The sequence below is a fragment of the Cryptomeria japonica genome, chromosome 9, assembly GCF_030272615.1.
Source record: "Cryptomeria japonica chromosome 9, Sugi_1.0, whole genome shotgun sequence".
Lineage (NCBI taxonomy): Eukaryota > Viridiplantae > Streptophyta > Pinopsida > Cupressales > Cupressaceae > Cryptomeria > Cryptomeria japonica.
This window is the reverse complement of record NC_081413.1, coordinates 749,799,312-749,871,400: the sequence shown is the minus strand read 5'-3', so window position 1 is coordinate 749,871,400 and position 72,089 is coordinate 749,799,312. Positions and strand designations below refer to the sequence as shown.

Here is a 72,089-nt window from a genome sequence, read left to right as displayed (position 1 = left end):
CTTGGAATTGTCTCTATATGGCTCTAAAGCCCTCTTTTGTCACAACAACATTCTTTCCACCAACATGGTTTCTTTGTAGAGACGTTTTGATCACTTTTTTCATAGACCCACAACCACAAGTCCTAGTGCAAACTATCTCATGTTTGGTGATATATTTGCACACTCAATAACTCCTACTTTGATACCACTTGATGAAGGGCTACTCCAACCAACACTCTTACACAACATAATGACTAATAATAACACAACGAATGCAAGAAGGGAAATAACTCACTTTCATTTACTTGATAAAATAGAATTACAAAATTAGAAATACAATGCTATAGTCACATGAGCTTAAATCATTACAAAGAAAATCAACTCTTTAAGAAAACACTATAATTCTGAGCCGCAGTCTAAATTGATTGAGCTATCTTCTATAACCTTTGATCACCTCTTTATTTAGTAGCAATAACTGCCTTGGAATGTTCTAGAAAGTACAACTTTTAGTTTTTTGGTGCTAAATAGTCCAACCATTCATTTTCCACCTAGGAAGGTTTTTCATGAAAATATGAGTCTTGGTGGCACAACTTCAAGGAGCTATATCTTTTGACTTAAGCATATGATTTGCTATAATAACATATCATTGGAAAGCTTGCGAAGAGATCTACAATGCCAAAGAGCATTTATTTTTTTTCAATTTTTTATCTTTTTTGAGGCTTCTAAGGTCTTCAAATTTTAGTTTTAAACTTTATATAAAAAATTTCCTAAGACGAACTTTAATATCTCCCAAGCGACACAAGATATTTAGATGATTATTTTCCATTCACTTTATTTACCTATCTAATCATGCACGAATATGCAAGTTTATGGGGATTCATGCTTCACTTCCCTTCTTGTAATCATGGGCTTGATGAACATGAAATCCAGTGGGGGATATGGAGGTGATGTTGGCTGCCAATAGTTATTTTTTGGTTGTGTTTTCATGTATAACATATAGAAACAAGGCCTTTAAAGGAGGGCCTTATTTAAATTTATGATCATGTTGGGCTCTTTATTAAGCCATTGCATGTTGGATTTAACCCTATGAAGGAACTTTCGTCAAGGGTTCCAGTTTAGGTGTGACTTTCGTGGTTTCCATTAAATTTTTGGAGAAATAACATTACTCACATGCTTGCACTTTTGATTGGCAAGCTAGTGGGATCGTAACAAAAAATGTAGGACAAATAGGGAATTATTTATGACTATGTTCGCATTAAAATTGATTAAAAATCAAGCAAGGCTTTTTCGAGATTCTATAGATATTTTACTTAGATGTACTTATTGGATCTAACAGATTGATTATGAAACTCCTCCATTCTAACGTATAAATTGTCATGAGTATGACCATTATATAGCAGAAGTGTCCTAAATCTAATCCTATAGGGACTTCAAATAAAGGCTATTTCAACCACAACCTAAACAGGATAAAGGGAAAGGCCCTCTAGTTGAAGGGGAAATTGATAAGGAGGGTTTCATCCCTATTAAACCCCAAAACAAGAGAAGAGGGTAGAAGAGGAATCTAAAGGACACACAAGAATATGAATTTTCTAACATATTTGAGGCACTAGAAGGTTTAAAATAGCTTGAGGATGTTTATGCAAGGTTGACTTCTAGTTAGAAGCTTACACAAATAGAATAAATTATGGTTTTTGTTAAATTTAGGTGATCAGATTAGATAGACAGGAATTTACACAATTGCATAAAGATTATCCTGGGAAAACCTTTCTCTTGAAGGTGGAAAAACCCAACAATGAAGTATATGTTTATTCTTTAAACTATGTCAAGTGACTTTACAAAGAATTTGCTTCACACTAGAAGTTGTATATACATGACAACAATTAACTCAGGGAGAGAATTCGATCTACTATATCAAATACATGATCTGATTATGAAGTCGATCTTCATTGATAGATCCTCAAATGTTGTAGATTATCTTAATGGATATACCCACAATATAAATCGCTAATGGAGAATTGTGAGTCTGCTGGAGATGAATGTGAACTGTTGTTCTGATGCTAGTAAGGGAAACCGATCTTTATATTTAAGTAGAGAGGTTACCAATCAACATGCCTCCTTCAAAAGTCGGCTTCTATTTAACCATCGTGTCCTTTAGTTAGGGGTTTGTCACATCATAATGAACACGTCTAATACAAGGGTGGCAAAATTATGTGCTATACATGTTAGGCAACAATTAGGAATAAAACTCTTAAGTTATAGTTATGTTATTTATGTTATATGTGAAGTTGGTCGTGTGGGTTCCCATGTCAGTTATGATGATTGGTACCTCAGCCAACAACCAGATAGTATATAGTGCCATGTAAGGGAACCCCAACAATAATGTTGATGTACTAGCTTTCAAAATGCAATAAATGAAACATCTTTCTGCCATATTGTTGTGACTATTACTTTAATTCATGTTCTAAATATAGTTGTAGTGGTTGGTTATATGTTCTATGTGCATTTATTGTTTATTCTGTGAACTTGAACAACTCACTGTCGGGAGTAAACATTTTGGCATCGTTGTCGATTCAAATTCTGGAGATCAATATGGCAACAAGTGGTAGGCACTAATGGGTTGACCATTCGATCAACAGTTGATCCTTATTAATAGTGATACACACAAAGAAGTATCCGAGGCGGAAGCCTGGGAGAATCAATTGACAGAGGACTTGGTAGACATGTGGGAGGTTTCTGTCATGCAGTACGTGCAGCGGGAGGCTCGAGAGAGAGTCATTCCTGAAGGCACAGTATGTGGTGAACTCACAATCAACACACCTGTCTTTGATCTGCTCGAGAGCCTTCTGAAGCTATTGGCACATAATTTAATTAAACTTAAAGATCGATGGGAAGAAACCAACCGTGAACGTCGTCGGTAACAAATCCTACAATGGTACGAAGAACAGAGTCGTAGGGTAGAGGAAGAGAGGGATATGAGTAGACGTCGTATCCCCGCAATTAATGCCCCTACGTCCCAACAAAGACCGACGACGTACTAGTACCAACTGAGAGGTAGGCGAGGGGTTGATACAGAGATCCCTACATATCAGAGAGCAGAACGAACGAAGACGTCAGCTGCGGGAGATTGTTGAAGGCCCGGAGAGTCCGGAAAGGCGAAGCAAGAGTCAAAGTGTGAGTCGGAGCCATAGCTGGGAGAGACAAAAACTTTGTACGTGGAACAACTTGGTAGGGGTTGCTAGGAACCTGCCACTGCCAAACATAGCAGAGAAGGATCTTGCTGACCAGGCTGCTCACTCGACGTCGAGTGAAGAATTCAGAACTTAGTTCGAGAGCAATCCGTTAGAGCAATCCAACCATGACAAAGAGGTTGTACGGGACCTGTAGACACCTAAAATTAATTAAATTAATATTTAATTAATTTAAGCCTATCAATATAATTAATTAATTTAATCGTGCTATCCTCATTCCTCTCACAATCGATTAAATCTGATTTAATTAATCTTGTCACTATTGTCCAATAATCAATCAAATTAATTAATTATTCCTCTATTCTTCTAAAGTTCCCTCCAATAATCATTTCCTCTAAACCCACTCAGTTAATTAATTCTAATTAATTAACCTAGTCATGTGATTCCTACAAATCACTTTTCCTAATCCCACTCAACCTAATTAATCCTTCTAGAATCTCTCATAATCATGCTTATCATTATCCATCAATTTTTAATTCCCACTCATGTCACATCAACATTGAGTCTCTCAAAGAAATTCAAATTTCTTTGAATCCCTCAATACATCCTTATTTTGGAATTTTTAATTCCTCATATTTGAAATTCAAATTTCTCCCCTCCTTTCCCAAGGAATTTTATATTCTTGTTTATTTTCCCAAGGCACCCTTGATCCATGCCTTCTATCTCAAATCAATCCAACCCTTCATAATCAAATCAATCTTGGACCTCCATTGGCCTTCTCCAATCTATAAATTGGAGTCTATTCTCCTCACAAATCATCCACTTCTCATGCATTATCATGATGCCCATTTCTTCTCTCATCCTCTTCTAATCCTCTCTCAAATCTATCAAATTCATAATCCATCACTCAAATCCAATCCTATCAAATCCATCAATCTATCTTGTTGAGCACAAAGGAGATCAATCCACATCCAAATCAATCAAAGGAGCACATCAAGTGGAGCATCATCAAAGGGTGCCTTCACTTCATCAAGCTCAGTCCGAAGGAGAAGGTAAAATGATCTCTTGATGTTTTAGCATTTTCATGTTTATTTCATTGTGTTTTTTATCATTTGACCTTCTAATCCATTTCCCCTTCTTCAAGACCTGCAGGGTGAGGTCGCCAAACGTTTTGAGATTAACCTACACCGAATTGGAATTTTGTCTCTTGTGGAACAATAAAAAATAGGAGGGCCAAAACTAGAAACCATGGGAAGGAGGGATTATAGGAGGGAGGGTGACCAAGGCGCAGAGGGCGTGGGTGGATGCATAGAAAGCTCATGCATGAAGCAATACAGTCTGATCTGGTCGAACATGTACAATACCTTTCACGTGGCATATAATACCTTCCAAGTGGCACATAAAACCCTCTAGGTGAAGGCAATGGCACACAACCAAAGTACCCTAGAGAAACAAAGGCTTCCGAGGTTCATGGGAGACAGGTCAGAGGACCCCGTATGACACTGCAAGACATGCATAACCATCTGGGAGGCGAATAGCCAAGACGAACATGATTATTGGTTGTAGGCATTCCCGACCACCCTTCGAGGGATAGCAATTAACTGGTACACTGACCTTGATGCCCAACATGAAACATCATGGAACAATTTGAAGAGGGCCTTCCAAGAGGAATTCAAATTCTTGTGTGATGACAATGAAATTGTGGCTGAAATTTACAATACCAAACAGGGAAAAAGTGAAAGTTTCTAGGCTTATAACCAAAGGTTGAAGGAACTATTAAACAAAATGGAGAACCAACCGACAGATGGGCTGAAGAAAAGATGGTTTGTTGAGGGGCTGGTACCGTCCCTCAGGCGAAAGAGGAAGGTAGTCCCTTTGTCGTCATATGGTGAGGCTTATAACAGAGCGATGGACATTGAAAGTGAGAGTAAAACATCGAAGGGGAAACGAAGGGCAAGTGATGATGATAGTACAAACGAAAGTAGTGATGATGAGTCTGAAACCATAGAAGCCCTCCCGGAGGACATGTTGCAGATGATGAAGGAGTTGAAGGCTGATAAGGTGGCAGAGACAACAAAGAACTTTGGTGCACTGACTGCAAGGCAGAAGGGCATATGAAGGGGACATGTTAAAGGAAATCTTTCAGTGACATCTATCAGGTACTGGGTCATTCCACTAAGGAATCCCCGTACAATTTAAAAACACGGAGCACACAAGTTCTCTACACTCAAGGCGAGAAGACTACTCCACCAACCACACCACCTAATAAATAATAAACTCAGAGGCTTCACCAGGAGGATATCATAATAATCAGCGCGAGAACAATCATTCCAATAATAACAAGCCAAGGAGAAAAATTCAGTATGATGCAAAGGGGCGACCCATGATCCAATGTTGGAAATGTAATGAGTGGGGCCACTTTGCTTGAGAATGTCAGAGCGGGAACAATGGTGGAGGTTTGTTGTGCAAATGGTGTGGTCCTGGAAACCACGAGGACACCGACTACCTGAAACAAAAGGGAGTAAATATGTTAGACGTGAAGGAGCCAGACAAAGAGGTACTGACAATCAAAAGATTATAGAGAAAGAAGGCGGAGTACCTCGATCCCCGTACGAAGAAGGAGAGACTCTAGGAAGATAAGGTTGATGTAGAACGGGCAATGGTAGAAGAATAAAGGGCCTCGCACAGTACTGCCAGTACCCCACTCTGGTCAGAGTCTGAGAAAACTATCCATCAAATAGATGTTGCAAACCACCGTACCTATACGAGTCTCTGACCTTCTGCGGACAATGCCACAATTGAAGATGGCTTTTACAAACATAGTCGGTGACAACATTGCCAACCAAAAACTCCGTCAAATGGTAGTAAAACCATATGGCACAGATCCCATGGTAGCAACAGAATTACTTGGTACGTCTGCTACGAACCCCATGCTGCTCACCGTAAGCATTGGTTGAAAGTCGGTCGTGGTTGAGATGGAGATAATGGGACAAAAATTGAAGAACACCATTGTTGACGGCAGCTTCAGAGTGAACGTGTTACCGAAGGAGACATGGAAGGGTCTAGGCAAGCCAACTCTCTGGCCACCAACAATCCACCTTGTATGTACCAACCAACATGGAATCAAGCTCCTGGGGACACTCATGGCACAAAAATTTGTGGTCAGTACCCAACACTTCTTCTTCGACTTTATGGTCATACCATTGGAGAAAAAGGCCTATGACGCCCTTCTAGGGAGGGGTTGGCAGATTATGGCAAAGGCAAACCATAACTGGAAGAAAAACACACTCTCCATCGAGAGTGAAGGTTGAAAGTACGTGATCGACCTAAGGAATCAAGTCATAAGTGAGGAATTGGAGTCGTTCGATTCAGACTCAGATGATTCGCATAACTAGAAATGGGGCTCACAAAATGACAGGAAAAGGATGGAACTTGATGACGAAGAGGTTTTGGAATTGGAGGGATGCTCAGAGGATGAAATAAGTTCCCTTGCCGAGCTCTTCCATTGGTAGATTGAACACTATGAAGTATTTCACCTCGATTGCCACATGCTGCAAATCGACGAGATCAGGGAATCAAGTGCAAGTACAGAAGATGTAACTTTTCCCCCAGAGTAGGTGGAGTACCGTGACGGTGTATCATGGGTGGATGATACATCTGCGCACCAGGTCAAACAGGACAAAGTCATCAAGTATGAGGAGTCCAATGTGAAGAAAGTGAATTTGGGGAACGATGTCGATCTGAAGGTAATCCTAATCGGGGACGATTGGAACCCTGTGTTGAAAGCGATGACATTTAAAATTTTATTGGAATACAAGGATGTGTTTACGTGGACGTACAAGGACCTGAAAGGGATACCCCCCGAAACTGTGCATACAAAGAATACCTCTCGTACCAAGTGCCTAACCTATATGACGGAGGCCGTACATAATGAATAAGAACAATGCAACAAAGGTGAATGAAGAAATTGAAAAGATGTCGGAGGCAGAAATCATATTTAAGTTAGAAACCAGCAACTGGGTATCGCCAATTGTCATCTCTCTAAACATGTTGGGATACACCACGAAGGGAGACTGGACCATTGGAAGAAGAAAGAAGTAGAGGAAGATCATATGGTTGCTGCAAAACCTTACAGACATGATGAATACTAGGATAAGCTGCTTACGTTCATGGAAGAGTGGCTTGTACCAAAGCAAGTTGAAAGCATCGTGGTGCCTAGAATCCACAAGCACCTGACAAATGCCTATTTTGATGATCAGACAACATGGATAAGGATCATGGGACACTGGAGAAAGAGGGACCCATATGAAGGTCTCCGTAAAGGCTATATCGTGTATGACATTGATGACAAGGCAAAGGCCAAAAGGAAGGCGGAGTGTGTGGTGCAGGAGCACCTAGCTTTTAACCAGCTTATTGATGCATTTTCAAAATTTTGGTGTGATAGTCCATCTTTTGGATCAGTGTTTGAATAATGGACTATTTAGAGGTCCACATGTGTGTTTGATAGTCATTTGAAGGATGATTGTCACCAAGGTTGTGTGTTTTTCTCAAATTTGGCCAATGAGCCCTTGTAAGCCTAAAATGACATAAATTTGCATTATGATGTAAAACATCTTGTAAAGCCTCATTAAGCATTTAGGCATGTCAATTTGATGTTAGGGAGTTAGCCTAGGAGGTTTAGTATGAGAAAATGCATAAAAAGCAAAAATGCACATTTGAGCAAAAGTTGTCATTGTTGCTTGACAACTTTTTTTGCAACTTTTTGAACAACTTTGCATTTTTGAGCAAATCGGCGGTTAGGCAACCGATGAAGAGTTGGTTATGACCAAAATGGCATATAAAATGCTTTGAGAATGATTGTACATGGGTTGGAACATCTTTGAGCAAGTTTGAATAGATTTTGAAGACAATTTCCAGATTTTGTCTTGTATTTTGTTATTTTTGTAGTAGCAGTCCGTACATAATGGATTGGACTTGCTACTGTTATTTCATGGTGGGTTTGTGTATGATATTGTATTGCTCAGGAGGTGTTTGTATCTTTCTTTAGTGCAATTTTGAAGTGTGTTTACAAACTATCTCTTATTGTATTGCTCTCGGTCTGAGCAAGGGTTCAAGAGCCCAATCATGGTTCCAACTTGAAATCCCTTGATTTTTTCTCAATGACCCTTGGGATTTAAGTCATGGAACCCTTGTATAGTGTATATATGCTTTTTAATGGTCTGGAAGTTGTTGGGAAGCAACTTGCCATCATTTCCTAGGCGAGCTCTGTCATAGCCCGGTTAGGAAAATGATTGAAAATGTTGTATTTGCTTGCAAGGATGAGTGGTTGTGAATGTGCCAAGTGTTTGGCATGGAAGTGTGATGCAAGAAAGAGTCTCATTGAAGAGGTGGAGGTGTGACATGGTGTAGAAGCCATTAAAACTTTTTGAAGAAGACTGCTAACTCAAAACCCCTCAAAAGTGCCATTTTGGGGATCCATACCAGTACAGACAGACCAGACTGCCTACCCTAGTGGATCCAAAACTTTGTCCAAAAGGGTACTCATATCACCAAATGTGTTGGAAGGTTCTTTGAGTTATTTTTGAGCAACTGCCCAAAAACCGGCAAGGTAGGGCTAATTGGGGCTCCAGGGCTACTAGGCCTAGAAAATAGGAGAAAGAGGGAGCGATGGGATAATGATGGGAAGCTAATTTAAGAACCACTTGAATGGAATGGAAACACCTATAAGAAACCCCCTAAAACCCATGCAAGTACATGTTGGAGGTTTGAATAGTTTAGTGGTTGGATTTACCCTTGTGAATCTCAACCATACTTGAAGCAACTATTGAGCATAAATTGATAGGGAGCTCTCCAAGAGAGTTTGAGTGTTTGACTTGAAAATGGACAAGTGAAGAGTGTTAGGAGCCCACTAAAACATCATTCAACTACCTATTGAGCAAGGTGTGACTCTCTAAGAGAGCCTCCCCCCATCAATGTGCTGACAAAGAAGAGGAACCAGTCGACCTAGAGGAGGTAGAATTGGAGGAGTATGGTACAACCTTGGAACCATGTTTGAAAATGGTACTAAAAGCTGAAGACTCGTTTGTGATAGCACTACAACCTGGTAGCAGGAAGCAGGCTCCAATGCACTCTACCAGGTGATCCCTAACCCCGCGGGGCCACCGCAGGTGGATGGTGAAAAAGTGACATGGTACTAGCAGTATGGAGGTCGATACATAGATGGAAGTTATAAAGGGGTGGGACTGACACCATTGGTGGACAAAATATGGGATTTGGAATATGTGGGCACGTGTTGTCCTGAGGAATGTTACAGGAGACTACCGCACGTATGTGCATGGCTTCACGACTCAAAGATTAGAGTCTGACCTTAGGAAGATTCTATTGGGGTAAAGAGGAAAATGGAGGATTCAGAGAATGAAAGTGATGCTAAAGGACCAAGCAAAAAATCGAAGAAGGAAGTTGGCAATAAAGCAAAGCTAGGTAGAAGAGTGAGATTGGTGGCACAAAAAGCCAAAAATCCAGGTAGAAGAGTGAGATCGATGGCATAAAAATCCAATTGCGCAAGAAAAAGAAGATGACAAACGTGTAGAGAGAAAAGGTGGGACCCACCAAGGTACAACAAAGCAATAAAGGAAGTAGTCGAGGGAGGCAAGCAGTTCAGTACCATGGCCACTTAAAGGTACAAGGGTTAAAATGTTGAAATGTGGCGACTGATCAGCAAAGTACTATACACTCAGCATGTATCCTTGCCAAGGTCCGGGGCTGGGCCCCAAGCAGGGGTTCCGGGGCGGGAGCCCTCGAGAAATTTTTTTTTGGGTTTTTTTTTGTTGATGAAAATCGACATTGTAATAAAACCCTAAAAAGGCCGACTTTGTTTTTGCCCTAAAAACACATGTTATAAGTGGCTGGGATGCTTAAGGCATTAAAAGGTTGATGTACTATTTTTGTTGGATAATAAGAAAGATTGGACGGCTATGTATGATGGACGTAACCCATTCTGGGTGAACCATGTTAAATCTCTGTGTTATCTGTGTCTTATTTTATTTCTTTATCTTTTGTATTTAAATCTGCATATAATTGTTAGTTCATATTTGCTTCGGATCTGCTTGAAACCCTAACAAAATTTCAAAATATTTGTCGAGTTAAAAAATTAAAAGGGTTTTTTTTCAGAGAATATTAAAAATTGGAAAAGCAAGGCAAGTATTAAAAATTTAAAAAAAAGGGTTAGGAAAAATTAAAAAATTAAAACAAAGGGTAAATATTATAAAATTAGTAAGAGAAAAATTGAAGGTGGTGAAAAAAGGTTATTTTATAAAAAAATATTGAAATTTGCCCTAACCCTAAAAGTGAGCAAATTTTATAAATTGTCCAACGCCATTCCCCATAAACTGTACAACCAGAGAGTCAGGGGAAATCAAAGTAGTGACATTAGAGGATGAAGTTATTACGGATCCGTATGATTGGAGGAGAGCAATCTGTACCAGTTTTGTATAGAATTGGCAGAGAGAGGAGATTGCGGGGTACTGAAATCTCTGTACGATTCTTGCACGAAAATTACAGAAAACTTTAAGTGAGGAAAACCGTATTATCCCTGTACGGATATCACAGTTGCAAGAATTCATGCGATGGGGAGGAATTTATATGACATTTGTACACGAATTGCAGTGACAGAAGAACATCCGCACTAGTTCTGCACGGACAAGCAGAAGGCACAACAGGTTCTGTATAGATTTGGCACCAAATTTGCAGGGGAGAAAACGAATGTGGGAAATCCGTACGACAGTGATACAGACGATGATCGAGCAATAAAGGGGAGTTCATACGATATTCGTACAACAAATTCAGACAATATTTGTACGAGCATCTGAACCAGGCATGAGGTTGTTAGAACAAAGCTTACACAAATACGTACAAAAACTAAGGGAAATCCATATGTGGTTGGTTGAAGGAGGAAATTCGTATAGGGGAGACATAGGGGAATTTTTCCAAGCCTGTACAAAAGGGAGTTCGCACATTGGAAACATGTACATACAAAACCCGTACAAGCGGTACACAAATTCCATACGGTTGGTATGGTCGGAGTCAGGAAGAAGATAGCTGGCAAAATTTAGTTAACTGCAAAAATAGTTAGGGTAATGGTTTTGACAACAACATTGTAGATTCGACGAGAGAATTAACAGAGGAATTGAAACTTATAAAAATTGGTCTAGGTATGTTGAGGATGAATTTTGGAAACCCTAGCGAAAAAGGCACAATCATTTTCACAAGAAACATGACCACACCAGGAAGCAACAAAGGGAAGAAGGTGCAAGCATGTGTGTAGAGAGATGACCCCGTGACTGTGCAGTCTTTGACATGGGAGGGGTTGAATGGAGGTGACTGCAAGGCATGGTGGGAGGAGACAGACGACACCAACATTATTAAAATAAATTTGAAGAGAGTAGGGGTTGACCACATTGTGGCCATGCCCATCTTCAACATCAAGGAATTTGAGCTTGTACTAAAGGGAATGGTGACAAGTTAAGATAGGCATACACATAAGTCCATGGTACAGTATAGGGGATGTCATCTCACCATTTCTTATTCCATCGCCGATTTTGCCAATTTTTTTGGGATTTTGAACCAGGGCAGCCCTATCATCAAGAGGAAGATGACATTGGAACAAAAGAAGCAATTGGTCCAACTGGTTTACCGAGGGGACCTAACACAAGGCAAACATGATAGTATATGGAAATCTGGCAGTAGCTATGACGTGAAGCAGACATTTCTGGAGAATGCATAATGGTGATGTATCGTAGATATCATCAAAAGCAGATTGACATGAGCAAGTCAGGGGTCAAACATCGTTGTGTGGATGTCGTACTTGATGAACGAGCTGCGAAATGGGATGGTCTTCAATTGGGCATCATTCATTTATGAGCGCATTCGCGAATGCCTAGGGCTGCAACACAAGGTTTTTTATATGTCACACCATGCCATTGCTATGTTTCTGGAGGGTGTTCGTACATGAGTGCCACCAAAGAAGAGAGGTGACTTGCAACCGCTAACCAAACTAGAACCATATAAACCTCCCATCTTTTATTGGATGCATCTGTACATCATGACAATCGGCTAGGAACCATAGAGGAAGAGACGATGACAAGATATGGGGCACTCTCCCAGTGCAGGCATCAGGGATAGTGAATAAGATGTCGTGGAGGCATCCTTGTTAGATGAAGAGAGTGGAGAAGATGACACCTTTCGCTTGGTTCCAGCCGCAAGCTGGGTGCAAGCCGAGGTTGGAATGGGTGGTGATAATTCAGTGGCCAAGGATGTGACAGAAGGGGTAGGAGACAATAGCATGGTCGTGGAAGTGACGGTGGCCAAGAATCCTCCTACACCAATTGACAGAAGCTGAGGCAACCACCCAACACCACATGGGGTGGAGCAAAGGAGGGAAGTACAAACACAGGTGATTGATATGGTGGACATGGAGGCATCACCGCTATTGCCACCTAGGGGGAGCTCTGGATAGGAGGAGGTAGCCCCATAGTTGAGTCCCACTCGTGCTGACCACCAGGAGCAGATGATCGATTCTTGGCTATTGGAGACCCTCGGGGTACAGGTGGAGAAACTACCAAAGTTGTCATCGTCCCCTGGTGGGGATGGAGGAATTGATATTGGCAATCTACAGGCTGGCGGTGTTGAATTTGAGGGAGGGAGGGATCTCCAAACTCATTAGATAGTCATGGAGAATATAGTGCACAAAGGAGTCCACGAAGGAGGGGAGGAATCCTCCTCTCCTCACGCAGAGGAACTGGTACTTCAGCTAGAGAAGCCAGACCCTAGCGACCCATGTGGCACTATGCAACGATGTGCATTCTAGTTGGAGGGAATGGAAAAGTTCCTAAGTGATGTCATGAGCCACGTTGTGAAGGGTGCAGAGGTTGGACACGATCTGAGGGTAGCTCGAGTGGTTGAGCACCTTTTATCCTCTGTCAAGGAGGACTATGAGGGATAATTCTTCCGATGTTTCATGGCCAAAGGATGGCCAAAGTCAGAAACCCCTGAGATGATTGACGCTTGGATGAGGGATATGATAGTGAAAGAGGAGACTGGGATTTATAGTTTTATGCATGGAATGGAAATGGTTTTCTGGGACCTAGTTTTGAAGTATTGGAGGATGACAGTGGTGAGGATGGAAGCCATGAAGGTCTAGTGGGATCAGGCGGTGTAGGAAGCCGAGGGTGCCAGGAAAACATTGGCCTACCACATTCAGCAGAGTCAGACACAGTTGGCTCAGAAGCACTCTTGGGTTACTGCAATGAAGGAGATAATTGCCAAGAATGTTCAAGAGTTGGAAGTGAATGGCAAGGTGGAGGATGAGCTGACAGCTAAGGTGGCAGGATTGGAGGCTAGACTACTCAAGAAGGAGCAAAAATTGCAGGAGCAGGGGTAAGAGCTTCAGAGAGTCCGCAATAAGATTGTTGAGGCTACCCATATGGTTAAGTTGGTATGAGAGTGGGAACTAGCAACCACACAATGTCTCTAGCGAGCGGGCACATCTCAGTCATCTGTACTTCTAGGGACGTCCTCTCATCCCTCTCCACATTAGTTTCAGTTTTCTTCCATCAGCTTCCATTTTGTTCCGTCGTCTAGAAGACCACTTCTTTTTGGGGGGCTTTATGTTAGGCGACAATTAGGAATAAAACTCTTTAAGTTATGTTATTTTTGTTATATGTGAAGTTGACCATGCGGGTTCCCATGTCAGTTACAATGGTTGGTACCTCGGTCGACCACCAGATAGTATATATTGCCATGTAGTGGTTGGTTATATGTTCTATGTGTATTTACTGTTTATTCCATGAACTTGAACAACTCACCATCGAGAGTAAACAATACACAAATGACACTTTAATAAATATAAACAAGTAGTGTATGCTTGTTGACAATCTTAATATTCAATCGGTATATCTAAATTGTCTAAGGCCGATAGAACAATTAGACAATTTAGTTATCTATGTCGATTTAGAAGAATTTTGATTGACCCTATTACATTAACACTCGCTCTTAGCTGGGGAGGAATCCTTATCGATGTCTACAAGTAACATCACCTCGTCATGATGTTTGACCACAATGGCTACTCCCATATGTGGAAAGGAAAGATATTACCTCACCGTGATGGAAACATAGTGATATTTGATCTCCAAATGCTTTGTTCTGTCATGAAACACAAAATTGACAAAAAACTTTACACAACTTTGATTATCACAATGGATAATTGTGGGCTCTAAGGATTGCCCAAATAATCCTGCAACAAGCTTCTAAAGCCACACTGCTTCCTGTGCTCCCACACATGCTGCAATATACTCGGCCTTTGTAGAGTTTAGTGCCACTAAGGACTGTTTCCTACTGCACCAAGAAATCATGGGAGAACCCAAATTAAAACAACAACCAGAGGTGCTCTTCTGATCAGTGACACACCTTGACCAATTAGAATCAGTATATCCATGCAGCTTCAAGTCCACATCAGAAGAATATCTTAGGCCATATCCAACTATGCCATGCAAGTATCTTTGAATATGTTTTGCTGCAACTAGATGTATTTGCTTTGGTTCACACATGAATTGGCTAAGTGCACTTACTGCATAGCAAATATCTGGTCTAGTATTGACTAGGTACATCACGGACCCAATCATCTGCTTGTATAGTATAGAATCCACCAAATCCGAAATAGTTATCACCTCTCTTAACTTATGCAAGTTGGTCTCCATAAGTGTGGACATGGATTTACAATCCTTCATACCAAATCTCTTTAGAATGCCAATGGTGCACTTCCCTTGACTTAGAATGATCCCATTAGATTTCTGCCAGACTTCTAACCCAAGGAAGTAATGCAATAAACCAAGATCCTTCATCTCAAATTTAGAAGCTAACTCCTTCTTGCATTTGATAATAAGATGATATTATCCAGTGATAAGTAAGTCATCAACACAAAGAATTAGGATTAATGCTTCTCCATTAATTACCTTGAAGTACAAGTTTGAAATTGCATCATTCTTGGAGAAGACTAAGCCCATCAGGTAACGATCAATCCTTTCATACCAAGCACGTGGAGCCTGCTTAAGTCCATGCAATCCCTTCTTCAGCTTGCAAACATGAGACTCCTTACCATGTACCACAAATCCTTCAGGTTGCTCAATATATACTTCTTCCTCGATTACACCATTTAGAAAAGTTGTCTTTACATCCATTTGGTGAATCTTCCATCCTTTAGATGTTGCAATAGCAATATTGGTCCTAACTGAAGTATATCGATAAACTGGAGCAAAGGTTTCCTCATAGTCAATTCCCTCCTTCTGAGAGAATCCTCTAGCCACAAACCTAGCCTTGTATTTCTCAGCACTACCATCAACAACATGTTTTATCTTAAAGAACCATTTAGAAGAAATGACAGATTTACCTTCTGGTCTAGGTACAATGTCCCAAACAACATTCTTTAGAATTGATTGATACTCTTCTGCCATGACATCTTTCCAAACTTGTTGACTAGTAGCTTCCTCAATACTGATAGGTTCTGATTCAATGATTTGACTCATCAATGCAACATAGCTAGAGAACCTATGAGGTCTCTTACTTTCTCTAAATGTTCCTATTGGGGCTACAAAACTTTCAACCTCTTGCATCATTTTCCTCGCCCAAAGAGGTCTTTTCTTACCAATCACAATGTCAGTAGGCCCATCAATAGGATTCAAGGGCTCATTTGGATCATCATCTCCTTCAGGTTCACGAGTCTCCCTCTAAATCTTAGGAGTATGATCATCTTCCATATTTTGAGGAGGCTCTTGATCTTCACCGTCCATCTCATGGGTGCTGTTGGATTTTCTTAATGCAACATCCTCTTCAAATGTCACATCCCTACTTAACTCAATCAATTTTTGCCCTGGAATATAGATTATGTAGGCTTTTGATGTTCTACTATAGCCTACAAATATTCCCTTCTTTCCAGAAGGTTCCAACTTTGTCCTTTTATCTTTGGGTATATGTGTGTACGCTAAACAACCAAAGATCCTCAAATGACTTACATCCAGCTTCACCCTTGTGAATGCTTCTTTGGGTTCCTTATTCTCCAAAATACGACGAGGATATGTATTTTAAACATAGACAATAGTTCTATTAGCCTCAACCCATAAAAAGATTTGAAGATTTTGATCATGGATCGTGGCTTTGGCTGCTTCCACAATAGTTCTATTTTTCCTTTCCGCCACACCATTTTGTTGAGGATTATAGGGAACACAAAACTCCCTTTTAATCCCAACTTCAATGCAAAAATTACAGAAGTCACTGGAGGTGTACTCTTTTCTATTATCGGATCTCAAAACTTTGATCCTTTTCCCAGATATGTTCTCTACTTGAGCTTTGAATTTCTTAAATCTCATAAGTACCTCTTCAGATTCTTTACTCTTCAAGAAATAGATCCAAGTCTTTCTCGCTTAGTCATCAATAAAAATAACATAATACAAGAAACCACTCAAGGATGCACCTTTAATTTATAATACATTTGGATCTACTTTCACTACTATGAAATGTACCTTTAGCATTCTTACCCAATGTGCAACCTTTGCAAGTGCCTTCATGCTCCTGGTTGAGTTTTGGAAGGCATGTAACCATCTTCTCCATTGTAGGTAGTGCACGAAAGTGAAGGTGACCCAATCTTCTATGCCAAATCTCACAAGTACTTGATGAGTCATGAAGTAAGGCTTGAGGAAGATGAGTACAAAGTCTATAAAGATATCCATGACAAACTCCAATGACTTGAGCCATCTTGATGTTTGATTTCTTTGGCCATGCAAGGACTTTTCCATCTACAAATGCAATTTGATATCCCTTGTCTTCCAAGGCTGATATGGAGATAAGATTTCGCTTAATTCTCGGAACGAATAGAACATAATTCAATTGCAAAGAAATGCCTAAATTTAAGTGAAGAGAGGAGGTCCCAACTCCTTTCACAGAGTAACTAGTATCATCTCCAATGATTACTTGTTTATTTGAATCTCTCCACCAAATCATTTAGATGTCCTCTAAATTCGATAATGTGGCGAGATGCACCGTTGTCAATTATCCAAGTGTTGTGGTCGGTAGGCATATTACTTGAATGGGTTGTATAGAATATGAATCCTTTTGAATCCTTTTGTGGAGGAGTCTCACCAACATCCAAAATGGAAGCTTGAGGCATAGGCCTAGTTGGACATTCCTTTGTGTAGTGACCATACTTGTCACATCTAAAGCATTGCACTTTTGAAAGATTCTTCCTTCTTTTGAATGTGGGAGCACCACTGGATTCCTTATCTTTCTTCCTTTTGAAATGACCTTTCTTACCCTTCTTCTTTGAAGAGTGAGAGGAAAGAACATCAATATCTTCATTTGTAGAGCTTTGGCCAATGCCTCTTGTAGCCAATCTTGACTCTTCTTGAATGCAGTCTGTTTTTAATTGATCAAACTTAGGGAGTTTTGATCTTGTACTTATCCCTTGTATAAATGACTCCCATGATGAAGGAAGGCCATTAAGCGCCAACTTAGTTATTTATTTGTCATCTATAGTGTGTCCAATGGTAGAGAGTTTATCTCTCAATTTGGTAATCCTCATGAAGTATGAGATGATGGATTCTCCTTTCACCATCTTGATGTGGTGAGGTTGTTGCTTTACCACAAGATCTTGACTCGTGTTGTTGATCTCATACATCTTCTCTAATGTCTTGAACATGTCATATATCGTCGTCAACTTGGAGATGATTGACACAATGTGATCTTTCACATAGTCAACCAACATTTTCTTTGTTTTGGTGTTCTTTCTCTTCCATTGAAGCTTCTCATCCTCTTTGGTTGGTTCTGGTACCACTTTCTCCATGAATTCGTCTAATTCATTTTCCTCCAAGACAATCATAACTCTAAACTTCTAAGAGACGAAGTTTGATGCACCCTCAAGTCTGTCTTCAACTTTAAGTTCGTTCACCATCTTTGACGCTGATAGATGTAATCAAACTCAAAAGAAAGAATGGAGGATAACCCTGCTTCTAAGAATCCGATTTGATCTTTTCTTAAATCTGGCTCTGATACCATGTTAAATTTAGGTGATCAGATTAGATAGACAAGAATTTACATAATTGCACAAAGATTACCCCAGGAAAACCTTCCTCTTGAAGGTGGAAAACCCAACAATGAAGTATATATTTAATCTTTCAACTATGTCAAGTGACTTTACAAAGAATTTGCTTCACACTAGAAGCTATATATGCATGACAACAATTCACTCAGGGAGAGAATTCAATCTTCTATATCAAATATATGATTTGATTATGAAGTTGATCTTCTTTGATAGATCCTCAAATGTTGTAGATTATCTTAATGGATATACCCACAATATAAATCGCTAATGGAGAATTGAGAGTCTATTAGAGATGAATGTGAACTGTTGTAGGAGATAGATACTTCGATCCGCTAGATACAAGAATGATTGTTCTAATGCTAGTGAGGGAAACCGATCTTTATATTCAAGTAGAGACGTTACCAATCAAAACGCCTCCTTCAAAGGTCGGCTTTTATTTAACCATCACATCCTTTGGTTAGGGGTTTGTCACATCATAATGAACACGTCTAATACAAGGGTGGCAAAATTATATGTTATACATAAATGACACTTTAATAAATATAAATAAGTCATGTATGCTTGTTGACAATCTTAATATTAAATCAGTATATCTAAATTGTCTAAGGCTGATAGGCCAATTAGACAATTTAGTTGTCTATGTCGATTTAGAAGAATTCCCAGTTTCTAGGAAGGACTATAGTCAATTTGGTGTGTAGTTTGAGATTGTTGATTCTTAGATCAAAACATATCAAAATCCTATGGAATCTAGTGTCCTATCTCCCATTGGGGCTCTATCGCTATAATTGATTCAGCTGGGGAGGCTCCTACTCCCACATAGAAGGAGAGTATGGACCCATTTAGGAACATTTTTGCTACTAAGTTGGAGGTTCAAAATGATTTAGATGCTATTTCTATCAGGAGAGTAGAGATTATGGTTTTTATGAGGAGGCTATTAGAGAAGAGTATAAGGCTTGGAAAGAGCTAATGGAATGGGAATTACACGAATAGGTCTTCTAAAAACATGTTTAGAATACAATGGCTACATGAAGGTGATGGAAACCCAACTTTTTTTTAATTATGTCAAGGCTAGAAGACATGGGAATATTATAACTTCTTTTGTGTCTTGCTAGGGTGACCAACCAACCTCCCTTCTAAATATATTGAGGGAGGCTATTCATTATTTCTATACCCTATACATGAAGGATTCTATGATTCGAATGGAGGAAGAGAACATTATCTTGGATTGCATTCCTTTTGGTGACTAACAAGATGAATGAGATGCTAATGAATCCCATTACTCTATATAAATTGGAGGGGATTGTCTTCTAGATGAGAAAAGGGAAAACCCTTGGTTTTGATGGATTCCTAATGTAATTTTTTAGGAATTTTGGGAGATTCTCAAGTTTGACTTACTGGAAGTAGTGCAGGAATCACAGAGAAAAAAACATATGTCAAAAGATATGAACTCCATATTCCTCTTTCTTAGTCCTAAACAAGAAGGAGCCAAATATTTGGATATGTTTAGGCCCATTTCTTTGCAACATGATTTATAAGATCATCTCTAAGGTGATAGTAGAGACTCAAATTGTGGCTTAACACTGTTATTTCAAATGAGAAAGGTGATTTTGTGGCTGGTGGATAGATTTTGGACGAGTTGGTCATTACCACTGAGGCCATCCACTCCATGGAGAGTTCTAAGAAGGAAGCTATATTCATAAATCTAGATATGGTCAAAGCTTATGACAGTGTCAAATGGTCTTTGCTTTGAAAAGTGCTCCTTTTCTTTAGCTTTAGATATGATTGGGTTAGGTAGTTGATGTGATGTGTCACTTCTACCTCTTTTTTGTATTGATCAATATGAGTCATCTTCTTCATTTGGTGCCTCATAGGGTCTTAGGAAAGGAGATCCCTTGTCTCCTTATCTATCATAATGATAGGGGTTTTGGTAAGACTTCTAAAATCTCAAGCGAGACAAGGGTTTTGGGAAGATTGTTAAAATCTCAGGTGAGACAAGGTAATATTCAAGGTTGGAGTTGGGGTAATGGCTTACCCCCCTTCTCTTACTTCCAGTTTGTAGATGACACTGCTCTAATGGGAATTGGTAGAATCAAAGAAGCGAATAATGTTAGGTGGACATTGGATATTTATCTTGTAGCTTCAAGCCAATGGATTAATGAAGGGAAGTCTTGTATCTTTTTCTTCAATAATCATTCCCTTATTCAATCTAGAATGCTCAAATTCTAAAATTCTAGATTAGTACTCCTCCTTTTGTATATCTTGGTACCCCTTTTTCTATGAGAGCCTTGCTGAAGGAACCTAGAAAACTATGCTAGACTATTTTCAAGAGAGGGTGAATCATTGGACTCATATATGACTTTTTTTTGCTGGTTGGGTTTTTATATTGAATATGGTTATTCAAAAGTTGTCCCCCCAAGTTTCATTAAGGAATTGAATGCTCTCTCTAAACAATTCCTTTGGGTTGGAATCTGGATTCTTCTAAGTGGAGTTTAGTTAAGTGGGAGACTATCTATATACCAAATTAGGAGGGGGGATTCATTGACTGCCAAAGTTCACTAAAGATGGTGCATCAAATAGGATGGAAATTGGGCTAGAATAATTTCTTCTAAATATCTAAGGGGCATGGCTTATGAAGAGGTGCCAAGGATTAACTTATCAGGAAAGGGGCCTATGATTTTGGGACACCCTAAAAAAGGGTGCTAACCTAATCAAGCAAGGTCTTTTATGGTTTTGTAATAAGATTTCTAAGGCTCTTTTATGGTTTGACTCCTAGGATGGCTATCCCCCTATCATGACTATGTATCCACATGTCTAGTCTCTTTGTCGTGCTTTCTAGATGTTGTGTTGTCTCAAGTAATAAAATTCAAAGCTATTTAGTGTGTGGGGCAAGTGAAGATGTTTAAATGGAAAACCTCTTTAGAATGGTCTTAGGGTGGATTTATGGAGGATCATGTGCAGTTGAAGAAGATCTTTGTTAGAAGGGCCTGTAGTTTGTTGGTTGAGAGTGATTTTTGGGCTTGGAGTCTTGATCTAAGAGGGTTTTATTTGATTTCTTTGGGTACCAAACTCTGGCTTGCCAAAAATCTAGGGGAGATGAAGTCCCCTAATGGAAGCACGCATGGAATACATTTAGATGGCCTAAATGTAACTTCTTCCTTTGGCTGCTTGTTCAAAATAGATGTCTCACTTAGGACAACTTGAGGAAGTGCATATTTTAGGGCCCGTCTATTCATGTCTTGTGTAATAGCGAGTAATGCTCTTCTCAACTATTTTTTCATGCTCCTTCGTCAGAGACATAACTTGACAACTTTGGTGGGGAGTTTGTAAACAAACCTAGATCATGCCATTTCTTTGGTTGATTTTTGGAGGAGTTTGGGGTGTCCTCCAACTAAGGCCTTCTTTCTTTAGGTGGCTTAGCACATTGGTCCTTCTTGCATCCTTTGGAAAACATGACTAGAAAGGAACCACAAGATATTTTAGGGTAAGTCTAAGGTGGTTCAACAATTACGATAGATGATCATTGATATGAATAAAGAGACTATTAATGCAAAATGTGAAGTTGCCTCCTCACTGAAGCGTAGGAGGATGAGGTTTAAAAGAAGTTGGGTTGGGGCTTCCCTTGTCAAAAGAAAGACAACCCATTAGGAAAACCCAAAGGGTGGGTAGATGGTCTTCGCCTCCTTTTGGTATTTTCAAGATTAACACTGATGGATTATCAAGGGGAAACCTAGGTCATCCAAGCATTGAAAAAGTGGGAAGAGACAATGCTCATGCAGTCCTTTTCTTCTTTTTAGATATATGGGGCAATAGTTAAATAACCTTATGGAAGCCCTTGCTATTCTTAAGGCCTCGAAAAGGGGTTGTGCTCTCAAATGAGATAAGATTATTTGTGAGTTTGATTCTTAGATCTTGATTAACATGCCAAATTCTTAGAAGTTGGAAGGGGTGAACAGATAGTTGGTCACCATGGTTCGATAGATCCTTAGGTTGAGCAAATCCTTGGATTGGATACCTTTTGTCTATATCTCGTGGGAATGGAATAGGGTGGCTGATTGCATGACCAAATGAGCCTCATAACACATGGATAATTAGTCTGTTGATGATTGGGAGCATCTTCCCCTGACATATTCTCAACAATTAGAAATGTTGATATGGAAGATACTCCTGGGTAATGGGTTGGCTTGGTTGGGACTCAGTGAATCCTTCCCCTGGGGTTGGCAAGTGTTGGCCTTCTGGTGGTTGGGTAGGGTGGATGCTATTTAAGTTAAGTTTAGAGGTTTTGTTTAAGAGTCTCTTAATGATAGTAGTTATTGCTGTTACTTTTTTGAGTCTAGCTGCAAGCTAGATTTGTACTTTTGATTCTTAACGATTTAATAAAATTTCACCCCATTTTTATTAAAATAAAAATAAAAATTTATCAACAAAAAAAAAAATAAAAAAAATGACATCTCAATCAAATCTTTTAAAAAGAAATGCATTTAGCCCCACCCTAGAACATTTCTTTAAAATCTAAATTCTAAAAAAAAAACCTCTTCTCATAATAACATTATTCCACAATAATTATTATGACATTAAATGTTCTACAATAACAACATGATTTCTAAGAGATCAACACAATCATTAAAAAAAAAACAAAAAACAATCCATTATATAAAACAAAAAATTAAAAAACAAAAAACAAATTTAATTTATTTTTTATAAAATAGAGCTAGCACATAAACAAAAATTAAATTTCATTTATTTTTAATTATCTTAATAATAATATCTATCAAACATTTACATTAGTTTTTGGAGAATATACTAGAAATCTCAGCTCCATAAGATACCTCTTCTTTATTTCCAATTCCGTTCCCAAATCCTTACGGCTCTTTGCAAACCCGATTTTTTTGGAGTCACCCAACAAATTTTGAAGAGATCAGCGGCCTGTAATTAAAAAATCCCACGTTCTCACCTTCATCTTCACCAACTTCATAATCAAAGAATGCTCAAACCCTCTGAACATATAGACCCACGTAATCCTATTCAAACCCGTTGTCTGCAAAACTTAATCAGCCGCAATTGCCCTTATTTGACACAACTGTTTTTTCTGAAAAATAAAATATCAATCAGCAGCGATAGACCCAATTTGACATAAAGTTTAAATACTGGTAGCGAGGAATTCAATTCTCGCATCTCACCAAATGAAAAATAACGAAATCCTCTTTCTAGTATATGTAACCGCCTCTAATTTATTCTAAGTTTTGCTGTGAAAGCTTTTAAATCCAATCGTCACTGTTAGACCCAACTGCCACTTTTAGGCCCAATTGCCCTTACCAGCGCCAGTTACCCATATTTGCCCCAATTTTGCTAGCATGGAGGTGAGTCTTACGCCGAATTCAATTGTAGCGATGAACAATGGGGATGACAATCTACGTCCCCTCGTGCAGGTGTTAGATATACGACAGATTTCGACTACTCAAAGCGTGCAGGAACGCTACAGATTGGTGGTCTCGGATGGCTCTTACATGCAACAGGCCATGCTTGCTACACAGCTCAATGCCACCGTAAAATCCGGGCATCTTCAGAAAGGCTCCGTTGTTCAATTGACGGAATATACCTGCAATGCCGTCCAAAATCGCAAGTAGGATTCAATTCTCATGTACATCTTGACTTTATGTTTTAAAGGTTTGGGATTTAGGGTTTTGTTGAAATCATATGTAGGATTCAATGCTCACAAGCTCCATTATTTTGATTTGGTGTTGACTTCTTTATAGTGTTTTCAGGGTTTAGGTTTTTGCAGAAACCGTAAAGCTAGTTTACGTTTAGGCATATTTGGATAATATTAATTCTATTGCGGAACCGCTATTTCAGTCTTGATTGGTCTATAAAGATAACATTTTTAAGAGTTTTTGTAAACATATTTGTATTTCCTGGAATCTATTGCGCAACCGTTGGTCTGACCTGTCTGTAGTAACCTAATTTTTAAAAGGGATATTTTTGAGCTTAGCATTTTTCAGAAATCCATTGCAAAACTATTGTTCCAATCGGTCTATAATAATTTATTAAGTTCTTCTATATTGAATCTATTGCGCAACCGTTGGTCTGACCTTTCTGTAGTAACGTAATTTTTAAAAGGCATATTTTTGAGCTTAGCATTTTTCAGAAATCCATTGCAAAACTATTGTTTCAGTCGGTCTATAATAATTTATTAAGTTCTTCTATATTTTATTTTTAAGCTATGAGTGAATCCTCTTTAATATTAGATGACGGATGCATTCCAAAACAATCGCAACTGTCTAAAGGACGACATACACAGGCTCTGATACCATAATATGATGGCTATCTATCCTAAACCACGATAAGTGCAAACTGTCTCAGCTGAAGTAGTGACAGGAACTTAACAAGAAAGAACAAAAAAAACAGAACAACCTCGGTTGTGACAGGAATTCCAGGAATGAAGGACAAGGCAACAGACAACACATTACCAGAATCAGGAAGACCTTCAACTTAATCAAATAACAAACTCCCAATTATTTGCTTGTATTCTGCAATACACACAAAAAAATGATTACAAATACGAAACACAATCTATACAATCTTCGCAGACTGATCCCACACATGTGGTATCGATTCTGCTCTACACCCTCCAAGGGTGGAGTCTCCTTCAGCAAACAAAATTTCTATCCTCCTGTCCCCAGACTTTGTTTTTCCCTCTATTACACTAGACCTCCCCTCTTGGCTCACCTGTTCCTAGTCTTTTCCCAATCTTTCTCTCCGTGTTTCCACCGTGGCCCAACGTTTCTTTGGCAAATTCACTTAACCATGCCAACTGAATCCAACCAAGGGAGGGAGCCGGTAGAAACTGATGGAGAGAGTCGACTGAATATAACCAAGGAAGCTGATTGTGGAAGAGAGATGCCAGGAGAGATTGCAGATCCCCCTCCTTCAAATACAAATTCCCCAAGTTGAGAGAATAGAAACCGACTACCAAGCCACATAGCAAACCAAAACTGAATACGCAAACCAAAAGAGGGTCAATGCCCCTGCATCAATATTCATCCAGGGAACTATAAAAGGTGAAGAAGGTAAAGGTGATTTGCTTATAATTTGGTCAACGAAACCCTGCCTTTGTCAAAGCTCACAAGGGAATACGTTTCCATTTATCGTATTGCTTAAAATGTGTAGCCTCAGTTTTAATCTTGTAGTGTGGAATTAAATTGAATCAAAGTCCAAACTGTTCCAGAAGAGAGATCTAGAAAGTAGACATGACATTTTCCAAAATGAAAGAAGATAGAACACCATTGTTTTCAGATAAATGTTTTAAAAATGTCAATATTGGGAAATAATCTCACAAACGTAATTTTTTTGCACACCAAACTCCCTTTCTCAACAGTTTTGGTTCTCTTAGCTTGCCTGGTTTTGAACCTGGGTGTTGATTGGATTTTTGGGAAATGAATTATTATCTTTTGAAGTGTCTGTTTTTAGGGAATTTGCCTGACCATTTCTTCCCAGGAAACATTTATGTAGCCCAGCATTAATAAGAGCAACAGAGAGAATAGATGTTGTAAACGTAAAAATGAAAGAATACAGGAAAACGAAATCGGTAAAAAAAGGAACATTAGGTTGGGACAAGATTCTTTCTCTCTATTAAACCGTATTAGAATTTACGTACATCCCTGAAGCGAGGGGTCTGTGTATGTCATCTGTGAAAGTAGGCCTATGGGCATACCAACTGCAAAGGGTTCCTGCTGTTCTCTGTCCACAGGTATTATGCACAATATTTTTTATATTATGCACTACTTTGTAATTTAACTCTATCTTGAAGTTACAGAGATGAATGAGATGATTTCCCCCAACTGATAAGATATAGGAAAAAAACAAACCAAAAGAGATGGTAACTAATTAACTTTTCCTTCAAATTTGCTCTCAAGTCCCTACTGAATCTGCTACATGGTTCTTAACTGAAACCAGTACATTTGTCAACATGGCATGAAGGGTCAGCATGGCTGGAAAGGTCATAATGTACTCTGTAAAATAATCCTCATTAACAGTACAGATTTTTGCCATTTCATTGGAATGGATTTACAGTTTATTTGTAGGAGATTTGAATGCTATATAATTTTTTTTATAAATAAGCCATATTGGTGGTGCAAGTATTCTCCATACTTAATGTAATGAATTTTGCATTATTTAGGTGGCCCACTTTGAAGGGTGGATAAATTTGTTTGGAATGATCCTGTTAGTGCGTTTCTGGGTAAATTATTTCTAATTAGGCCCCTGTGCAGGTTGTGGACATCAATGATACAGGTTTACTTAATATTGAAAGGAATGGATTTCACCATGTTGGCTCTCGAAACTTCAGCTCCAATTCTCTAGAGTAAACACTTACTACACATATAGAGGGGGACAAGACAATGCAGTAGAGAAGACAAAATTCATCGACAAGAACTGGACAGCTTGAGGCCAGTGCATAGGATTGGATTAATCCTCTTCTTCTTTAAGCTTTGCAAATCTTATAAAGGTGATCCTTGAGGTCAGAGGACAATCAAAGAGAAATGAAAGAGCTATAGCCAAGCTTTGACTAGCCATACCCTAAGTAGATTTAAAACAAGCATGCACGTGCAACCGAAAATGAAAAGAAGTTACAATCATCATAGATGAATTCCTTTAACATATCATGCACGTGCATCTGGTAACCATTCTCAACATGACTCTTTTGATGTTTAACTAGCTTTTAACCCACACAAGATTTAGCGCAATTGAAACCAAGTCGTGAGAGACAGCATGACAAAATCTACACTAAATTTGAGAAGGAAAGATACTTTTTAAATTATCTGAGAGAGGTAGGGTACAAAGGGAAACCATTGCAGACTGGTGCCTTGATTCAATGGACAACTGAGTCACTACCATGCATTCGACAACCATATGCTGGGCTCTATGTCAGCAGAGATACAGACCTATTAGTAATGTGAAATGTTTGGGTATGAACAAGCATTGAATAATCCATAACCAAGCAAGATAAATCCATATCAAAAAAATAAACTCTAATGCACTTTGAGAAGTTTTACAACCCCTGCCAAATCAACTTATCAGCATATCAAGAAGTTAGCAAGTAACTTCAGAGATGAACATAGCATGTCATCTCTTGAATATGTCTAGTGAATCATGGAGACAGTCATGACACACAAAGATTTTGGCATTTAATCCTTTTTCATGAACTTATAGCAAGTGAAAGTAAAAGACAATACTGAGCAAAATTTACATGGATTGTTGTCTTGGAAATTTCTGCTCAAGTCACAGGATTTACAATAAGGCAGTGCCCCTAAACTGACCAACCCAAAATACATCTTACAAAGCTGCTTATATAACAGTTGCAGCTTGATACATTGAGTGTCATGGGCATGAAAATCTAGTGAGATGTCATTCCAATTCAGTATATACTCCCTGGTCACAGAGGCAGAAATTCTGCACTTTTAAAAGAAATTGGGATTGGATCTACTTCAGGGTACACAGGAGCATGGAAATTCTTCCCATAAATGTAAGTGATACTTTCAGTTCGAATTCTCAGGCCTCCAGCACCATGGGACACGTATTCATCGTGCAAAATTTACCTCGAGCTACGTCCAATCCACACACTGCAATAAATGTATCGGCAAGCCAAGAGGCTATATGTTTAGTTCAAAATCCTCTGCATAGTTTTTGCACAATGCTCAATGCTACTTGCACAATCCTTCACAGTTCCACATTATACCAACAAGCTTTGCCATGTATCAAAAGATCCAAAAAATGTGCTAGAGACCACCACTTATCTATCATGACTGTGAATCTAGAAGAAAAATCCTAGAATATGGTGGCTAAGGCATGGGCTGGATCCTTGTACAGCTCAACCACCGATATCAATATCACCAATGGCTTGGGGAACTTCCACAAAGTGCAAACATTTAGTTATTGTTTACAACTAACTGCATTCACAGTTCTTGGATCTATGGTTCTTTGTCACAGGGAGAAAATTATGTCAAAGAGGCTTTAAAATTGAATAGGCATGGGCCCGTGCATTGAAAGAGTTGCTCGGGGCCACCACAAGGCTGTCACATGACACATCATGATTCACTGCCAAAAGAAATTACGTTATTTCAAAATGGATTGGCTTGCCACAACCATCAAGGCAACATGTGGCAGATAGTGATTCACCTCCAAGTTTATGCAAGACACCATCTAGAACTAACCTCCCGTGGATAAAATGTAATGTCCCCTACCTGATCTATTTCAACATATTAAAATTGATTGATATTTTTCAATTAGTTATTAACAAGTTCTTATCTATTTTCCTCATTAGATGATTAATATCATTATTAATATAGATATCAGACCCTGTTACTACTTCAGTTTTAAGGGAGAAGGGTTTATGTATGTTACCAAAGCGCTTAGAGACCAACTATAATAGGTTCCCTCAAAGTTTACAGATCCAAGCCCTTACCTATCTTGGGTCTATACCCTCAAGGCTTATGGGTCGCTGATCCCCACCCTATCTTGGGACTTAACCTATTGCTTGGATTTACATTGCCCCTCTTTGGAACATCTCATCCCCATCTTCTTAAATACTGACAGTAATAACATGATTTAGACTATAAGTACACTAACTTCTCATGTATTATAAATATATATGAAATTAAGTATGACTGTCATACATATTGCAGTTTATAACAATATTATTACTAGATTCTGGATAACAACTTTATCAGGCTTCATATACTAAGCATACATATTAAGCACATCTCCATGCATACCACCAAGAACACAAATGTTACTGCCTATAACTTGATAACAATTCTGATCTGATCTGATCAATGGTGATGTCACTAGATGCTTTTGATTCCTTCCCTTTATATCTCTCAATTTGAGGGAAAGGTCACACCTCTTCATCATGTATGCCCTTTGGCAAGAGACATACCCTTTCACCATTAGCACCCTTTGAAAGAGTGCAACTCTTCATTATTTCTACCCTTTGAAAGGGACACAACCTTTCATAATCAAATCTGCACTTATTATTTAAATCAAATCTGCACTTCTCATTCCCAAATTATCCCCCCCTCTCAAATGAGGTTTTCTTCTCCCTTTTATATCTCATTGTTGAGGGAGTCACGACTTTTCCTTTCATGTCTTTTGACTTTTTATTAACTTAATTAATTTTTAATTAATCATATTTAATTATATTATTTTATATTTTAATTTAATGTTTTAATTTTATTATTAAATTCTATTTCAAAGTGGGGACATTACATAAAACAAACAGGGCCCTCCATTGCTGAGCAGGTAAATGTACTGATGGTGTTGGCAGGGGTGGAACTTGTTGATGATTGTAGCTTCGGTCAGATTAATCTAACCAATGAAGTCATATATGTGAACAATTGAAATCTATCTTTTCATATAGTCTGATTAATGTATTTACCTTGATGATGTTAAATCATAACATGATTATGAATAATCATGTATATATATATATTTAATGATATATATATGGATATATATAATTAAATATATACATACATGATTATGATCATCATATATAAATCATGTAATTCTGGAGATGATTATAATCATCATTGCAAATCACCGATTTGTCTATGATTAAATGATAAAATGAATCGATCATACAATGGATCGATTAAAGATCATTATGTGCTTAACCATTAATGAAGTTGATTATGTGAATCGACTAATCTGATTATGTATTGGTCAGATCATATTATATTATGATCATTAATAATGTCGATTATGTAAATTGACGAATCTGTTTGTATTGACTAGAAGTCTTGTAATGTTCCCTACTAGGATTTGGTCAATTTTAACCATAATTAATCTATTTTCAAAGTACTTATGACTCAAACTAACTTGATTAACAGTCAAGACTATCTTAACATGAATCAAATCTGAGATGTTCTATTCTTTCTTTAGTCTATCAAGTACTTGCTATCTTACCATACTAAATAATTAATCTTATTCCGATTCATTTATAAATCATTCACATATTTATTAATTACTAGTTATATGAATTATAATTATTATACTAATATCTATTATTATATCGATATCTAGATTTACAATCATTATATTATTCTTTTTTCCCTTTCTGATCTACCACGGCTTCCTTTTATACTCCTTTTCTTATGTCGTATTACTTGTATTGAATTAACAATATTATTTTACATTATCAGCATCATATTGTATTGACAATATGATATTATATTAACAGCAACTTGTTGTATTAACAATACTATATATTAATAGCCACCTATTATATTTAATAATATTAAATTGTTTTAATAATATTAAATGGCATTAGTAATATCGAATTGCATTAATAATATTACCAGCCTCATATTATTACCCGTAGGGATTTTCCCAGTCACATTGACTGCGGATGCATTCCTTATTTCTTCTTTTTCTATCTACTTATTATTTTTTTTTATCTTCCTTATTCTGAATTATAACCTCAGAGATGTACCCATATTCCACCCCCTCTACCATTCATTTAGACTCTATATTTATCTATATTTTTAAGAGTCATCTCCTTTCATGTAATAGTCATCACTATTCACACAGCAACCGTTCACCACACTTTGGTGAATTGTATTACTTTATAGAAAACAATTATTAAACATCACAAATACAAATCTTTGTAATAAAACAAAGACCATTGCACCCCTTCCGTTTCATTAGTCATTGTTTTTATTAAGTGTATATAATAGATTGTACCTTTTCAAGTGTAAATCGTAATTCTTTGTGATATTGGTTGTTTAAGAATTAATTAATGTCTTAGACACTCATTTCTAGCATTCGTTGTTCTTTCATAGATATATGTTTGCAGTATATGTATAAATGGTTTGTTGTATATGTATTAACATAAATGTATACTTTCTGTATAGTTTGTTGTATATGTATTCTGAGTCTTCAACATGTATATGCTGCATTCTGGGTTTTCAATATGTTGTATATAATTTAATAATTTGTTTATAATTTATGTAATATAATATTAATTTAAATATTTCAAGAATATTATTATTGATAAATAAATATAATAAAAAAAGTAAATATTTAATAATTTCAAATAATCATTTGTTGATAAATATCATATTATATTATATTAATTAATAAATAATAATTGTTTCATATATATCCATAGTTGAAAAACTCGGACTCGCCACGGACTCGACAAACCAAAAATTTGTACTCGGACTCGGACTGGTGAAAGACTCGTGAAAGACTCGGCAAAAAAAAAAACCATAGTTTTACAAAAAAACATAAAGAAATTAATGCATTTAGAGAACATAAGAGCCATAATTGAAACATTACACATGTCACATACTCATAGTTTCAAACTTTCAACTCTAAAATGTATAATACCAAGATTTCTTCAATGCTAATTATGCTTTTATATGGAGCCTAATCAGACTCGGAGGTTAAATTTTCCCTACTTCCATCGGCGCAATTTCCCCCCTATATTTTTCGACGGGGGTTTGGGGGCAGCGCCCCCAAGTTGGGGTCAAGGGGCATCGCCGAAGGATCCTGAAATTTGACTAAGTTTGGAAAATTGAAGAATCCTCCAAAAACTAGATTTTGCATTATAACTTCTGGAGGTCCGAAACCACTCTCAAACATCCTGACACTTATACTTAAATGTTATATTCCATATATGAATCCTGACGGAGAGACCAAATTTTTTCACATGTTTCGGCCTCTTTTTTTAGTCTACCCGAATTTTTATAAAGGCGTCGGGTGTTATTTTTCTTTTATTTTTCACTCTCTCGGTTATGCCAAATGAAGGCAATTATTTATTTAAAAAACTCAATTTTAAAGCTTGCATGACTTTTTTTCTGGGTTGCGCGAGTCCATCTGAAAGACTCGCGAGTCCATGCAAAAGACTCGTGAGTCTTTCAGATGGACTCGAGTCGACTCGTGGCTCCCATGGACTCGTGAGTCCGTGGCGAGTCCACAAGTTTTAAAACTATGTCTATATCAATCAAGGAGGGGACATGACAAGTCTAACCAATATCGATTATGGAAATCTATGTCATATTAAACTATGTATAAATTGCATTATACGGACTACACCAAATTCGATTATAAGAATTGGATTAATTACTGGTTATGAATGTCGATATATTGATCAATGGAATGATCAATATAATGAATCGATCAACCTGCTAAAACAGTTCAGTATTAATATGTGTTTAATATCATGTGGAGGCATGTCTATTCATAGACGTCTAATCAAAACCTATATAATATGGATGAAACCAATTCTAATGGTAAGTATAGAAATCGATAAGTGCAAGCCAAAGATATCTAACATATTCTAATCAAATTGGACTAAGAGCATTCTCATTATTTCAGTGATAATATTGAAGACATAGTTAACATATATAGTCAACTATACAAAGCAACAACAGAAAAGAAAATTAAAATTTATCTATAAACAAATCTGATCACTTTAACATGGTATCAGAGCTAGGTCCAGGCTCAGTAGTAGAGCACTCCAAGAGGGGCCAGTAGCTCAGTGGTAGAGCACTCCAGCAGTGTATCGAAGGTCCTAGGTTCGAGTCCTAGCTGGTCCATGTCTTAACATGGTATCAGAGCCAGTCTAAGGAATATCCGATCAGATTTGAAATTAAAAGTCATCAAGACTATCATTGAATCCTAGAAAATCACATTCCTTTCTTCAAAATGGCAAGCAGAGTTAGATTTGAAGATCATCTTGAAGGAGCCTCAAACTTCATATCATGGAAGTTTAGGATTATGCTTACTTTGAAAGAGAATGAATTAGACTCATTTGTAAAAGGAGTCGTACCTGAACCAGATGAAGAAAATGAGAAACTTCAATGGAACAAAAACAATAGCAAAGCCATGAAGGTGTTAGTAGATGCCGTCAGAGATCACATTGTTCCAATTATCTCAAAGTTTGACACAACATACCACATGTTCAAATCCCTTGAAAGCATGTATGAGATTAACAACACCAGCAGGGCTTTCACACTGAAAAGACGACAACATCATGTGAAAATGAATAAAGGAGAATCAGTTACATCATACTTTATGAGGATGACAGAGCTAAGGGACCAGCTCTCTACCATTGGCCATCAAATCGAAAGCAAAGAGTTAACAATGCTCGCTCTAAATGGACTCCCAACATCATGGGAATCATTTATTCAGGGAATAAGTGCTCTTTCAAAACTCCCCAAGTTTGATCGATTGAAAACAGATTGTATTCAAGAAGAATCCAGATTAGTCACAAGGGGGATTAATCAAAGTACCGCAAATGAAGACATTCATGTGCTAAACTCTCATTCTCACAAGAAGGGGAAGAAAAGGAACTTCAAAAGAAAGAAGGACAAAAGTGCAAGTAGAAAATGCTCATCTAAAAGAAGAAGGGACATGTCTCAAGTGCAGTGCTTCAGATGCGACAAGTATGGACATTATGCTATGAAGTGTCCGGATAGGCCAAAACCTCAAGCCTCTATTGCTGAAGTTGAGAAGGCTAGCATGGAAAATGATTCCGACAAGTATCAACGGGCCTTAACACCTGGATAATTGATAGTGGGGCATCACGTCATATCACCGGTTTCAAAGAACATCTAGACAATCTAGTGAAGAATTTAGATGAGGAAGTGACTATTGGGGATGGTACTAACTATCCCGTACAAGGAATTGGAACCTGCACTATAAATCTAAAGTCAAGCATCTCTCTTCATCTTGCAGGTGTATTGTTTGTACCTGCGATTCAGAGAAACTTAGTTTCCATCTCGGCACTTGAAGATAAAGGATATAGAATAACCTTTATGGAAGGGAAAGTACTGGCATGGCCCAAGAACTCAACCATAAAAAGGGCTCATATGATTGGAGTTAGACATGGATGTCTTTATAAACTTTGTACTTCTCCCTCTCAAGCCCTAATACATGAATCTACAAATACAAACAAGATTTGGCATAGAAGATTAGGACATCTCCACTTTCATGCTCTTCCTTCCATAGAGAAAATGGTAATAGGCTTACCTAAGCTCAAACCAAAACATGAAGGAACATGCAAGGGTTGTACCTTGGGAAAGAATACAAAAGGGACTTTTCACAATAGTAATAGTAAATCCAAAAATGTACTAGAACTTATTCATTCTGATTTATGTGGACCCATGTTTGTAGCCTCTATAGGAGGATTCTTGTATTATATTATCTTTGTAGATGATTTCTCTAGAAAAACATGGATATATTTCTTAAAATGTAAAGAGTCTGAAGAAATCTTTAATTGATTTAAGGAATTCAAAACTCTCATAGAAAACATGTCAGGAAATAGAATCAAAACATTAAGAACAGACAATGGGGGGGAATATACTTTAGAAATGTTCAAGGACTTTTGTGTTAATGCTGAGATTAAGAGGGAGTTTACAATTCCTTATAATCCACAACCAAACGGGGTGGCAGAAAGAAAGAATAGGACTATTGTTGAAGTTGCTAAAGCCATGATGTATGATCAAAACTTAGAAACTCCATTATTGGGCTGAAGCCTCTAGGACTGCTGTCTACATCCAAAATAGGTGTCCTCATTCACTTCTAGATAACAAAACTCCTGAAGAAGCACTCACTGGAATCAAACCTGACTTAAGTCATTTAAGAATCTTTGGTTGTCCAGTCTACATTCATGTACCTAAGGAAAAGAGGTCTAAGTTAGAGCCCTCAGGCAGGAAGGGAATATTTGTGGGCTATAGTGAAACATCTAAAGCCTACAGGATCTACATACCTGGACAAAGATTAATTGAACTTAGCAAGGATGTTATTTTTGAGGAAGACATTGCTTTCAGAAGATCCAAAAGCACTCATGAGATAGAAGATCAAGAGCCTCCTCAAAATATGGAAGAGGATCATGCTCCTGAGATTTAGAGGGAGACTCATGAAGTGATGGAAAATGAAGATCAAAGTGAACCCTTGAATGAACCTAGTAACACAAATGCAAATCGAAAGAGACCACTTTGGGCTAAGAAAATGATTCAAGAAGCTGCGAATTATGTAGCACCGAAGGGAACCTTCAGAGAAAGCAAAAGACCTCACAGATACTCCAGCTATGTTGCCTTGATGAGTGAGATCATCAAGTCAGAACCATCCAGTGTTGAAGAAGCTATCAATCTTCAAGTTTGGAAAGATGCTATGATAGAAGAGTATCAATCCATTATTAAGAATGATGTCTAGGACATTGTACCCAAACCAAAAGGAAAATCAGTGGTGACATCAAAATGGCTCTTCAAAGTTAAGCATGCTGCAGATGGTAGCATTGAAAAATACAAAGCACGGTTTGTTGCCAGAGGCTTCTCTCAGAAAGAGGGAATTGATTATGAAGAGACATTTGCTCTTGTTGCTCATTATACTTCCGTCAGAGCTGCGATTGCTATTGCTGCATCAAAGGGATGGAAAATCCATCAAATGGACGTAAAGACTGCTTTCCTAAATGGTGTAATAGAGGAAGAAGTCAACCTGGAGCAACCTGAAGGATTTGTTATACATGAAGCTAGTTCACATGTTTGTAGATTAAAGAAGGCACTGTATGGGCTTAAACAGGCCCCTTGAGCTTTGCATGAGAGGATTGATAAATACCTCTTGGGCCTAGGATTCTTTAAAAACGATGCAAATCCAAATCTCTACTTCAAGGTAACTAATGGTGAAATGTTGATTCTTATCTTATATGTGGATGACCTGTTGATTACAGGAGAAGATCACTTAATTACCAAATGTAAGCTAGACCTAGCATCAGAGTTTGATATAAAGGATCTAGGTGTTTTACATTACTTTCTCGGATTAGAGGTTTGGCAACAGGCTGATGGTATCACCTTGAATCAAGGAAAGTACACTATTGACATTCTGAAGAGATTTGGAATGATGGAGTGTAAACCCATGACTACACCAATGGAAACAAACTTGCACAAGTTGAAGGAAGCAGCAACAGACTTAGAATTTGTGGATCCCACTCTATATAGGCAGATGATCGGATCCTTGATGTATTTGGTCAACACTAGACCCGACATCTGTTATGCAGTAAATTCACTCAGTCAATTTATGTGTGAACCAAAGCAGATACATCTGGTTGCAGCAAAACACATTTTGAGATACCTGTGAGGCACTATTGAATATGGTCTCAAATACAAAAATATAGACCTAGATCTACATGGGTACAGTGACTCAGATTGGGCCGGAAGTGTGGTTGATAGGAAGAGCACATTAGGATTTTGCTTCAGCTTAGGATCAGCTATGATCTCATGGATTAGTAGGAAACAATCCTCAGTTGCACAGAGCTCCACAAAAGCTGAGTACATTGCAGCCTCTATGGAGGCAAGAGAAGTAGTATGGCTAAGGAAATTGCTTGTAGGATTGTTTGGTGAATCTTTGAATCCTACTATCATACATTGTGACAATTAGAGTTGCATAAAACTGTTAGTGAATCTAGTGTTCCGTGATAGATCGAAGAATATTGAGATTCCTTATCACTATGTTAGAGACATGGTAGAAAGGAATGTAATTCAGTTGAAATATGTTAGTACAAGTGATCAATTAACAGATATTCTCACCAAGCCCCTCTCCAAGACAAAGGTGGAACACTATTGGGATAAACTTGGTATGGTTGAAAATGTAAATTAAATTTGAGATTGAGTCTAAATTAATTAAATTATTTGTACTAATATTTAAAAGATGTTTAATGTGTAAACTCTTTTATTGTCATGTGTGTGTGACTCCATGACTTCATGGACTCCCTGTGAACATTGTTGAAAGGTGACGACTTTTCAATAATGAACACTCGTAATTGATTGATATTGTAAGGTGATGACTTTACAATGATCAACTTCATTATCATGATGGATATCATGAGACTTGATATCCGTGGACATGTCATGATAGTTAATATCTCTGAGGATATTATGGTAGATATCATGAGACTTGATATCATTAATAAAACCTAAATGTTTTAAGAGATAGTCATGGTGGATGTTATGTGACTTAATATCCGTGGATATGCCATGATCTGATATCCTTATGGTAGACATCATGAGACATGATGACAGTGCACATACCATAAAATGGATATTTTGTGAGTTATGGTGAATATCATGACTTGATATTCTTGTGTTCTTACCATAAACTCCAGATATCACGATGAGGTGACATCTCTTCCTCTACACAATAAATGGACATATTGTGTTTCATTCTTGGATAGATTTAATCCTCCCTAGCTAAGAGGGAGTGTTGATGATTGTAGCTTCGGTTAGATTAATCTAACCAATGAAGTCATAAATGTGAACAATTGATATCTATCCTTTCATATAGTCTGATTGATGTATTTACCTTGATGATGTTAAATCATAACATGATTATGAATAATCATGTATACATATATTTAATGATATATATATATATATATATATATATATATATATGGATATATATAATTAAATATATACATACATGATTATGATCATTATATATAAATAATGTAATTCTGGAGATGATTATAATCATCATTGCAAATCACCGATCTGTCTATGATTAAATGATAAAATGAATCGATTAAAGATCATTATGTGCTTAACCATTAATGAAGTCGATTATGTGAATCGACTAATCTAATTATGTATTGGTCAGATCATATTATATTATGATCATTAATAATGTCGATTATGTAAATTGACTAATCTGTTTGTATTGACTAGAAGTCTAACCAATATCGATTATGGAAATCGATGTCATATTAAACTATGTATAAATTGCATTATACGGACTACACCAAATTTGATTATAAGAATTGGATTAATTACTGGTTATGAATGTCGATATATTGATCAATGGAATGATCAATATAATGAATCGATCACCCCGCTAAAACAGTTCGGTATTAATATGTGTTTTATATCAAACGATTACTAAATTGTTCATTGCTGTTTAATGAAGCATGTCTATGAAGAGACATGACTCCACGTGAACTATGTTCATGTGGAGGCATGTCTATTCATAGTCTAATCAAAACGTATATAATATGGATGAAACCGATTCTAATGGTAAGTACAGAAATCGATAAGTGCAAGCCAAAGATATCTTACATATTCTGATCAAATTGGACTAAGAGCATTCTCATTATTTCAGCGATAATATTGAAGACATAGTTAACATATATTGTCAACTATACAAAGCAACAACAGAAAAGAAAATTAAAATTTATCTATAAACAAATCTGATCACTTTAACAGAACTCAATTTAATAAGCAATTGGATGAAGAGGAGAGAACCTTGATAACAAAGCAGAAGGCTGAGTTTGGGCTGCAAAAAGTAACATTTTTGCAGGCTTCATTTGACCTTCAAAAGTCCACAATGGACAGCTTAAAGATCCCAAACTCCGCAATCATAGAAATTTGCATCTTAAAGCACCAAACAAAGAACTAAAGGGGTAAGAGTCTAAGACACTCAACAGGAGGCACAAAATTTTAAAACTGGTTGATTTATAAGTTTTCATATTGATTGTTTATGAAGGGCCAAACAAGGGACCTGGGCAACAATGGGGCACAAAGTGCAATTTTGGAGGCATGCAAAATTGGGTGCTAACACAACCCTTCCTTTGGGTCATTTTGTAGGCTGGTTAAGTTGCTCGTAGGAAATTTAAAATACTTTTTGTCTTCTCGATTTTATTTATTTACTTTTGAAAATTTTGATACATTTGGTGTCAAGTCAGGCGAGGCATGTAGGAAAAATTATATACATGGTTTGTGTTTACTTTCACACGTTTTTTTTCTTAACATCTTTTCTATTCAAATCCATTATGAATCTTCCTAGAATCAGATCTGTATTAGTGAGCTGATAAGAGTTTTTTTTGTTTGCAATGGTTGCAGGATTATCATAGTCTTAAACATGAATCTTATTGTTCCCAAGCAAGACATTGTGGGCAATCCCAAACAGCTGACTGATACAGGTGTAAATGCTCAGCATCAGCCTGCAACGTCAATGCAATCTGCACCCCAAGCCCAGCCTTTGCCACAGGCCCAGCCTGCACAGAATACAATGAGGTCAAACTTGAACATGCCACCTCAATCTGCCACCTTACACATGTCAGGTGCTGGATTGGGTTCATATGCAAGGACTGGGCAGCCTGCTGTTCAGCCAGTTCAGAGTGCTGGAGCAGTTGACCGAGGTATGAATCCTCCCAACCATCCATATGGTCGTCCAATTGTTGCTCATCCATATCAGCCACCTCCTATCTATTCTAATAGAGGGCCCATTGCAAGAAATGAGGCTCCTGCAAGAATTATTCCTATTGTGGCACTGAATCCTTACCAGGGTAGATGGACGATAAAGGCTAGAGTTACTGCAAAGGGTGAACTTCGTCGTTTCAACAATGCAAAAGGAGATGGAAGAGTTTTCAGTTTTGATCTGCTTGATTCTGATGGTGGTGAAATAAGAGTCACGTGTTTTAATGCTGTTGCAGATCAGTTCTATGATCGCATAGAGAGTGGGAGAGTGTATATGATCTCAAAGGGGAGCCTGAAACCTGCACAGAAGAATTTCAATCATTTAAAGAATGATTGGGAAATTTTTTTAGAAAGTAGTTCTACTGTTGAGTTGTGTTTGGAGGAGGATAGCTCGATACCAAAGCAGCACTTCAGTTTTAGACCAATAAGTGAAATTGAGGATATAGAAAATAATTCTATGGTTGATATTATTGGTGTAGTTTTATCAATCAATCCATCAAACACAATATTGAGAAGGAATGGCACAGAGACTCAGAAAAGAACTCTTCAACTAAAGGACATGTCAGGTTGCAGTGTGGAGTTGACAATGTGGGGTGGTTTCTGCAATAAGGAAGGCCAACAACTCCAAGAACTATGTGATTCAGGAGTTTTTCCCATTCTTGCTGTAAAGGCTGGACGTATTAGTGATTTTGGTGGAAAATCCGTGGGAACAATCACCACAAGCCAACTTTTTATAAATCCGGATCTTCCAGAGTCGCAACAATTGAGATGCTGGTTTGATACACAAGGGAAGAGTCTGGCTTCTCAGTCTATTACAAAGGACATGCCATCTCTTGGACGAGCTGAAATGTTGAAAACTGTGACACAAATTAAGGATGAGGGACTTGGTAGATCTGATAAACCTGACTGGATTGTGATAAAAGCAACTTTATCTTTCATAAAGGTGGACAATTTTTGTTACACTGCTTGCACCTTAAAGGATGGAGGTAGGCAATGCAACAAGAAGGTGATCAATAATGGAGATGGTAATTGGTATTGTGAAAAATGTGATAAGAGTTCCCCTGAATGTGATTATAGATATCTTCTTCAATGTCAAGTGCAAGATCATACTGGTTTGACTTGGGTTACTGCTTTTCAAGAAGCAGGAGAAGAAATTATGGGTGTTACGGCAAAGGAATTATTCATGTTGAAGAATGAAGAACAAGATGATGTCAAATTTGGAGAGATTATACGAAAAGTTCTTTTCAATAAATATATCTTTAAACTTAAAGTGAAAGAAGAGACTTATAATGATGAACAGAGGGTTAAGTGCATTGTTGTAAAAACAGAAAGATTTGATTATTCATCTGAAAGCAAGGTATTGTTAGATTCAATTGCTAAGCTCAACAATGGAGAGTTTAATAATATAAATATGACAGCGGAAAGATCAACAAATGGGGGAACAACTACTGGATCGTATAATGCTGGATATAGTGGTTCAGCCAGAAGTTATGGTTCTAATAACCTGGCCACAAATAACATTGGTCAGAATATTGGAGGAGGTGGGGATCATTTTGCCAATTCAGGTGGCTATGGAGGAACACATAGTACAAGTTCAAATATGTATCCAGATCGTATCCCACCAGCCTATGGTGGTGGGAATGCTGTAGGAGGCTATGATATGAGGACAGGTGGATATGGTGGCGGTTACTGAGCAGTATTGGCTGTAAGTACTCTACTTTATCCAAGCAAATTTTTTGTATGCAGAAATGTATTTTTTGCTATTTCCAATATGTTTTTTATTGTGGCAACTGTGAACAGTTGCATTGGATGTGTGCAGACAAAGTAGTATCAGGAGTTATTTGTTATTAATTTAATTGGATCATTCAATATTCTTGGAATACATATTTATTTTTCTCTGTGAGATGGAAATTTGGAATTGAGAAGTTTATGGAATACGTATGCCTGAAGGGTTGTAACATGTTGGTTTTGTTTGAAACATTGTTATCATCTAAGTGAAATTTCATGATGCAGCTGGTTGGAAAAATGCTTTTTTCTTTGATATATTTTCTTCTTAATTTAAAACATGGTTTATTGCAGGCAGAGTGCAAAGCAGAAACAAAGATTTTCAAATTATGAGATTGCTGTCATTGTTTGCATTCTACTGCAAGCAATACCTTCAGTATCTACAAGACTTAAAGTGTAACATCACACTGACAACAATTTTGAATTACAAGCACAAGTTGAAGTTGTATTGAACAAGCTCATTGTTCTCTACTGGGCTTAACTCTTAACATTACAAATTTGAAGACCGCTGGATTGCAAAATGCTTGAGCAGAGGTGGTGTATATGATTTGAAAAGCTCAACATTAAGTTCAAATGCACGTACAAGCATGAAAATCTAGGACAAAACTGTTCTGACTTGCAGGGTGAAGTATGGTGAAGGAATTTTCAGCATTCCATAAGGACCTTGGAATTGCTTTTTCTGTATTTGCATCCAAATTGTCACAAATGGGATGAAATGTGCTGTGGCCGATGTAAATCCCAAAGTGTGCTCTGGCCAATGTAAATCATGATGTTCCCTGTACTTCAATTGTTGAGGAGTATATTTGAAGACATCAAATTTCCAGCCCATAATACCGTAAGACAGTTTTCTGGATTAAACTGTGTTATTTATTTTTCATTAAAATGTAAGATAGTTTTCTAGATTAAACTGTAATAATTTTTCCAATGTAAATCATGATTTTCCCTGTACTTTAATTGTTGGGAAGTAGATTTTTGAAGACATCAAATGTTCAGTCCATAATACTGTAAGATAGTTTTCTGGGTTAAACTGTGTAATTCATTTTTCGTCAAAATGTAAGATAGTTTTCTAGATTAAACTGTAATAATTTTTTTCATCAATGTTTTGGATCACATTCTGTGATCCATCATCAGGAAAGGAGAATGTAAAAATAGATGGAAAAAATTATTGACAGTTTAATCCAGAAAACTATTTATTACAGTTTAATCCAGAAAACTATCTTAATCCAGAAAACTATTTATTACAGTTTAATCCAGAAAACTATCTTACAAGTAAATATTTGTTGTACTTAGAGATGCACTTGTTAAATGTGCTAGAGAAAGTTCTCTGCTTTGTCTAATTCCATGCCTTTTGGAAACTGTAGGTACATGAAAAACATATTCAAGAGCCCTCGGTGTTGGCACCTATAACCTATCTAGAATGGACTATGGCTCCTAGAATTGTGAATTAGGTACACTGTATGTTTGCTAAATTATCTAAATTATCATCCCAATTGCGAGAATGAAAATTTATCAATCATTGTGTTAATTTTAGCACTTTCAGATTAATATAAACTCAGAAAACAGATTTTAGTTTCTAACTAAATTGATTAGATGCAAGATTTAGAGTTTTCTAGGTTTAGGCATAACATAGAAATGAACAAAATAAGAACAAGACACGGTTACCCTGGGAAAACCTCCTAGGAGGAAAAACCCAGCCATAAAAGATCCTTAGATCTGATTATGGATTATAGTCATATGAAGACTACAACACTTATCTTTAGTACTTGAAGATGATTGCACATAGGGCTGATAAAGTCTTCAACAAGTCTGCACTTTTGTAAGTCTCAAGTCTGCCCCATTTAACACAGTAATCAACAATCAGATCCACACCCTAGGTTTGCACTTTATTGTTTCTTAAGTCTGCACCTTTCCTTGGAACTGGATTGCAACCCTAGTTGCTTGAATCTGGAATAGTTCGCCCTCTTTGTAATGGTATTTGCTTTTGATATTAGCGCCTTTTATGACAGATACAAATCGCTAATATTACTTTTTCAAACTTCGCATTTTAGGCAGAGGTATAATTCGCATGGAATGATGAATGAGTGAATGATAATGTGAAGTTGTTATTTATTGATATGGGAAGTAATGTTTTAGTCATGTCGGCTTGCTTTATAATTTATTTTATTTATTACTTTTCCTTTTAGCCTTGATGGAATAGGGTCGGCCCTATTTTGCAGGAGCACGTTGAGTGTGGCGTGAGCAAGTTTAAGTGGTGCCGTGGGGTTTAGGGCCCAATCCTAGACGTTGAAGAAAGGGGCCAGCCCTTTGGGCGGATTCCAATGTTGCCCAAGGCAATTGGAATCCGCCATTCCCAATTACAATCAACACATTGGACAAATTTGAGCTTAACTAACCACTCAATTCCCATAAATCTTTATAGTAGTGACAAAAACTTGGGTTCGGGCCACTGGTTTGAAAATTTGAAATTAAAAGATAGGGGAATCATTTTTTTTGAAGAATTTTCAATTTGTATATATTGGTGGCGATTTTCACTTGCAAAGTATAGCATTTTGTATTATATACATGTTTCAGTCATATTCTCTTAATGAAGTTCAATTTTGTTTGCTTCAAATTTTTCTTGCCCATAGATGAGGCTCCATATTCAATGTCTACGCCGTAAATGTTTTGGGTATGTTGTTCACCTTTAGACATCGCAAAATGTTGCTAGCCTTGTGCACGTTGTTTTAAAGCATTTCTTTTTCATCTTATTTTGAAGTAGTTATTTCAGCGCTTTATTTTCAGTAAAGAAAAATGTGTCATGTGACACTCTGGCTTGGTGAGATTCACTCGTTTCATTATTTCTCCATGTTTTGATCTTGTTGAGCGGTTTCTCAAAGTTCTTTTCAGTTCAAAAATTGAAGTCTGAAAGCCCTATTTCGTAGAGAAGATGAGGTACTCTTATATATGTGAAAATAATTTACAAAAGAGAAGTATGTGTGTTGGTGATACCACAAGGAAAAGAGAAGGTATTTAGAATAGAAGAATTTTAACCTCAATGGGGTCAAAATAGTCTATGGGACAACACATTTTGCAATTCTAGTTTCTGACTTGTTGATAAGTAGCTTCCTATGTTCCTAGTCTTCTCCATTTTGAAGAGAACTTGTGGTCCCAAAAGATGGGAATTATTTCTTCCCATATTTTTAGGTCTCTTCCATCTAGCTGTTTCACATTGAACATGATGAGTAGCCCTGAAATGAGTTAGGAGTATCTTTGCCCTCATAGAGATATTTGCTGTTGATGCCATTTGTTATAATTACAAAGTAGATTATATTCAAAGAAACATTTCCTTTCTCTCTAACAACTTATCCCACATAGATAAGTATAATTTATCCTTAACAAGGGCTTTTAATTCTTTGTCATTTTTTGGACATGTATTTAGGTGGATGTTTCATCTAGGATTGTTTTCTCATGTTCAAGACTTTTCTTATGTCGAGGTTAGTTATGTGCCTCTATTTGGTCAATTTTTTAAAACAACTAGGTGGATACATTATATCAATGGCTTCAATAGGAAAGTACCTACTTCAGTTTAAGAATATCATAGGGGACTAAAGTTTTGAGTTTGAATTTTGTGTGATCATGCATTTGAATCTTCCATTTGCATCCATTCGAATTCTTAAAAGTTGAGCTTATTTTTTTTCTCTCTACTAGAGAGGATCATATCTTGCTGGTGTTGACTTGCATATCCACCTCTTTTAATGTTTCTTTTTAAATTTTTTATTATTTTTCTTTAAATAATAAAATCTTACAACAATAGTTGCACAATTAATTGTAAGTATGCAATCAAATTGGAAATTGTAGTTTTAATAGTTTATTATATAGTTCAATTTTAATGTTTAGCATAGTTATTAGACCCGTTCATGGGTTTCCCAGGGTTAATCCTGTTAGTGACCGCTTGGATAGAGAGACGGTAAAGTGGTCAAAACCAGAGAAGGGGTGGGTGAAATAAAATTTGATGGAGCTTCAAAAGGCAATCTAGGGATCTTAGGAGCGGGGTGTGTGGCTTGTGATGATGAAGGAAAGATCTCGTGTACGGGGGCTAGAAGGCTTCAAGATGGCACTAATAATGAGGCGGAAGTTCAGATGACTTTACTGGCAGTTGCTTTAGCATCAAATATGAAGGTGACGAAGTTACATCTGGAGGGTGATTCCCAAATTGTTGTCCAGGCTTTGGTCAAAGGACATACTCTATGTTGGAAATTAGACAAATATGTAAATATTATGAGTGAAAAACTGAAAGTGTTCAATAATGACTGCATCTCACATGTGAAAAGAGGGAAATACTAATGCAGATGGGTTGCCAAATGAAGCATGTGGTCTCGAGCCAGGGGAGGTGAGGTGGCGGAATGACAGAAATGAAACCGTTAAATGGAACAAAGATGTTGTGCCAAGTTGGTACGACATTTATTTCAAATTCCTTGTCAGAAGTTGGCTTTTTCCTGCGCAAGTGTGAGTTAATGAGTAGTTATTGCGACATGCTCTGAATTGGCGGCGATGGTGAAGAGCCATGCATTAAATGCTAATTTCGTAATGCCTGCACTGGTATTGAATAGACCTGGCAAGTTGGTGAAACCAAATTCAAATCTGGTTTTATCGGAAAACTCTGCAACTCTTCAGAAATCTCAAAAATGGAAACTAATTTTACTTTGGAATCTTCCAAACTGATGCCGGCCTTTCGAGGTCCCGTTCCTCCAAAGAAGCTCGAGAAGATGTTTCTCGCTAAGGGCCCTTTACTCTTGAAAGCAATTTAGTTGGTTTTAGGAGAAGAGGTGGTTGTCAGTCACCGCTATAGGTGCAGAGCAGACATCTACTCGCTCCTCATGGCATGGGGTCTAGAGCTGGGACACAAGGTTGAAGAGGTGAGGAAAGTATTGTAGAGACTAATTCTAGGAGAATACCTCTTAAATTTGGAATCCCTACTGGAGTGGGTGGTGCCGGGATGGGGTTTTAATCTTGCATAAGGTATCCCGTAGGAAAATGAGGAGATGAGGGTGCGTCACTCGCGTATTCAGTTTCTTCGACGCCGTGAAGAAGTTAAAATGCGCTTCAAGGATGATGCGAAGAGAGGCTGGGAGAGGTTGCTAATTTTTGTCCAGATCATGGACATTGAGGATGTGATTAGGAAGGAAGGTGGAGGGAGAGTGGTGGAGAATTTGAGCCCTAGGAGGCTGATTACAAGGAGATTATCCATAGAATTGGCGAAACATGCGGGGGATGATGCAGAGGATGGCCGTGGTGGCGAGGCAGTTTATCTAGGTTCACGAGGGGCAATGGGTAAGGTTGCAGAAGGAAGAAAGGGACGTCCACATGCCGAAAGAGGAGGCTCTCGCCGTAGTAGGATGGCTGGTGAATCGAGTGCCTCGGCTGCAAGAGGCGTGAAGGAAGAGTTTGAATAGGACACAAGAAGCATGGTACCCATAGGTGCCATCTTTCTCTACTTTTCTATTTCAGTTGAAACCTTAAACTTTCTAGACTCAGTTATGTTCATTTCAAGTTGAAATGCCTGATTTTTGACTGGCAAGATGTAATATGTTTTTTTGTACCCATAGTATGGGGGTGTGGTTTGTGTGGGCGTTGTTTACTGGTTTTGAAATCCAGTTTTTTGGGAGGGTGGTTTTGATCGTTTTGTGGATGTTCTTTTGGGAACTTCTTGATAGTTCATTATCTTGCTGAAGTTGTAATGTTAAATAAATAAAATACAAATATTATCGATAAAAAAAAAAAAGAAAGATAGAAGTTACTCTTCATCCCTCCTGTAAATTTTTCTCCAATGCAGGCCCTGATTGAATAAGGGGCTTTTGTTCATTAACTTAGTTTATGCTAATAGAGTTTCATCCTCATGTTAAGTAAACTATAATTCACACTCCAGAGGGAGTAAATTTTTTCTATTATGTCCTTGCTTGTTTTCTTTTTAAATGCATTTTTTCAATGGAAATTATTATTATTTAAAATAAAGTTTAATATTTTAATTTTATATTTTATAATTATATTATCATTTGTAATTATATGGTAATTTTAGTTTTGCTTGAGGCCGCCTGTCTTATAATTATATTATGGGTATTTTGAGTTTATCTTGATTTAATTTCAAAAAGAGGACATTACACCTTGCAAAATAGTTCTAAGGCATATAACCTTTGAGAGGATCTAGTGATCAAAATGAGATTATTAGCATATAGGAGAAGCTTCACAACATACTCCACCAAAAGAACATTATCCCCTCCTTGCATGTTACCATTTTTCAAGTTTGTCAATAATCTCATTCTTTAAACTTTCTAAAAGGTCTCCTTGAGTTGACAATTATGTCATTCTTAAAACTTTCTAAAAGGTCTCCTTGAGTTCTTAAATTTTTCTTGAACCTTTTCCTAAAGACTATAAACAACTCTATATTGCTCCAAAATACCAATATCTTTCAATCTAAGCTATACTTTATTTCTAAAATCTATGTTGAAAGCTTTTTTTAACAAAATGATAGTATGTTTCCTTGGTTTTGTCCCAAAATTTTTCAATGATACGCTTCAAAGTATGCCATGCTCTATAATTGAATGTTTTTGTTTGAAGCTTGCCTTTGTGCTCTCTCATTTTTCCTTCAACTCACTTGTTGATCTTTAGCTCAATCATATTTCCAAATAGGTCTCATAATGTTTGTATTTGTCATTCCTTTTCTTTTTAGTGTTTTAGAAAATCTTAGCTAATATCCACTTAGGTTGTGTTTTATTTTTTGCTAAAAAATATTTTTAATGATTTGTGTCATTGCATCTTGTGTCTGACATATTTGTTATATCTTCTCCAAAGAGTGTTATTTGTGGTAATGCTTTCCAAATGTGTTTTCTTTCATTTCACCTAGTGAGGGTAACACAATATTGCTCAATTTCTTAATCTCTTTCCCTTGCCATGTTTTTATGTTAATTTGGTAGTGAATAAACTTAAAATCTAGTGCTCTTTGATGGAAAAGTAACATTAATTTATTGGGTGAAATATATGGGGGTATTTTCTTGGGGCAATTTGTGGTGAAAACATAATTTATGCGATCAATTTATCATCTTCTTAAGAGCCCCCTTTAAATTTAGAAAGAGAGAGAGAGAGAGAGGAGGCAATAACAAAACTCCAAAATGACATTAAATAAGTGATTTTACAAAATATCAAGTAGAGAGATTAAAGTTATAATATTTGCACCAAAAGGTATTTCGAAAATAAATTGAATGTACTTTTATTTTAAAGATGTGAAGAATATAGTAGAATTTTGATAAAATAATTAAACTCTGAGTATAAATTGTAGAGACTTAACCAAATAATCTCGAGGAAATTGGGGTTCAATAGGTTATGCTGAAGTCTTTCATTGGAAGGCCTAAATTATAGAAGTTAAATTTGAAATCATATTTATCCAACTTAACATGGACATTTTAAGTTATTCTATGTTTTGTCATGCACTAAGGACATACGAATATATCTAGTGATCATTAGGCAAACTTAATCATGTGGGAGATGAGAATGTAGAATCTAGAAGCCATGATAAATTTCACTAATGTAGTTGTATGTTCTATAGGGCTCTCATACCTAGCCATGCATGACAAGAAATAAAGGTGGTTTTCAATCCTGTGCATGATTATATATTATACCTCAAATAACCTTACAAGATGATAGGTAAATAAATTGTAAGGGTTGGTGATGGGCATGTTGAATAATTTTACCAATATAAACAAATAGAGTAAGAAGGTTGTGTCACAATTAAAAGTGAACTTCAAGTAATAATAGTGCCTTTGTTATTGTAATATTAAATATGATAAGGTTTCATTCACCAATAAGGCAACCACCTATTAAATATATTACATAAGGAGAAAAGATTTTGCTATTGGTAAAGTGTTGAAGAAGAAGATGATATGACAATACATCAAAAAGCTTTATAAATTGAGTTAATTTGTGTTGGAAAAAATGATGAAAATTATTGAAAAATTTAAGTGCTTTAAAATAAGAACATTCTTTCAATTCGTTTTCATATCCATCATCAATCCACATGCGTTATCATGCAAGCTTGTGTTTATGATTGATTCTCTATATGGTCTTATATAGGGTTCTTTGAAAGAATGTTCTTATATGGGGTTCTTCAGATTACAAACACAAGCTATATAGGGAGCAACATATTACAACAATTTTCATGGATAACGCATGTGGATCGATAATGGATATGAAAATGAATTAAAATAATGTTCTTATATAGGGTTCTTTGAAAGAATGTTCTTAAATAGGGTTCTTCAGATTACAAACACAAGCTATATAGGGAGCAACAATTTACAACAATCTTCATGCAAGCTTGTGTTTATGATTGATTCATTTATGTCTTGTCATGTCACGTCATGTTATTGCATCAACACTTGTGATCATGTTCAAAGAGAGCTTCATCATACATCTTCATCAACTTCAACAAGCTTGAGGTATAATATCCAACATTTTAATTTTGAGATTTCAATTCAATTATAGGGTTATTTTCAAACCTAGGGTTTGACATAGGCAAAACCCTATCAATAACACCGTTTTTCCTCCTTTGTGTGCAGGTGATAGGATATGGAGAAAGAAAATACAGATTCAGGAAGAGCATAATTATACTTACATATTCAACCTTTGTAGAGGCAAAAACTAAAGGACAAGGTTGCTCCAGGAGAATTTGTTTGAAACTTTTTTCATGAAATTTTGGGGAAACACTCAGAATAGCATCCTTATCTCGAAAATATATCTCTTGTCTGCATCTGACACTTTGAGGATAGTGGCACCTCAAGCAAAATTGTCCCACAGTTTCGAGTCCAGATTTTAGACACAGGTTCCTCTTTGCTTCATCTTTCTAGATCTATACATATGTCTGCATATCAAACCTGAAATTGCCCGTATATGCCGATTCTTGTTAATTTCATATCTTTAGCCCTAGATCTTGCATTACATTTACATATTTTCATAGTTCATTTTCAACTCAAATAAAGAGAAGTATATAGAAGTCAATTAACATCCAACCCATTTTCAAATATTTGGGATTGAATCTATGGGCTCCATCCCTCTTTAAAGTAACGAGAGTGAGAAATGGGCTCATTCCTTGTTTACACAACTAGCCTAGTGAATACCTACATATATTTCAACCAATACATTTTGGTGAACTCGACACTCCTAGCATTTTGCATATTTTTGTTTGGGTGTTTTCAAATGTGATTTTTCATAATGGAAATTTTAAAATTTGATTGCTTTTCTATTTCACATGTGATTACATTTCTCATTAGCTATTTTTATCATAACCATGTGTTGGATAATAGCTTCTTTCACTTCATGTTCCTTGCATTCATTCATACAACTTTAATGTTTTACATTATGAGAGTTTCAAAGATTTTTCCTACATTCGAGTCATTTTTCAAAGATTTCATACATATTTCATGTTTCTATATGATGATATTTAAAAAAAAATTGGAATATTTGGATTTCATTACAGCTTTGATAGATGTTTCAAATGGAACCCTTGCTAATCTTAGAGATGATATTGAAATGAATCCTACTTGCACCTCTCCTCGAGTATCATTTGTTCATGAGGAAAGAATCAATTCTTCTATCAATGATCTCTCCAATGGAGAGACAACATTAAAGAGTAATATTGAATCCTTTTCTCACAAAGACACTTTGATGCAAGAGGGACAAGGTAAACATGTTAATATTAGTACATCTATCACTCTCAATCCTCATTCTCCAAGAGCTTAGCTTAATCGTCAACATATTATGAGACAAGATGATGTTAAGCAATTTATTCATGATCTATCTCCTCACATAACATTGAGTAAATATGAAGCTTTAGATGATGAGAATACTTCTTCCCAACCTAACAAAGTGGATATTAATAATGATGATAGAAATAGGAATATTCCCACAAAATTTATTCCTTCCTCATCTATTCATACCTTTCGCCCTTCAACATGTCCTTGCACAACAAATTTCAAAGAAGTTCATAATGAAAATTTTCTCCCTCCTTTATCATTTCTTTTACCAAACCTTGTCCTTGTATCCCTAAGGGACAAGAACTATTCATCTTGACAATCATAATAAGCTAGCAACAAGAATCTTTTGGAGACTCAAATATGATAAAAATATTACCTTTCCTTTCATAAGATATATCAATAATTATAAAAAAAAGATGGTAGTGTGTTTTGCCTCTTTCATTGCAGTTATTATAATTTTATTGTATTGCAGAGCTTTTAAAGAATTTGTCCAAGTTTTACATGATAAAGCTCGTATCCATATCACACTCGATATCATGCTTTTTCTCCATCCAAATTTGAAAGTAGTGCATTAGCATTCCCTTTGCCTATTATGTTGCTTGTCACTATGTGACATTAGTAACTTGCTCTTTTAGGGGCTCTTTGCTATCTATGGTGGTACAATTTCACGTGCAATCATACTTGGTTAGCAACATAATAGTCTTTCTTATTCTTGTCTCCATGATTGGGGGACAAGAATAATGTTTCAATCTTCTCTCTTTTCAAGGATTTACATTTCGTTTGTTGAGTTGCATATTTTGTAACTTGATTTCCTTTCTTGCATAGTATTATCCTCCATGCAAATACATGTGTGTTCCTTGGTTGAGGCCTATTCCTTTTTTGAAATGGTAGCTCTTTTATGAATAATCTCTCCTTAGTGAAAGTGTGCAATCCTTCACTAAGAATACACTTTTTCTAGTAATAGGGAAGGTGAGTATTCTTAGTATCATCCCCCTTTCAAAGACGTCATCTTTATTAAAGATCTCCTCTAATTTCAGAGGTAGAAATATTTAGGAAAAGATCTCTTCCTCCTTCACTATGCATCCCTCAAAAGGATCCCTTTACATATGTTGCAAGATTTTATTTTACAACTATCTCTTCCTTGCTTCAAAAGAGTTATGCCTCTTTATCTTGGAGTGATGTACATTGTCGCTTAAAGGATATCTCCTTGGTGATGAAGGTGTTTATCGTTGTCTTTTTTTTCTACCTTAAGACATCAATATATGGCTATGTTGACATTTTAAGGGGGGCACCTATGCAACCTCCTTGTTGCTTATTCACAATTTAATACTACATGATTCCTTACATACAATTATTTGTTTTATTATCCTCCTTGTGGTGCCCCAGTAACACCTTTAATTTTTTTAAAGATTTCCTTACATACAATGTTTTGTTTGGTTATCCTTGTTGCGGTGTTCTAGTAACACCTTTCATTTTTTTTGTGAATATCCTAACATACAATGCTTTGTTTGGTTATACTTGTCACGATGCCCGAGTAACACCTTCTTTGCAGTTGTTTACCTTGTGATAAGAAAGCTCCATTTGGCAAAATATTTCCTTTCAATTTGCATCGATTAATGACCTTGCAATAAGAAAACTTTGCTTGGCACCCTTTTTGCAGGATGAGTTGACTAGCATATCACAACTTGCTAGACTATTTTGAATCTTCCTTTCTCTTCCCAGGTGCATCACACAATATAACACAACTTTTCTTGTAGAATTGTGCTCCCATGGATCACCTAGTATAACACAATGTGCTAGGCTGTGCAATCCAAGTTTCCTTCCCCATGAACCCATAACATAACATGTCTTCGTAGTCATTGGATCAAAGTTCATCACTTGATGTATTCTCTTTCTCTTTCCGTGTGAGCTCTTGTGCTCAATTGAGACATTTCGATAATCGAGGTCTATCCAACTAGTTGACTGGGAGCCTTTGCTTTTAGTACTAACCCCTTTTGTGTGTCTCTTGTCTTTGTTTGTCTTTTTGCCTTATGGTTTTTTTGTCTTGTTTTGTGTGTCCTTGTATGTGATTGTGCGAGTTAAGCTTGGGGGCTTGTTCTTTCAAATTTTGTGATGTACTCTCTCTCTCTCTCTCTCTCTCTCCTCTTTTACCATGAGTATGCACATAGGCCCATAGTCCCACTAAAGTGGGGGCTAAATATAGTGTCGTAAATTGTAACCCTATACAATTTCAAACTACTTTTTGTGCCCTTGCCTCTATGTGTTTTCTCTTAGCTCTTATCCAAGCTTATTTATAAAATTCGCATTGCAAAATTGATGTCATATATTTTCATGCTGATCTGAACCCCTATCATGAGTTGAGAGAACCTCATCCATAGATTTTTCACCCTATTTTAGGTGGAAAAGGGTGTTTGCAGTGACCTTGTCCTAGACAAGGACACTTGGGACATCCCCGTCCCTCAAAGTTGGGCCCGAATTTGAACATATTAGTGCCTACTTCCCACTAGCTTGTTGTCAATCTCGATGCCTCAATATTACTGTTGGAGTTTGGCCTAATTTATAAAATACCATGAGAACCTTATATAAGAGCATTCTTTCATTTCATTTTCACATCCATCATCTATCCAAATTTGTTATCATCCACTCACATTTATCAAGCATCAAAGTGACATTTCATCTCACCTCATCCTTCAATTTTTTTTTGATATGAGCATTATGGAGCAACAAATTACAACAATATTCATGCAAGCATGTGTTTATGATTGATTCATTTGTCTTTTCATGTCACGTCATGTTATTGTATTGGCACTTGTGATCACATTCAAAGAGCATTGCATAATCAACCTTCATCAACTTCAACAAGCTTGAGGTATAATATCTAGTATTTTACTGGAGAGATTATAATTCAATTTCAATTCAATTATAGGGTTAATTCCAAACTTAGGGTTTGACCTAGGCAAACCCATATCAATAACACCATTTTTCCTCCTTTCTATGTGCAGGTGACAAGATATGGAGACAATAAATATAGATTTAGGAAGAGTAGACTAAGACACACAAAATCAATCTTTGAAGAGGTATATATTGGACAGGGTTGCCTCGAGCGAATTTGTCTAACACTTTTCTGATGAAACTTCAAGAAAACACTTAGATTGACATCCTTTTCTTGAAATGATATCTCTTGTCCACATCCAACACTCTGAGGATAGTGGCGCCTCGAGCAAAATTGTTCCACACCTTTGATTTCGAATTTCAGATAGAGGTTCCTCTTTGCTCCCTCTTTCCAAATTTGTACATATGTTTGCATATCAAACCTAAAACTGCTTGTACATGTTGATTCTTATTACTTTCACATCTTTACCACTAGATCTTACATTCTATTTACATCTTTCCATAGTTCATTTTCAACTCAAACAAAGTGCAGGATATAAAAGTCAATCAACATTCGGCCCCTTTTAAAACATTTGGGATTGAATCTATTGGCTTTATCCCTCTTTAATATAATGAGAGTGAGAAGTAGACTCAATCCTTATTTACATAGCTGAACTAGTTAATAGGTATATATATTTCACCCATTACACCGACATCATGATAATGTCATCCCACATGCTAATATCATTATGACATCATCCCATTTTAAGCACCCCAAAATCTATGATGACATCATGCTTGCATCATGATAATATCATCCTATCCTTTTATCAATGCCGCCATCATAACTTTCCATCTTAATCTCACATTAAAATAAGCATGGTGAAGTTGACATGTTCAATTTTGAAGGTTTTGTCCATAGGTTAACTATAAAGGAACTTCCTTACAAGTTCAATTCAATAATGAAATCCCACACTTGGTTTGGTTGAACCCCTCAATCCCACAGAGCTTTAGGTCAACATGAAGACATGACTCCAATGACATTAGAATGTTCAAATTTGTGGTTTTGCTTCATGATTACCTCTTGTATGTTTCTCTACTGAATTAGGATACCATTCATATTTCACCATGAATCTAAATTATAAAATCACACGAGTTTGGATGCCAAATTTTTAGTGCTTGAATTTTGATTCCAACTACCACCATTTTTGTAGAATTACTTGTCCAACTACCAAAACTTATTACATATGCTATCTTTGTTGGTATAATTACCTAGGAACAACAATCTACAAACATAACCACCTCCACATTGCATAAGGGAATTGACAAGGCTATTTTACCAATGAGCAAATAACTGTATTGAGATGATAAAACATGTACATGCACCTTGTATAAATAATAGAGGTGTGATGAGGTAAAAACAAAACAACATGTAACTACCAACTACAAATATTAAATGCACCATGCAATTATTAAATATTATGCAACTAATATCTAATAAAGTGCTATGTCAACTATCTAAGTAAAGATTAAACGTATGTAAATGGGATAAAACCTTATTTAATCCAACACTCCCCTTAAGTGCAACTTAGGTAGAAGATTATTATGCATTGTGAAAACAAGATGCAAGATGGGTCTCAACTACTAGACCATATTAGGTACCCATGTGAAAATACAAATGCAATCCAATGCAGTCTCTCACAAACCAGAGAAAAGGAGAAAACCTAATGGGACAAAACTCCTCTCTAAAAGAGAGAAAAGAAACAAACGAGATGATGCATGGAGGACTCAATGGTACTCCCTAGGGATTACACACATCATGTATATACAATCATATCCCCATAGGAAGCAAGAAAGACTACATAGCTACCCTCATAATAAATAATGTCCTATCGAAATGGCGTGTGCTTGAAGAAAAAACATAGTCTAGTGTCTAAAAACAACATTTATTCCCCGGGGAAGAAGATAAACGAATTATAAATGCAACAATTCTTCCCATTCTAGTTAAGGATTGGGAGAAAGAGAAATCCAAATATATGAAGATGACTTCTTTGAAATTTTCTCATATGTTGCTAAATCCTTGGATGATGAAGATGCCACAAACTAATCGGGTATATAGAAAATCACAATAGAAGCTGATAAGTGAGGAACCAATGGAAATTGAAATTGAACAAGTTCTAAAGACAAAGATGAAGTGACAAAAATTATACAATAACTATCATGAAATAAGGGAGATAAATCCTCTAATGTGTCTCCCAAATCTGAAATGTGAGACTCCACAAACAATGAACCGATGTATGACAAATATAAATGCCAATCAGGAAGACAAAGATCCCTCTTGCAATGAATCATTGGTAGTACTTTTAATAAACAAACGATGAATGCATGATCTCAAATAGAGAATTAGGAGTTGCAAGAGGAGCCTCTAGATGTTCATAACTCTCAAGTGTTGCTTCATATTCAAGCTCCTCTAAGGTACCGTCATCAAAAGGAATATTGTCAACATCATCAAGTGGAAGAAGATAATTATAAGTATGATCATTTGGGAATGGAGGAACATGTGGATCTCCAAAAATCTCCCAAATAATAGTCCAAAATGTGCATGGACATTGAATACCTCTATACTTTGGGTAGATGTCATGGAGGAAGCTCTTACTGATACTACAACCGATCAACCATATGATATGATCATTCTTATTTCCCCAATTTTTTTGCTTCCATTGTGTCTTCAGCTTGGGAATGAGTCGATACAGATGAGGAAAGAGATTAAGCCATTTATAATGTGCTATAATACCTTCTTCCCATGACTCATAATTATCCTTAGTCAAAGTGATAATAGAAGGATGTGTTGCATAACTCATCATTACATCAATGACACACTTCTTACATAAAAAATAGAATCAACAACATGAAATATAGTTGAAACATGAAGTAACTAGATCAAAATAGAACTTTCCCAAGTGACAGGATATCCAAGTAACACATTAGGGACCCATCGCGTGATATTTGATAATAAAAATGTACCTAGGGCTAAAAAATCGAGAAAAAGTGCATATATGACTTTGTAGAGATCTTCAATACCTTTCTAATGCTGCAAGAATTATGAAAATCAGAAATCATGGCACAAAGTTATGAGCTCGAGATATAAAAACAAAGATATGACTTCAACCAACAAAAACACTGCTCAAACATCAAATTGAGAAAAATACTAAGAATATTTGGATACCTCAAAAAACCTATATAGGTTATGATAATATGCAATCATAAGCCACATGAATTGAATTCATTAGAGCCTCTCTAAAGGTTATGAATGCACAAAACTACTACTCTTATACTGTTGATTAATATTTTTTATTTGAATGTGAGATCGGTAAAGGGTTCCAAAAAAGTGCCTATCTATTGAGCAACAAAATCATAATTTATAGAGAAGATAATAAACTAGAATCAAAGAACATGGAGCTATGCATTTGCATACAACAAATATCATGAAAGTTGTAACTGACCATATTTATTAATGAATACAAAATTGCATACATCCACATACAATATGAAAAATTTATTACAAACTTTGTGTAATGCCCGCCAAAATACCCTAGAGAAAATAACTAAACTAACTAACAAATGGAGATAATTTTTATTTTAAAACATCTACTAATGCAACATAGTAAACCATCACTACATAAGATCATAGTTTAACTTCACATATATGCATACAAAATCATGAACATATCCATACCCATAACACCATATAAAGCAAGCGGAAATAACATCATAACCACAAACATCTCAAAACATACATATATCCATTTACACTTTCCCTAGGGTACTTTAACGTCATTACTTACTATCAACAACATGTAACACATCCATATCAAGAAGCCATTAACTTCTATTAAAAAAATTACATTCTTCCCAATTAGTTACCATCTTCCTTATCATGAGAATCATTAACTTTCAATGCTTAATCTAACACAACCCATTATCCTTTTAGTTCATTTTAGGGCACCAAACCAATTGTTCCTAATTCCCATAATATTCCATCATTATTCATCTATCACATCATGAATTTATGAAACCATCTACTACAAATAGGATTAGGTCCAATACTTAAGAACCGTAGTACATTTCATCTTAGGTAACATAATACATGCTAGTACAAGAATTATAACAACAAGTACTAATCCTTCATAAAATAGGATTCTATTTAGAAATACATATCACATATCTATCTCATTAACTGAAATGCAACAAGAACACATATATACTGATCCTTTCTTTATTCCAACATAGGATCTCAATCACTTATTACATAATGAATATTTCTACATAATCATAACGAAACATATAACAACAAGTACTAATCCTTCATAAAATAGGATTCTATTTAGAAATACATATCACATATCTATCTCATGAACTGAAATGCAACAAGAACACATATATACTGATCCTTTCTTTATTCCAACATAGGATCTCAATCACTTATAATCATAATGAAACATATGATTATACATCATCTTATTCATTACAAGATAACATTCTCTACATCACTAGGTTCTATTACATATGAGTACATGATACAAGTACATAGTCTTCTTTACCTACACATTGCCATCATGAATACATTACATAATCTCAAATACATATAAATCAACTCCATATCCATCCGCACAAAGAGGAATCATAGAATCCTTATCCACTCACGCTAGCATCCAATAAATAACATCCCAAGGGAACAAGGCATCAAACTGCCCAACCATGTGGAACCAAATAGGAACCACCCCCTGTGCTAGGAGATGATATGGGGTTCCAACTCACACTCAAGACTTAGGCTGACACCTAAAAACCAAGGGACTCACATGACAACCACAAGGAAAAAACCATAATAATGAATCACATCTCATCACAAGGCTAAGGAAAATCCAATTATAAACATAAGACCTCTAGAGGATTCTCAAGAAATTAACGCTTAAGGAACTAGGACTTACATGTAGGGAAGAGTGTCATCACATGCTATCAATAGATATCCTAGAACTCTGTCTTGACATCCATGATACATGGGAAACCACATACATATTTATTATCTTATTAAGATGAGGTACTACTACCCAACCCACCTATGATTAATTATTTATGTTATCACTTGATCATTACAAATAAACTCCAATGAGCTATCTAAACGGTTTAGACCCTGAGTCCACAACACAAGGAATCCTAGCAGTCCATTCCTCATGACCTCGATAGGCTCATGGAAGCCCACTCCCCCTAACCATTCTCCTAGGCATTAGGGTAAAATATACATCCAAATAACATCATAAAATCATCATGAAGGCTCACAATTGACATAAATACAATCATAACATCATTGAGAACATACTAAGCATACTAGATACGTATGACCATATACAAGGCGAGAGCCTTCAACAAAGCAATACAAATAATGAACCAAAGCATAAACATGATTTCAAGGCTAATCCAACACAAATTACAATCTTCAACAGTGAGACAATAAAAATCCCACTGGAGCTCTGATAATCATTCCTCGACAACGAGGCATTCATCCTTTTGTTGGAGATAAGCATCACATATGCACAATTCTCAATGGTAAGGCACACATCATCCTACTGGAGCCATATACAATCTTGAAAGGATAAAAATTAAAAAAAAAACCTCTAAGAACATCAACATCAAACACAAAATCCTCTGGTAAAAGCCCGACGTCAAAAAACATGGTCAAACAAAGAAAAACCGAGAAAGCTGGCATCACAGAGCAGCGCAACAAAAACCCGATTTAGTGCATATGAGAGACATTTTATCTCTCTCATGACATATTTTGACATTTTGGGGCCATAATTTGGCGTTTTGGGTCCAAACATTAGTGTTTTGGGTAAAAATAAAGAAAAACTAAGAAAATGGACAAAATTTGACAAGTAACTTGCCTAGTTTTGCATAAGGGCAATCAAGTGATCAATAGAAACTCCCATGAGGTGTGGGAGGATGATAATAAATCAAGGTAACACATAATTGACATATCATAGACATATGGAAGGGATTCAACATCCAAAATTAAGCCACATACACGCTAAAAAATGCACACAATCTCTTCCATATTTGCACAAATTCAAGGGATACAATACAACCCAAAGGATTCCCAAAAAATACTTACAAGGACATTATATTTCCCAAAAAATCATTAGGCCATCTATAGAGTAGACAAAGGAGGAAATACAACTTGAAGACTCCGGGTGAACATCTCCCGACAAGATTACAATCACTCCCAATTTGCAAATAGACACATTATCTTGAGGGAAATGCAATAATCTCATATGAGAGGAACAAATAAAAATTCCAGAGGCTTATTAAACTCAGATCAAACCACATGAAAGAGAGAAAACACATATTCAATGGAAAAACATAGAGAAGTCATTCTCGACAACACCATTTCCAGATTTTCATTAAATTACACCATACATATATAAATACTCATAGGACCTTTCTCCAAAACAAAATTGAAACCATTTAACATAAATTTCTATCCCCCCCAAAAAATTTCAATAGTCACAAATGCAAGCATTCTTTTCAAAATATAAATTTGCAAAGGAAAGCCAGAAAACTCCAACCTGGAATCGCAATCTGAAGCAAAAATCAGTTGGTGAAGTCCAAAAATCAAATCTTCAATCAAAATCTCTCAGCAATCCAATCCAAATTGATCAAAAATCTCAAGCTTCAATCAAAATTGCAAAGATGCCAACCATGACAATGCACAAAAAATTAAATAAATAGAAAATTAAACTCGAACTATAGAAAACTCTCGGCCAATCAGAAAATTTGATAAAACAATATATTATACCTACCTTGTATAGTACCAAGGTAAATATTATTTAATATTATTATTTACTTACCCATTTAAAATCAATCAATATAAATAAGGGATAGGTAAACTTTATATTATATCTAATTATGGAAATAATATTCATGTAGCAATATGTAGAACCTGAGTTGGCCTAGTGGTGGAGAACTTGTGCTCTTGAAATAGAGGTTACAAGTTCAAATCCCACAAAGGGGGTAGGGTATGTACACCTTATCAGCTTCAGCCCATTACCTATCAAAAATAAATAAATATTAATGTAGCAATATAAATATGAATGGGATATTAATAATAAATCAAATCCCAATAATAAATAAATAAACAAAAGGCTTGTATAAAGAGAAATTAATAAATAAATATAAAATCACATTGTAGTGTCCTAAATTTCGCCCAGTGCATTTATGACACTTACGCATGACGCTTAGTGCATTTATAACAAGTCCATGATCAAAATTATGTTATTTTGGCATCTTGGATTTAAAAGATAAAGTGCCTCGGAATTCCTCGAAAGCCCCTTTGGGGCCTACTTTTGGATGGACGGAAGCACGATGCGGGGACGTCCGTGTACCGCACTAATGTCCCAAAATGCTGGCATAATCTTGAATCTAGCAGTGAGTTGGACGCTGGCCGACGCGTGTCCCTTGGCTCGCGTTTCACCGTAACAACTCTCAGCACTTTTTCGGGTTTAAGGACCCTTCCTAGCTCATTTTGAAGGGTTCCCAATTTGGGTTCATGGCTCTTGGACTTTGGTTGCATTATCACACTCTTATTGCTCTCTTTCTCTCTTCATGCTCTTGGATACACACTCTACCAACATCAAGCTGCAACTATCTTGTGATTGCTCTTACCAACAAGCACTATTGCGAGCTTCTTCAGGCTCGTACCATCAACAAGGAGGGGTTTGGCTTTACACATCGTCTTCTCTTTTATCTATTTTAATTACATGCAAGGAGTCCTTTACATTATTGATTGTATCTATCATATAGGTGAATTTATTATTTCTTACATTTCCAATATTTCCAATATTTAATGCATGCAATAGGGGTTTGCTTCCATTAAGCATAGCATAGTTTCTATTTGCATATTTCCAAGTTTCCAATTTTACCAAGTTTTCAATTTATCTTTCCAATCTATTTATCTGGTTGTCCGTGGTGGTGGAAACACCTAAACAGGGGTTTGGCTGAGTCAGGCCCCTATACAACCCCAACAATTTCCCTCGTCTCAATGTGTGCAAGTGACGTACAGGTTCCATGCACATGAAACTATGTACAAAGTCAGATTTCGGGACTTTCTTTCTCCGCGGGCTGTATGGATGACAGTGCGACGCGCTGGTGTCTACGCCTCACGCTGGTGTCTGAAACCTAAGAGCTCCCCAACTGAAAAGTATAATCTACTTTCAACATTGTGCCATCCTATAAATTCAGTTTTTGTGTATTTATTGCTTCTACATTATAATTCTGTTATTTATCTTTTATAGCGTAGTTAGTGTAGTTATTTGTTATCCCCTAGCTCATCTTAGCATCGGTTCAAAGAGGTAACGACAGACTGATTTGCCTTCTAAAATTCATCATCTTGGAGGGGGCAAATCTCCTCCCTTACATTTTGGTGAACCCGACATGAACGCCTAATGTCAGATCTCTTCCTTTTGGAGTTTGATGCCTTTCATAAGGCATTCTCGAAGGATGATTTTGATATGTTGGATGAAGTCTTGGATGACTTCCTTGAAGCACCTTCTCCTAAAAGAGATGTAAAGGGTGGGTCATCCTCCACGACATCCTCATGTAAAAATGAAGGGTCTGTGAATGTCATTGTTGTCTTTGTGGCCCCACAAAGGCCTAAGAGACCTTACATCCATGTGACAGCGGCAAGTCCTTCTCCTAAGAGAGTTAAGACCATTAATGGAAAAAATTTCAATGGATAAGTTTTTGATTTATACACTAGATTTATGCAATCCAAGCAACCATCTTATAATACTATTGCTCACACATATAACACTCAGAATAACAAACAAGTTCCTGAACCACCCTGAACTTATTTACTTCCTTCTCAACCTATCCTTCCTAAGGCACCTTTGCTGGTGGACAAGCGACCAAGTGATTATGATCTTATCGAGCAACTTAAGGTACTTTGGCTAAGATCTCATTTTTGGGATTTTCTTTAAACTGCCCTGATGTATCAATGTACGCTACAGGAAGCTTTGCAAAAGATTTTGCTACCTTCCTTTGCGAGATCGGAATATGCTGATGGATCATATTCATGCGGATTCATCGAATATTACCTTTTATCCGCATGAAATCCCACCTACCAAAGTGAGGAATTTAGCAGATCCATTAATGATCATTGTTCATGTGAATGGTGTTGGTATTAGACAAACGCTTGTTGATACAGGTTCGACATTGAACGTTTGTGGTTTAGAATTGTTACCAAAGATTAAGGTGGACCCAAATTCTTTGGCATCCTCCTCCTTGTTCATCCAAGGTTTCAATAACACTGGTAAGACCGCTGTAGGGATTATCATACTATCCTTGAAGGTTGGACCAATCACTATTCCAACCCTTGTGCACGTTATGCCAAGTCCCTTATCATACAATCTTCTTTTAGGCAGACCATGGCTACATGCTTTGGGAGCTATTTCATCTACACTTCATGGATCCGTGAATTTCATGGCTAATAATTAGGTTGTCATAGTTAAGGATGATCTTTGAGGCTATGCAGTTATGCCAAATAGATGTAGTCGATCAAGCTTCTGTTACACCTTCATTTCAAAATTATATACCCGCCTTGTCTTCTTCGATCGTAACTTCTGCTTTTGTCTCATCCCCTAAAAAGGAAGAGTGCAAGAAGGAAGAAGTCACTAAGGAAGTTGTTAAAAAGGAGAGATCACCTAAGAAGTAGGATTCTTCAAAAGAAGAACCCCCAAAGGTAGATACTCCTAAGGTGAAGATGTTGGAGCCTTCACCTGAAAAACCTTCCTCGGCTAAATCATATTCTCTATCAAAAGTCAATGCATGTTTGGGTGACGATTGGGGTTCTTTGGATTTTAGTGACTCTCATGTTGGTGAGTGCAAATTAGACCCCATCCATCTAAGATTCCCTAAGATTTCATTCACCTCAGCTATGAAAGATGATTATGCATCTATAAAGGTAGGTGATTCTTATCATGTCGATCACCTTTTCTATACGAAACCATCATTCAAAGAATTACAAAACATCTATGGTACTAGATACAAGCTTGTGTCTCAACTTGGATATGATGGAAATGGTTGTGGACCTAATGAACAAGGTATTTACATTCCATTGGAGCGCGAACCTCATCACCACAACATTGGACTAGGATACCGTCATACGGGTTGAAAGGCGAAACCATGGTTAATTGTTAACATGATTTCGACTAATCCCCTTCCTTTAAAGATTGTTCATCTGGAACTCATCGACGCTAGTGTATCACGTAATGAATTTGGATATTTTCCCTTCGAAAGAATCCTTGAAGGAATTTTTGGGTGTATACGATGGGCTGCCTTCTTACCATCATAAACGTCGATTCCCATATTGCTTGAATGCTCAGGTGTATTTTGGAGAATCCATTCCACAGGGGGCAACTCTATCTCACAATAGAGAACAAATATCTATTCCTTATTGAGAAGACCGTAGTGCGCTCCTTAGTGGAGAAACTACTAACGTCATCATGAGCGATAAGACTCACGACAAGGTCATAAGAGTGGGAAAATGCTTATCCTCCAAATAATTCAAAGAATATTCCAACTTGCTACATCAATTCCCTGACATCTTTGCTTGGTCTTACAAGGAGATTCCTGACATTGATGAGTCCATTGTGGTACACAACATTGTGATTAGTCCTGATGCTAAGCCGGTGAAGGAAAAGATTCAAAAGATGAATCCTAAGGTGGCTTTATTTTTTAAGGCCGAGATAGAGAAGCTCCTAAAAGATGGCTTTATCCTCTCCATTGACTATTCACCTTCGATCTCTAACATTGTCCCGGTAAGAAAACCCAATGGTCGCATTCGTATTTGCATTGATTTTAGGGATGTGAACAAAGCCTCCCTCAAGGATGACTTTCCTCTCCCAAATATTGATATGATCGTTGATTCAATTGCGAGATATGCTTTACTCTCATTCATGGATGACTTCTCAGGTTATAACCAGATCTGTATTAACCCAGAAGATCAATATAAAACTTCTTTCACAACCCCTTGGGGGACCTTTTGATAAATCAACATGCCGTTTGGGTTGAAGAATGCAGGAGCGACCTATCAATGAGCCATGACCTTGATATTCCATGATTTAATCCATAAGGTCTTAGAAGACTATGTTGATGATATCTTGGTAAAATCCTTATCACGTGAAATGCTTATTGGCAATCTCTGTCTGGTCTTTGAAAGGCTTCGGTTGTATAAAATGAGACTAAATCCTCTTAAGTGTGTCTTTGGTGTTGACACTGGGAAACTCCTAGGATTCATTGTCTCCCGTTGAGGAATCAAAATAGATATAGATAAGATCGATGACATTGGGAACATGCCTCCACCTAAGAATATCTCTCAGCTTTGTAGCTTGTAGGGGAAGATCCAGGCCATTCGTCGGTTCGTGGCACAATTAGCTGATCGTACCCTCCCTTTTACACAATTTTTGAAGAAAGATACCCATTTCAAATTAAATGATGAATGTTAAAAGGCATTTGATTCCATCAAGGACTACCTAGCTAATCCTCCTATCCTAATATTGACTATGTTTGATAGACCTTTCTTCCTGTATATTTCAACCTCATCTCATGCTTTGGTGGCATTATTGGCCCAATGTGATGATGAAAGGCGGGAAAGAGCAGTCTATTACATCAGCCGCACTTTAATAGGATACAAAACCCGATATTCTGCTGTGGAAAAATAGTGCTTAGTTCTTGTCTTCACGACTCAAAAGCTAAGACACTACATCCTCCATGTAGAAACACGGGTCATTGCTAAGAATGATATCCTCAAGCACCTCTTTACAAAGTCTTATCTCTCAAGAAGGATGGCCAAGTGGGCGATGCTTCTCTCTGAATTTGACCTGCACTTCATAAATCAAAAGTCAATCAAAGGGCAGGTCATTGCCAATCAGTTAGCTAACGCTCCCTCAGACAACTCTTTTCCCACCTTAGACCTCTTCCCCGACGAGGATGTTCTGATCATTAATCGAGATTCCATGTGGGACATGTATTTTGATGGTTCGAGGTGTCAAATTGGCTCAGGCGCAGGTGTGGTTTTTGTCTCACCCAAAGGAAAGACAATTCCTCTCTCTTTTCGTTTAGAATTTCATTGTACCAATAACATCGCCGAGTACGAGGCTCTGATTGCAAGACTTCATGCCGTGATTGCCATAGGAGTAAAGAATATCCACATCCATGGAGATTCTGAACTTATTGTAAACCAAGTGACGGGTGCCTATTTTGTTAAGCAGTTGAAGTTGTCTCAGTATAAGGATTTGGTATTGACCATACTGAAGCAATTCACTACTTACACGATCGATAACATCTCATGGAGGGAAAATCGTCATGCAGATGCAATGGCAAGCGCTACTTCCCTTGTAGGCCCAGACTTTGGTTAGTACAAATACCACTTTGTGGTACAAGTCCTCCGCTCTCTATATGTATCTGATCAAGATCAATTTGATGACCTAATGTGTGCCCATGTTGATTCAGGAGAATGGTTCACACACATTTTCAATTATTTAAAAACCAAAAGTTTTCCTGATGATGCCAACAAAAGTTCGTGTTTGTTGATTCAGAAGCTGGCCAACCATTACAATCTCTTATCTAACATGCTTTATAGGAGATCATACAACAATTTTCTTTTGCGATGTCTAACAAAAGCTGAGATCCCCCTTGCCCTTCAAGAAGCCCATTTAGGCTCTGGAGGTGAGCATTTTGGAGGAAAATCTTTGATACATAAACTGATCCACATGGGGTACTATTGGAAAGTGATGGAACAAGATCCCTTTGCCTTTGTCAAAAAGTTCCCCCAATGTCAACAACATAGCAACCTGATTCAAGCCCTTGCGCATGAGCTTCGTAGTTAGGTCTCTCTGTGGCCTTTCCAGACTTGGGGATTAGACATCATTGGCAAAATATCTCCCCCTTCATCTAAGGGTCATGTCTTCATCATCACAACTACGAATTATTTCACTAAGTGGGTCGAGGTAGTGTCGCTCAGATCGACAACCGCTGATATGATTTATGGCTTCATCATGGATAACATTATTTCCCGATTTGGCTTGCCTGCTACCCTTGTTTCTAATAATGGTATGCCTTTTAAGAACAAGGAGGTTAAGAAGTTTCTTGAAAAATTTCACATTCAACATCGCTTTTCTACACCTTACTACCCGCAATCTAATGGTCAAGCGAAAGCATCTAACAAAACCATTGAGTAGATCTTACGCAAGCCCGTCACTAAACATGGTAAAGATTGGCATTTGCAGTTAGTATACGCATTATGGGCCTATCACATGAGTGTTTGTATGACTACATGAATGATGCGCTACAACCTCGTGTATGGTGTTGACACTATTATGCCTCTTGAATTGGAGATTCCCTTTTTGTGGGTCTCCTTAAAAGGGGTTATTGATGATGATTCCTATCGCACTCTACATTTAAATCAACTTGAATTGTTGGATGAGCACCGCTTAAAGGCCCTTCAACATCTTCAAGCTTATCAAAAGTCTATATCCAAATAATATAACCAAAGTGTACTACCTTAGACCTTTAGGATAGGTGACCTGGTTCTTTATGAGAACCAGAGAAATGTTAATGCATCGCCTGACCAAAAAGGGAAATTTAGCTCGAATTGGTTAGGTCCATACATTGTCACCTCTGTTTATGGTTCTGGTGCCTATGGTTTATCCTCCATGGATGACACTCCTCTTAAAGAGCCGATCAATGCCGCACAAATATGTAGATACTATGCATAGAAGATGCGTAGTATGTGTCTTGCGCGTGATACCTAGATGCCTAGGGGGGGTCAAGTCTTGCCACATATCCTTCATCGAAACGACATTCATCTTTGTGTTATGAAGTGACTATGCATTGTTACATCCGTGTGTGTGCGTGCATGTACATGTGTCATATATAGATCATCATAAGATTTAATCATACATACGGACATATGTAAATTAAATCATGATAAACATCTAACTCTAAATCATCCATCACATGAGCATATAAAATAACAACAACATCCACCAATGAAAACACAAGATAGAACCACAATATCGCATCTCATATATATGTGTGTGTCAATGTACAATATCAATGTACATGTATCACATCACTACAAAAACATGTGATACTGTCATATGTGTCTTTGATATACATGAATATATTTGTGTATATATACCAAAACAAAACAATACTGTACATGGAATGAATAAAAAATGTGTCATGATTGCCCTGGTGGGCGAGTCCTTGAGGTCGTTGGCACTGGAGGATCCTGGTCTCGGTGAGGAGGCTGTCTGACTGAGGTCGACTATGATCCCACAGCCATAGTGCTCCCTGATTGCATGGCCCTTAGCTCTCCTCGTAACTTAGCAATAGTCTCCCACTGTGTCATCAACTCCTCTCGCGCTGCCATCTCTCGCTGGCGTGATGCCTCAAGATCTCCCATCAGCTGACACACTCGGGGGTGGTCTAAGTGACCTATGGCGCCCTGTTGTTAAACATCCACCTATTGTCAGAGGTCATCAACTTGGCTCTGCAGAGCATCACATGCCCTCTCAACACTCTTAGATCATGTCCTTTCCTAGTCTCTCTCTCTGAGAACAGTGTGGAACTCCTGCAGGGCTTGATCCCGCTGCCCCATCATAGTGGCTAGCTGTGCTGCTCCCTACAATAGCTCCACTCAACCCTCCTCATATGCTATTCATAGCCGTGCTATAGGCTCTAATAACTACACATGTCTCCCTACTGACTGGAGGGGCTGGTAGATGTCTAGCACAGGACCCCGGGTCTACACATCAGGGACGACCTCTGCAAGTGCCTGGTGGATGAAGCACAACCACTCGGCTACGCTCTCTATAGGCATAAAACATGTCACATCAGTATTCATCATGTCCAAAAATCTCTACATCTATGCATATACAAAGAAAAGACTAACGAACATCAACTGAAACTACAAGTACATACCAGGATCACCCCTCTCCTAGTTTGGATCCTGCGGAGGCACCCTGCTAGAGGATCCCTCCACAGTCACCGTTGCTGCTGGGCATGCTCGTGGCGTGACTGGTGGTGTAACTGGCGATGGTGGAAGAGCCCTAGTTGCTAGTATAGCTCTGTCTGGACTCAGAATCCTCATCCGCTATCTCCATGGTGGCCTCTCGCCCTCATCACTCGTAGAGGCCTAGTCATCGTTGTCCCCCCTAGAACTCCGACGTCTCCTTCCTCTACACCTGGCGGAAATATCGGTATCGGACCTACTCTGTCCCACCAACCTGTGAACTCTAGTGTGACTCTGACATCATCTATATCAAGTTGTGGGGCGATGTTGTCGTCATCACTACCCTGCAGACTGTCCTATACATCTCTAAGGGTAGGACGAGGTAGGTCTTGAGGTTGTAATGCACTCCTGGCCTATTGTGCGTAGGTAGGAGCAACAGGTGGAATAGTTTTCACCTGTCTGAACTATCACATGCATCGTCGCCAGTAGTACGACATCACCACATGGTCCTGGGGGTCGAGTAGGAAACGGTCTCTCCACATCCGTGGGAGCTGTGTGCGGTCTGTGGTCCAGCCCCCCATGTCTCGGTACAACTGCCAGATCATATCTTTGATCCTGGGATGGTCGATGGTCACCCTCCAGTAGGTAAGGTCTCCCATCCACCATCCTCTGTGCCATAGTGGATACGCGTGTGCCCGTGGCATGTCTAGGGGCATTAGTGCCAAAAATCCAACTGGCCGCGTGCAAGTGATGTGCTCAAAGGCCCAAACCTGTAGGAGAGTGCACACTGTGAGGCTGTGGTACTCATGGTGCACGTACTGGGAGAGATCATAATATAAATGGGCCAGCATACTGTGACCCCATGCATACACTGTTTGCCTCTCCTCTATCTCCCGGATCAAAGGAACAAAACCTGCAGCCAACTTTGAACCATGACCGTTTGTCAATACCCATCATGCGACAGTTGCGATCATGATGCATCATACCAAGGGAATTGACACTCGTACCTTGCCCAATTCTCTTAGGTATACGTGTCCTGTGGCGTCTACCCTCTACCTTAGGGCCCAATCTTGCTATCTGCCCAGCTTTGCTGCAAAAAGGATTGCTGGTGACACTCGTTCCCCCCGAATCGGAAGCCGTAGGATGCGATAGACGTCGATCAGTGTCACCGTCATCTCTCCTATGGGAAGCTAGAACAACATGGTGTCCGCATCCCACCTCTCCATCAATGTCCGTAGCATCGGGATGTGGAACGGAAACTCGGGCAACATATATGTCCATCATAACCCTACTTTATGGAGGAGTCATCTATCGACAACTGAAAACTCATTTGCTCGACTCCCCAACATCTGTAATTGGTGCCCCGATGTATGCTCCTACATCTCGGGAAATAACTGCATGCAAACAATTTTGCATTAGTTTCGGTTCCTCTTTATCGGTCGATGCCTGCACGCCCAGAAGACGACATCGCGTCTTCTGGATGCCAATGCCCTTTTAGGACAACAACACGTCGTCTGGACGAACGCGCCCATCTAAGATGTAGGTGCGCAGACCGAACGATAGTGCGTCTCAGGGACGCTTGCACAACCGTCTGACTAAAATGCTCCAACAAAAGAACTAAAAATACAAAACAAGGCATGTTTAGAGTCATACCTGGTCGGGCTCACTGCCCTACTTGATCGTGGTCCGCAACTCCTCGATCCTGCTAGTCCCAAGCTCTTTTCTGCATGTCATTTTTGCTCAAAATCTATACAAATCTCAGCTATAACATCCGCAGTGAATAGTAACAATGACCCTGCTTTGGGCCCACTTTAAAGTATATAGCCTTATTTTTGCCCGACATGGCTTTTGCTCATTTTTGGACAATTTTGGCTCGTTTTCCTTCATGTTTCCCTCGTCTTATTAGGGGAAAAACATGAGGGGGTATATACTTGTCTTCATTTGATTTTTCTCTTATATTTGTACTAACACTCCTTAAGCATTCCTCTCACCGAAGTAGCTTCCTCCGTTTTCCGTGCTAACAACTTTTCTAATCTTGTAGTATGGAATTCGTCGTACCAAATATTGGGTTTCCTCGTGGGTACTTCAGGGCATTGCTAGCGATCACTAACTCGACCTCTGCGGTTTCTACAATATCCTTTTTGGTTAGGTATTTATTGCATCTACTGCATTTATTGCACTACACGAGATTAATGAACATGTCTTTCCAAACTACTTTAGTGTGACTGATCCCTACAACCAATCAGTCCACTAAATAGGGGGCAAAATATAGTGTCCTAAATTGTGCCCGATGCATTTATGACACTTACGCATGACACCTAGTGTATTTATGACAAGTCCATGATCAAAATTATGTTATTTTGGCATCTTGGATTCAAAAGACAAAGTGCCTCAGAATGCCTCGAAAGCCCCTTTGGGGCCTACTTTTGGATGGATGAAAGTGCGACACAGGGACGTCTGTGCGTCGCGCTAACATCCCCAAAAGTTGACAGAATCTCAAATCTAGCAGTGAGCTGGACGTTGGCCGACGCGTGTCCCTTGACTTGCATTTTTCCATAACGACTCTCCGCACCTTTTCGAGTTTAAGAACCCTTCCTAGCTCATTTTGAAGGGTTCCCAATTTGGGTTCTTGGCTCTTGGACTTTGGTTGCACTCACACTCTCATTTCTCTCTTGCTCTCTTCATGCTCTTGGATATACACTCTACCAACATCAAGCTGCAACTATCTTGTGGTGGCTCTTACTAACAAGCACTATCGTGAGTTTATTCACACTCGTACCATCAATAAGGAGGGGTTTGGCTTTACACCTCGTCTTCTCTTTTATCTATTTTACTTACATGCAATGATTCCTTTGCATTGTTGATTGTATCTATCGTCTAGGTGCATTTATTATTTCTTACATTTTCAATATTTCCAATATTTAATGCATGCAATAGGGGTTTTCTTCCATTAAGTGTAGCATAGTTTCTATTTGCATATTTCCAAGTTTCCAATTCTACCAAGTTTTTGATTTATCTTTCCAATCT

General features: G+C 37.5%; 2 protein-coding genes across 5 annotated transcripts; both read left to right on the top strand.

The window, feature by feature from the left end:
- Positions 1-23,129: 23,129 nt before the first annotated feature.
- On the top strand, positions 23,130-43,837 carry LOC131064649 (replication protein A 70 kDa DNA-binding subunit A). Of its 4 annotated transcripts, none has more exons than XR_009111303.2 (4): positions 23,130-23,932; positions 39,204-41,265; positions 41,640-42,180; positions 43,562-43,837. XR_009111303.2 is itself a non-coding variant. In XM_057998872.2 (3 exons), exons 1-2 carry the CDS (start codon positions 23,664-23,666, stop codon positions 41,251-41,253), a joined length of 2,319 nt encoding a protein of 772 aa, XP_057854855.2. In that variant the 5' UTR covers positions 23,130-23,663; the 3' UTR covers positions 41,254-41,265; positions 41,644-42,261. The 4 variants fall into 4 exon arrangements, 2 of the variants coding, with proteins under 2 accessions (XP_057854855.2, XP_057854853.2); XR_009111302.2 differs by lacking the exon at positions 43,562-43,837 and adding an exon at positions 42,707-42,822; XM_057998872.2 differs by lacking the exon at positions 43,562-43,837 and having other exon boundaries at positions 41,644-42,261.
- Positions 43,838-65,889: 22,052 nt separating this feature from the next.
- On the top strand, positions 65,890-66,462 carry LOC131064621 (uncharacterized). The gene has a single exon (XM_057998809.2). The coding sequence runs from the start codon at positions 65,890-65,892 to the stop codon at positions 66,460-66,462; it is 573 nt and encodes a 190-aa protein (XP_057854792.2).
- The last annotated feature ends 5,627 nt before the right edge of the window (positions 66,463-72,089 follow it).

Bases quoted from the DNA above. Each gene is read 5' to 3' on its own strand.
- LOC131064649 (XM_057998872.2), top strand. From the start codon at position 23,664: ATGGAGGTGAGTCTTACGCCGAATTCAATTGTAGCGATGAACAATGGG. The intron at 23,933-39,203 runs GTAGGATTCAAT...CAATGGTTGCAG, and splicing joins AATGCCGTCCAAAATCGCAA to GATTATCATAGTCTTAAACA.
- LOC131064621 (XM_057998809.2), top strand. From the start codon at position 65,890: ATGGCCAAGTGGGCGATGCTTCTCTCTGAATTTGACCTGCACTTCATA.